We start from the raw sequence: 72089 nt of genomic DNA on the forward strand, positions 1-72089 counted from the left end.
TGAGTGATCATTTGGGGTTTGTTGCACCTTAGTAATATAGGATTATATCCTATTTATATTGTGGTATAATTACGTATGTAGGCCTGGAAAACCAAGGGTCTTGATTATGGAATTTTTATAGACCCATATTAATTTGAGTCCTTAATGGGTGGACTCCATTAGTTTTCATTTATAAGAGGCTAGGTTCCTCCTCCTCTCCATATGTCCATTAGCTTGCCCCATTGATAGCTGATAATTTGTGAGGAGCAAGGAGGAGAAGATGTGTCTATATGCATTCTGCAAACATGGCTTCCGCAGGTAAATTTTCACAATTTTTGTTTTCAATATTGCTATATTAGATTCTAATTTCTAGCATGTATTTTCGTGTATTTTACATGCCTTACCAGCTTTTTGTCCCTTGTTTTGGCTCCCGAAAATAGAACATAAACAGCCCTGGGTTCACATCGTACGGAGCCACCACCCGTTGCCAGCTCCTCCACGTAGTTACCACCGGCATAGAAAACTTCGACGGTCACTCCATGCCAGTCCTTGTCCATTGTGTCCCTCATGGTTACTCTCTCCCTCTTTCACCGTCTCTCTCTCCCTCATGGATTGCTCCCTCGCTTTCAGCACTCTCTTTTTCTCTCTCCCTGTGCGACGTCGTCAAGACAGCCACCATCACCTCAGCCACTCAAAGTTCACCACTCCAGCCGCCCTGTGCCACGACCCTCTCCGTGTAAAACACCACCTCTGTTTTGCACCACCGGATAGCAGAGCACCTGCCTTCCTCCATAGTGAACCCCAGAGCCGCCGCCCTGCTGCTCAGTCTCAAGCGAGAACAACCAGAAACCACTGGCGAAGACCTTCCGTCACTCCAGGTCCGCCGCACTCCACCTCAGCCTCACGGTGAGTTTCATCTCATCTCTCACGTTTGGACTTGCTCATCCCATTATCTCCCTCACTCTCATCATTTTCTCTCTCTCCCAATGACCTGCCGCCGCCCTCACCATCATAGTCAGCCGCCCAGCCCCCTTCGGGGTCTCCATCTCTCGGTGAGCCCCTTCCATGCAAAACTTACAACATGTTTTCAAACAACAAATGTTTTACTGTACCTTACCGTAGAGTTGGTCTATTAATAGAATAAAATTACATTTTTACCCGTTAAATTACAAGCGGTGTTAGCGTGTTTAGAACTTTTAATATGTATTAGTGGACTATACTTTTTTTTTGTTTACAGAAATCATTCAAGTATTTTAAATTGTTATTAAGTAAATATTTGTTTTCATAGTAATCGATAATGATGTAATTTTATTTTTACACTTTAGATATAATCTAGTTTATTATATAAAAATTTGTTGTTTAATTTAAAATATTTTGGTATAATTATATAACTAGTATTAAATTTTTATAGCTTGATTACAATAGTAATATGTTAGAGTTTAATATCTTAGTTGGAGCAATGAAGGGGATATTTATGGATTTGGAAAAGTGATGATATTTTTAAGAATTGAGAATTTAGGTTTTTGAGGAATTAAAATAAGTTATTTTAACATCTTAGGCTTAAATATTGAAATACGTGTTCAATTAAAAATTTACGATAATTATGTGATTATTTTATATGTGACGATTAATATTTATTTGGCGTTGTTGAGAAATTTTCAAAAGACTAAGAAGTCCAGGTAAGCGGTGTTCTTATACTAAATTTTGCATAAAAAGAAAATGAAACGACGTTGATTTGAAAATATGCATGTTTATTTTGAAAAAAACAAATCTGAAAACAACCTCAGATATGTGTTCCACATATGCATGACAGTTGTATAAGAGAAAATATTTTTTGTCATGACTGGTATAGACATAAGCTAATTTTGTACATTTTGTTTCTGAACTATACAAAAAGAGCGAATATGAAATTCATAAAAATTTGTAGATGTGATGTGAAAATGCTCTAAAACTATTTTTGAATATGTGAAAAGATCTGAATATGTTTAGTACTCTGTTTGGATATGTTATAGCATCTAAAAACCTTGGTATGAGATTTTGATTCTGTATCCTGATTAAGTCTCATTCTAATGTTCTACTCGGTTTCTATTACGGGCCAACCATGGTTTATAATAGTTGATACAACCCAACCATGAGTTATAATAGCGGATACGGCCTAACTATATGTAATAATAGTGGATACGGCTCAACCACTAGTTATAATAGTGGATATGGTTCAGCCACGGGTATAATAGTGGTTTATAACCCTACCATGGGAGTTAAACATGATATACGGCCCAACTACGGGTTATAATAGTGGATAAGGCCCAGCCAAGGGTATAATGATGGTTTATAACCCTACCACGTGGGTTAAACATGGTATTTGTCCCGATGTGATGCTTCAATATGATGAAAATGAGGTCTCAGATTTTGATATACCAAAGGATTTTGAATAATAAAGTTTTCTAAAAGCTTCACTCTGAAATTTTTGATAATATGTTTTGATTTGCATTTTGAAAGCAAATGTTTCTCATTATGCATTCTGAAAGTAAATAATTTGTTCTGCATTTTGAATTTTGAAAATGCTCATATTTAGATACTAGTATATGTTCTCTGCTTACTTAGTTATTGATAACTCACCTCTTATCTCCATAATATTTTTTCAGATGATTATGATGATCCTGCTGGCAAGTAAGAGTAGGCTTTGTTAGAGAAGTTGTGAAGTTCCTAAAAAGAAGTACCCAAGGGTACAAGTATTTATTTTGGAAGTCTCTTTAGTTGATTTATGATTTTATGTTATTTTTGGTACTGTAAGTCATGAAAATTTTGAGACTGTGTGGAATTCTAATTTATTCCTTTGAGATAGTTATTCAGTGTCTTGATGAAGGGACATATATTTCTGGTTTGAATAAATGAATTTTGTATTTTGATGGAATATTAAAGTGTATAAATATGTTATGAAAGATGATATTAGGTTACAAGAGCTAACTCTCCATACCTCCAGGTACGGGGCATTACAAGTAAGTAGTCTCAAAAAATCGTTTTGAGCTGTGAAGTGATAATATACCTGATTTCAGGCATATAGATGTATGAATAGTCAATTTAAGATAAGACTTTACAATCCAAATAAAAGCAAGTTAGATCATATAACAGTTAATGGGTGCATTATTGATTACTCAGGGAGATTCAAATCATTTAGGCTATATTGGTTCGAGTCGTAGTTTGAATTTTGAGGAAATTAAAATGTCAAATTCTTTAAGGTTGGCAAAATCAGTGGAGCGTAGAAACTAGATAATATTGTAAAGTGCATTCTTGTACTTTCAAAAATGCTTATAGTTCCTTTTTTTTTATTATCTCAATGATAATATAGACCAACAAGCAAATGATAATCCACCTCATCAGAGAAATATTGATGAAGAATTGGCCATGGAGACATCAAAACAGGCAACCACATGTTATATTCTTGATTTTCTATTTGGTTAGATTCGGTGGTGTATTTTCAAAATATGAATTTGACATAAAAACAAATAAAATCTTACATATGTTTTCACAAGTTTAGAAATAAATGATTCTATAAAAGATCGATGCATAAAAGAGTGATTGGAATTCATGAATTAATGTAAAGTCTGTAATTTTGTCTAATTGTCTAAAAATTCGAATGTAAATGGGTCTTGGAGACAAAACCCTAACTCTAAAAGCAATGTTGAACGATATAAAGTTAGACTTGTAATTAAGGATTTTACTCATAAATGAGCATTGATTAGAGGGAGATCTTCTAATAAACCTAAAATAACTCATTACGGATCGCTATGGCATTAGTAGCTCATATGGTCTAGAGTTATATCAAATGGATGTAAAAATAATTGTAGAGTGAAAGTTTGAAGTCTACATGAAACGAATAAAATGATTACTTATAAAAGGTAAAAGATTTTTTGAAAAATTTGTATGAAATTTGATAATCTATTTTTAGATTTAAGAAAAATATTTATTGTTAATGTATAAGCCCGAACATCAGTGGGAGTACATTTGTATTTATGGTCATGCATGTATATGACTTTTTGACATGTATAAATCATGTTTTGCAGTATGACATTAAAATTATTTCTCTAAAGAACTTTAAAAATGAAATTTATGAATGAGACGTCCTTTGTAATTGGATTGAATTTTAATATCAAGATGAAACTGTAAGGATTGTCTCAATATAGTTGCATAAAGTTTTGAAATATTTTTCAAGAAGAATTGTTGGTTAATAGATGATTTTAAAACAAAATGTGACATGCTCAATATTTTACAGTGTCATCGAATTGATTAGGTATTTAAAACAATTCTATATATGATGGTTATAAGGAGTTTGATTGTTGCACAAACTTGTATAGGGTCGAACGTCGATTTTACAGTTGGCATCCTTATTTGTTGCCAAAGTAACCCAATGATGTTTGACCTAAAGGCTGTGAAAAGAGTGTAAGGTTATTTGCAAAAGGTTAAAGACTATTTTGTTGCCTTTAGAAGAATTGATACTCTTTAGGCTACCAGATATTCAGACTCTATTTTGCATGATTGCATTAATGATGTAAAATACAGTCATGGTTATACATTTTTGTCTCTATTATAGTTATTTTATGGAAAAGTATTAAACAAATCTCTTACTGCTTCACATGCAATAGAGGCTGAGTTACTGATATGCTTTGAGGCCACATGTATGGTATATGATTGAGGAAACTTATCTTAGGACTTGAAATTGTCGACTTTATAGTCAAACCGCTAAGAATGTATGACAAGAATTCCGAAAAATATTTTTTTCCGAATGATGAGTATTTAATGAAATTTTAAATACCTAAGTGTTACGGAGAAAGTATAAAAACAAATAATGTCCATATCAATATTGCATTAACAATTATACTTTAAAAGACATATTGAAAAGATGGGTCTTATGCTTATACCCATGATGTGGAAATATTAAAGAGACTACTGATATGCTGAGTATTTTGTTATTGGACATTGAGAGATTTCTATTATGGTTGTTTATGTTGTCTTGTCTTTCATTTTATATTTACATTGAATGGTGTGGATGAATGATGACAAAATAATGTCTGAAATAGACATGAATTGGAACCCAAGACATTACAGTATTCGTCTTAACCGTCCCAATTAAAGATCGTGTTAGATTAAGTTACTAGTGTTGTGGTAAATGGAAGGAAATTTATTGGTTATATAACAGTGGACCACCTGACTCGCATTGGTAATTGATTTTACATTGGTAGTATGGAACTTATGTAATGTATTTTGAGTTAGGAAAGTTTTTTGGAAATGAACGTGTGCAATATGGTTAATTTCTTGTTATAAACCCAAGAATAGAAAATGTTGTTTTATGGGCGTATGGGCCAAGTGAGAGAATGTAAGAGTTTTATTAAAACTCTATGTCCCACACGCCCATATCCTAATGGGTTTAGACTAGTTCAAATATTATCACTTAATTAATGAGTCACAACAGGATAAGAATACTTCTAGATTTAGTCATAGTGGGACATGAATGTGGCACCTATAATATAATTGTGCCTCTAGCCATTGGGAGACGCTCGGAGGTAGAGTTGTTAGGGTGATTATTCTCTCATAATCAAGTCAGACTTTTCATCAAACTAAAATGGAGAGAGGTACGTTTTCTAACTGTTATTATTTAATATCGTGATAATAGAAAATCAAAGATCCCAATTATTAATATTTATGTTAAGATATTTAACACCGAATACCTTCCCTTATTCTGAATGTAACACAACCATTGTACAATTGAATTCCTCACCTTTTCGAATACTCAAATTATTTTAACTACACAAGGCTCAACCTGAACTTGAGCTTAACCTTTTATCTAGGAATTGCAATATGTGACACGATCTGTGAACCTAATACGAACACGACACGAAATTAGTGGGTTCGAGTTTGATGTTAATCGCTTCATGTCAAAACAAGTTGACTCGTTAAAACACGTTTTATAAACAAGTCAATAATGGGTCAACCTACTTAACACAAAATCAACCCATTTTGACCCGTTTAGAATTTATTTCAAAATTAAAATTTTATTATTTTGAAATTGTAATATTGTTATTTTCCAGTATACTTATTTTTAAATTGTAATATTGTAATATTGGTATTTCTCAATATTGGGTCAACCTATGCTTATATTTGTTATTGTATAGTTTATAATATTGGTTTTATTATATGTTAAAATTTGAAAAATATTGATATATATTTTTTAAGATATTGTGGTTATTAATAAATATAGATTAATAATTTTATATGAAATTATGTTAACCAGGTCAAATGAGTTATAAGTTTTAGTTCAACCCATTTACATGAAACAAATAGGTTTAAAAAAGTCATGTCATATTAATATATTTGAAATTAATTATTAAACGGGTCAAAACGGGTGACACGACATGACCCTCTATCTAAATGAGTTAGATTAGGCTTTAGAAGTTTGACATGTTTAGTTTAATGGGTTGGTTTAGATTGACCTATATAGTCGAATGTTTATGACTTGACATGACTCAAAAACACAATTTCCCAACCCAATTTATACCCCTTCATAACATTAAATAGACTCCAAAACCATGCCCAATATACTCCACATCGTCCAAACGGTACAAATCCACATCTACCACTAAGAATTTAATCATTTGAGATCTCTCCCAACAACATAAATCAACGTACTCATATTTTTGCCAAATATAAGACAATCCAATCAATTCATTTTCCCTCTTTTTCAAAATACACTTAAAGTCAATATTCTTACCACAAAAAAAAAAAAAAAAAAAAACCAACAATATTAACTAAACCAGCAGCAAGTTCGACTCAATCACACATCCAAGAATACTCTATATAATCAATAGCCCCAAACTAACCATAGATGAAAAAACATGTACACGAGCAGAGAGCATACCTCACTAAGCTCTCTATAAAACACAGATACGATGTCAATCTAGGAAATAATGTTCCTCCCTTCGTCCTTCTTGTCGATGATTGGCATCCAATCAAGGTCGATGAAGACAACTGCCAAGGAATTGTATGCATTGGTGCATAGCCATCGAGCTGCGCAATTCGATATTCTGCATGTATTTCTCGAGAAAGTATGTATCACACAATGGATCAAGAACATTATAGAAAAATATAAAATAGTGGTGTTCTAGTCGAAGGAAGTCAGGACAGAGAAGACATTGATTTACATGGGGTTATTGTTGATATAATTGGCTTGAAATATTTGGGAAAGGTTGTGGTATATATGCTTAAGTGTGATTGATGAGATTTAAGCAATCCTCGAAAGGGAGTGCGCAATGATAAATATTTTTTAGTATTAACACATCACAAAAATGGTATGATGACCCTTTTGTCTTGGCTTCCCAAGTATCCTACTTAAATGATCCTTAGTTAGGAAATTAATGGCAAGCGGTATAAAAGTTTTCTCCAATAAATATATGATGTTATCCCCCAAGCAGAAGGATAAGACGAAGAAGAAGATGAACTATTTATTCAAGAAGCATACCAAGAAAGCCAACCCATCTTTAACTTATTTGTGAATTTGAGCAGTTGAGATAATTTTATTACATATAGAAGATATTAAGGCTAAAATTATTGATGCTATAGTTAAGGAAAATGTCGGCTCATCTAAAGTATTTACAGATGACGAAGGCAAATAGTCAACTGAAATTGATACGGATGATTGACCTATTTTGTGTTCACAAGACAGTTTATGACAAATCTTTTATGTGATGAATGAATATATAAGTGCTTTGAAATCATGACATCGAAGAGAAGGAAGTTCGTAATCCATCACCACTCATTCCTAGCTCTCCGTCTGACTCACCACTGGAGATTAACTCTCAGAACAAGGTAAAAATTTGATAATAGTTTTGTTTCAATTAAGGTAAATAATATATATTAAATATTTTCTATCTCATTTACTTCGTTTCTATAATAAATATCATATTCATTAGAGGCACTTAGATTTGGCGATGTTTAAACCTGACGTGGCCTCACGTTAGTTTGTTGACACCATTGGTTGGGACACCATGCCCGATGCCTTAGGCGGTTCTCACCTCCACCTTCTGGCAGTCCTAGCACTTAGCCTTTTGTAATAACTGTCTTCCACTATTGCACTTGTAATAGCTTTTTGTAAACAATATGAACATTTCTATACTTGTGCATGTTGGAAACACTTAGCTGGTTTTGGCTTTTTATCATGTTACACTTTGCTTCGATTTAATGAGGCTCTTTCTTTTTACTCTGCGAGGTCAAATTGTTTCTGCAGTTGTCAATTTTGTCCTCCTACCCCTTTCCTTTGATCGCGAGTCTTTGTACTGGACATTTGTATTTAAGGGTCGCGTCGTCTGTTGACCTCTGCGCGCCCTTTTTCCTTGTACTGCGAGTCTTTGTACTCGACATTGGTGTTTAAAGGTCATGTGGTATGTTGGCCTCCACGCCCTTTTTCCTTGGTACTGTGCGTTTTCGGACTTGTCATTGGTGTTTAAGGGTCATGTGGTCTATTGACCTCCGTGCCCTTTTACCCTGGCACCATGAGTCTTTGTACTCAATTTTTGTGTTTAAGGGTCATGTGGTCTATTGACCTCCATGCCTTTTTTTCTTGGCACTGCGAGTCTTTGTACACGACATTGGTGTTTAAGGGTTGTGTGATCTATTTACGTCTGCGCCTTTTTTCCTTGGCACCACGAGTCTTGGGACTTGTCATTGGTGTTTAAGGGTTGCATGGTCTGTGGGCCTCCACACCCTTTTTCCTTAGCACCATGAGTCTTTGCACTCGACATTGGTGTGTAAGGGTCATGTGGTCTATTGACCTCCACACCTTTTTTCCTTGGCACTGCAAGTCTTTGGACTCTTCATTGGCGTTTAAGGGTCGCATGGTCTGTTGACGTTCACGCTCTTTGTTTTTTGGCACAGCGAGTCTTCGGACTCATCATTGGTATTTAAGAATCGTGTGGTCTGTTGACCTCTGCGCCCCTTTTCCTTGGCATTGTGAGTGTTCAGACTCATCATTGGTGTTTAAGGATCGTGTGGTTTATTGAGCTTCACACCCTTTTTCCCTGTCGCCGTGAGTCTTTGTACTCAACATTGGTGTTTAAGGGTCGCATGGTCTGTTGACCTCCATGTCCTTTTTTCCCTAGCTCTATGAGTTTTTGGACTCGTCATTAATGTTTAAGGGTTGCGTGGTCTGTTTACCTCATCGCCATTTTTCCTTGGCGTTTAAGGGTTGAGTGGTCTGTTGACCTTGGAGCGCGCCCTTTTTCCCTTGCACCATGAGTCTCTGTACTCGATATTGTTGTTTAAGGGTTGTGTGGTCTGTTGATGTCTGCACCATTTTTCCTTGGGTGGGTCAAAACTAGCCCGAAATGAACGCTTTATTTACTGCGAAACATAATCATGAATTTAACATAATCAAGGGTCAAAGTTTCTTCAAGTGTTTTGCATTCCACGAGTGTTGCAATTCTTTGACTTGGCTATCCTTCAAGCGGTACGACATAGGCATGTGAGGCATGTGGTTGGCCACTAACATGTATGGTCCTTCCCATCGGCATCTGAGCTTTCTATCTTCTTTCATGGTGACCCCGCTTTCTCTTAGCACCAGGTCTCCTATCTTGAATGTTCTAGGTGTGACTCTCCTGTTGAAATAGTGATCTGCCTTTTTTTTTTTTTTTTTTTTTGTTAAGTATCATTCTAACTTCAACCGCCTCTCTTTCTTCCTTTATGAAGTCGAGGTGTTCTTTCACGGCTTTGTCATTCTCGAGTGCTGAAAAATCTCGGGCTCGGTAACTTGGCAGACTCACTTCCATGAGGGGTACCGCTTCATTCCCATATGCCAAGGTGAATGGGGTTTCTCCTATAGGGGTCTTTACTGTGGTCCTGTAGGCCTATAATATTCATGGTAGTTCCTCTGCTCATTCCCCTTTCTTGTCTGTAAGTTTCTTCTTCAGAATTCCTAGCAATGCTTTGTATGTGGCCTTTGTCTATCCATTCGCTTGTGGATGTCATGGGGATGAATATCTGACATTTATCTTTAACTCTGCACACAACTCTCGGTAGTGCTCTGAATCAAACTGTTGCTCGTTGTCCAAGACTATGCTTTGCAGCATTCCGTATCGACAAATGACTTTTTTCCACAAGAACTTCATCATAGCTCTGGTCGTAATGTTTGCCAATGGCTCTACTTCCTCCCACTTCCTAAAGTAGTCCACTGCTATGATCATGAACTTGACTCCACCTTTTCCAGGCGGGAAGGGCTCCACTAGGTCGACCCCCCATTGGGCAAATGGCCAAGGGGTAATCATGGAAGTCAGCTCTTCTGGTGGGGCGTAAGATACTGGTGTGTACATTTTACACTTGACGCACTTCTTCACAAATTCTTTAGCTCCAAGTGTATTGGAGCAGTAGTATCCTAACCTTAAACATTTTCTAGCCAATGCCTTTCCCCATAGTGGTTTCCACGCATCCATTCATGTATTTATGCTAACACATATTGTGCTTCTTGCAGTGAGATTCATCATAGTAAGGGGCGGCCAAACCCCTCTTATAGAGGATCTCATCTACCTTCACGAACCTCACTGCCCTTGTAAGGCCCAAGGTTTGTGAGGCCGGATCGTGCACAAGGGCCCAACCCTTTCCTTGGAGGAGTGTGAAACGGCGCCGTTTTAGGTAAGTTTTGCCTTCTTCCTTAGCTGCCTCCTGATTCCTTCTCCCTCTCTTTCTCTTTTGGTTTCTCTTTTTCTGGTTTCCCCCGTGTCTCTCTCTCTCACGTTACCCACTTCTTCTCGTTTCCATCTCGTCCTTTTTGTTGGGTCTGATCTTGGGTCCGAAGGTAATGCCCTAATATTTCTCCATTTTTTTTATTTTCCCTTTCATCCGATTTTCCTCTCTAATCCGATGCCCGCTCTCTTACTCTGTTTTTCTCTGCGTTTTGCTTGGAGTTGCAGGTAGTACAATTGTGTTTTAGCGGTTTTTCTTTTCTTTATTTCACTGTGTTCCTCTTGTTCACTCACTCATGCTCGGTTCTCTCTTGCTCTCTCCCGTCTATGAAGTGGATAATCTCAGTGAGTGACGCCGAGCCTTGTTGAGCGAAGGTAAAATCCTATTGGTTTCACAAACGCCGCACACATATTTTGAGTTTGTTCTCTCTTTTCCCTTTCTCACACTCACTCACATGCGTGTTGTTCTAACTAATTTCTAGTGCTACACTTTTGGGTGGAAAACAAATATTTGATTGGTTGCGTAGAGCTTCTTCAGTGGTCCGTGATTTTGGTGGTTTTTCATTCGGTGCGCCTTGTGTTTGTTGTAGTGCAATGAGTTCAAAGTTCTACTCGGTTTCACATAAACGTTGAGCCTTCACCATAAGTTTTTCACTTCGTTGAGTATTTTATAAATTTTGGTTTGTTGGTTTGGTGTTTTAGAAATAATTAGAAGGGAGTTTGTTGGGTGCCGATTAACATCTAGAAGTGTTGGGATTTGTCTGTTATGGAGTTGTGAACGGAGAGAAATGCGCATTGTGTAGTGTCGTTTTGGTCAAGTTGTTGGCAATTGGTTGGGATTATGAGCTACTGAAATAAGTGTGATTTATTGATGAGTTGAGTTGACATTGGATTTGATGGTTGTATTGGACAATATTAAGATTAGTATATGGTACTTTGGGTTGAAATGCGGCCTGTCCAGATTACTATATGGTTGTCTTAGTGAGTTGTTTTTGCTATAATATGGTTTGGGATTATGGGTTTTATTTGTTTAGATAGAAGTTGTGTCAATTGTCTTTTAACACTTAGTTAATATTTTATTTTATGAATAGGTGACAAGACTGATAGAGGTCATTTTCAAGGCATAGATAATACGCTGTAAGAGTCAGGTAAGCGGGGTTCCTATGCTAGATTTGCATAAAAAGAAATGAACTGAGGTTGGTTTGTAAAAATGTGCATATTGTTTTTAAAAAGAAAAGATGAACAACAACCTCAATAGATGTTTCGCATTCACTCATGAGATATGTATGAAAGAGAAAAGAAGTGTTTTTGAGATGAATAGCGTAGACATGAGCAATATTTGTAACGCCCCGGTCCCGCACGGGTCGGAGAGTTACTTCCTAGTACTTAAACTCACATTCCAACAATATAAAAATAGACTCCAAATTCCCAATATCATTTAGAAAATTCGATTCAATCTAATTTCCTCAATATAACCAATTTTCCAAAATGCCAAGTCATTACAACACCATAAAATTTCTTAATAAAATACGATAATACTCATAAAAACTTCCTATGCTTGAACCACTACGCTTAAAACATCTCACCCAATGCCTCATAACCTTGATCCTCAGCTGAACTATCATAATATCTGAAAAATATTGTGGAGATAAGGGGTGAGTTATCAACAACTCAGTAAGCAGAGAGCATATACTAGTATGTAAACATGAGCATTTATAACATTTGATAAGCAGAACAAAACATTTATTTTCAGAATGTAGAACCAAAACTTTGTACAAAAACATTAGAGCGAAATTTCTAAAAAAATAAACTTATTCTAAAAAGAAAATCCGTTGGCATTTCCAAACTGAAACATTGTAATTAAATCATCTCTTAGCATCACATTGGGACAATACCATGTTTAACCCCCGTGGTAGGGTTATAAACCACCATTATACCCGTAGCTGTGCCATATTCCCTGTTTCACCCCCGTGGTAGGATTATAAACCATCATTATACCCGTGGCTGGGCCATATTCCATGTTTCACCCCCGTGGTAGGGTTATAAACCACCATTATACCCGTGGCTGGGCCTTAACAGAAACAGAACATATTTTATCAAAAATCCGATTACAATCATATACAGAATCAGAACTTCATGCCAAGGTTTTCAGATGACACATCATATCAAAACAAAACACTGAAATGTTTCAGATCATTTCACATGTTCGAGATAAACATAAACAAAATATTCTCATTTGTTCATAACAAAACTTTTAGAATTCCTTATTCGCTCTTTTACATAGTTCAGAAACAAAGTGCACAAAACTAGCTCACGTTTACACCAGTCATGACAGAAAACACTTTCTCTTATATTGAATTTATGCATATGCAAAATAAACATCTGAGATTGTTTTCAGATAATTTCTTTTCAAAAACAAACGTTTATTTTCAAAGTCAACCTCATTTTATTTCTTTTATGCAAAACTAGTATATGAACCCCGCTTACCTGGACAACTTAGTTTTTCAGAATTTTCCTCAAAAAGGTCGAGTCGACTATAAATCGTCACCTATAAAAATAATCACATAATTTCCGTAAGTTTTCAATCAACGACGGATTTCGATATTTAATCCTAAACTTCTAAAATAACCTATTTTAATATCTCAAAACTTAAAACTCTCGTAATCCCAAGATATATCATCACTTCTTAAAAATCTCCAATATTCACCATGACCATCGTCAAACTCAAAACACCAATATTCAAACCCGAAATAGCCAACAAATTTCATAGGATAAACTAATCTCACACAAACAACTCCATCATCAAATCCAACCGACCCCCCTTACTCCTCGGGCTCAGTCCGGCACAACAACAAATTCACAGTAAATAAGAATTAGCGCAGAAATACATTTAAATCTCAAAAGTTCTTTGGAAAAATACTTACAATGCTATAATATAATTTTTGAAAGATCACGGAGGTGCTAGAAACGGCAACGCAGCAATAAAACAGTGCGAAATGCACTGTGGCTGTGGGTCTCAGAAACCCACTTTTGAATGGGTATAAATGAAGACCCGAGATTGATAGGGTAGGGCCTCGGGACGTCGGTGAAGCTAGTGGTGGTGGTAGTTGGCCGTGGGTGGCGGCGCAAAGGGTGGTTGAAGTGCAAAAATACCCAAAACGGAAATATTAATGGTGGGGCTTCACCGATGACAGATTGGAGGTAGGGTTGGATCCAATGGGTTGCTAAGAGGTCGATGATGAAGTGGTGTGAAGATGGTGGCCGGAGGTGGCGCGACGGCGGCGCGCGAGTACAAAGAACACTGCGGCTTCAAGCCGTGTGTGGAGGAGAATGCCGGCGAGTTAGGGGCTGAGATTGATGGGGAATAACGACCGGCAGGAGGGGAAGCTGTGGTGGTGGGCGGTGATGGTCACGGCGGCGTGGCAGCAGTGGGCTGAGAGAGGTTGAAGCAGTTTGCACGGGAGAGAGGGCCGAAGGAGAAAAGAAAAGAAAGAGAAAAGAAGAAAGAAGAAAATAGAGGGAAAAGAAATGAGGTCCAATCCTCATAACTTGGGTCACAAAAATGATCCAACGGAAACGATTTTAAAACTACAAGTTAAATAAAATAATTTAAACGTAATGGTAAAGTGAAATTAAAATAATTAAATCTCACAGTAATTAATTTAAAATAAAGAGATTTTAAATGAATAACAATAATTAATAATAAAAAAGCACTTCAAAATATAATTTTCACAAAATTAAAAAAAAAATCATAAAATAAACCCACTAAAAATCCAACAATTTTAAAATAAGAGAATAAATTTTTTGAATAAATAAAAATAATCCTTCAGTAATAATACGCTAAAATACGGGGTGTTACAATATTTGACATGTTTCTAAAATGTGCAAAAGAGTGAATATGATATTTGTGAATTTTTGTATATATGATATGAAAATGATTTGGATTTATTTTTGATTAAATAGAAATGATATGCATGTGTTCAGCACGTGGTTTGATATGATATGGATATGAAAAACCTTTGGCATACTTATCTGTTTTGATTCTGATTTTGAATATGTTATGATACGATGATACTAGTTCACGTGATATGGTTGGTACCAACATGATATGATATGAGTGCACCCACTTTGGAAACAAAGTGGACTTTTATGTGTTCTTTCTTATGTGCACACTCGGGACTCTGAGATTGAAAAAGGGGAAGTTTCACAATATGATACTGCCTGGTTTGGCCACCGGGAATAGCACAACCCAACCACGGGGGTTAAATATGGTATATAATATGATACGATATGATATAATAAGATGAAGATATTCAATTATGTTATGCCAAAGTGTTCTTGAATATGAAAATGGTTTATGAATATGAAAAGATTGAAATGTCGCTCTTATTTTTCTGATAATACGCATTGAGATATGCATATGAAAATAAAATGTTTTGCTTCTGCATACCAAACTTTCTAAAAATGGCTCATGTTTGGACACTAGTATAGGTTTTCTGCTTACTGAGTTGTTGATAACTCACCCCTTATCTTCATTATTTTTCAGATGATATTGATGACCTAGCTAAGGGTCAAGAATAGAAATTGGAGCTTGACTAGATATGGATAGAAGGTCGAGTACCTAAGGGTACCATTGTTAGAAGAAGAGTTTGAAGTTCTTTTTGATATTTAGATTTGTTGAGACTTAAGATGTATCAGTTTATTACATTAAGATTTAATTATGTTTTGGTTTTGTAGGACTTATGGTTTTATCAGTTTGGTATGTTATCACTACTGGAAGATTGTGGATCCCTTGATTTATTATTATTGCAGTAAAGATTATATGGGGTTTGTAATGTGTTTATATAGAAGATATGAGATTGATTTTGCTTATGAAATCTTTGGAGAATTTTAGATGTGTTGGGAGACATGTTTATAAGTGACATGTAGTAATTCTCCAACCCACCCGGGTATGGGGTTTTACAGCCCTTCTTCTTACCTTTTTGCCTCCTTTTTCCCTCGGGTAGTTCTCCTGCATCCAGGTACTTGATGATGTCAACAGCTCACTCAGGTTCGTTGCTACCTACGATGTAGACTTCTAGTCCTATTGCCAGCCTGTCTGCCACGACGTTGTTTTCTCTAGGCAGTTGTGTTATGCTAAAGTAAGAAAGTTGGTCGTGCGCCTCCCAGACTCTGCTTAGGTATTTCTTTAGTTTTTCTCCCTTTGTGGCGTATGTTCCCAGCACTTGGTTGACTATTACTTGTGAGTCTAACTTCACCTCGACCTTAGTCGTGCCAATGCTTTGGCCACTGAGAGCCCTGCTATAAGTGCCTCGTATTTTGCTTTATTGTTGGTGATTTTTAACATGAGCCTCACCATTAAGTGATGTTCTCTCCCTTTGTCACTGATTTTGTGGATTCCTACCCCTTTGCTAGCATGACAAGATGAGTCATCCTCAAAAAAAATCCACGATTTTCTCGTCGGGGTGGCGACCCACTTTTGGTGGAAAACCTGAGAATTCGGCAACAAAGTCTACCAGTGCCTGCCCTTTTATGGCATTTCTTGGCAGATACTCAATGTTGAACTCGCTGAGCTTGAATGACCACCCGACTAGTCTCCCCGAGTTGTCTAGTCTCTGCAACGCCCTTGCCAACGGGCTTTTTGTGATTATTTTGATTAAGTGGGCCTGGAAATATCGGCGCAACTTTCTGGCCACCGTCACCAAGGCAAATACCAACATCTTTACTCGTAACATAACTTCTACTCCCCTTAAGAAGTAGCTTGTGTAATACCCAGGCAGTTGTGCCGCCCCATCCTCATTGACGAGGATGGCTGAAACGGTGTGGGGGGATATGATGACATTAATTCGTGGTAGGGGAAAGCTATCTTTTGGGCTGGCTTTGTTTCGATCGGTGAATTCCACATAAAATTTTCCACTTTTCGTTCACTTTCTTCACCAAGAAGACGTTAGATAGCCATTCGGGGTAATGGGCTTCCTTGAAGAATCCCGCAGTGAGCAGACGTTCTACTTCCTCAGTGATGGCTATATATTTCACCGTGCTGAATGATCTTCTCTTTTGACACACTTTTTTGTACATGGGGTCCACACACAGTAGGGCAGATGGGCTCTTTCTAGCCAACTCAGCCATGAATGGGCTGCGTGCGCAGATCCTGCCTAATAAGGCAACTAGGGTAATCTTCTTGTCTTGATTATCTATCGTCAGCCCATCTTTACCAAATCGAGTGAGGTATGTCTTTAGGCTCTCATCTTCTCTTTGTTTAACGTCCAGGAGGTATGCCGCTAGGTGCTTACGCCTCCTGCAAAGCATCAATTGTGTTAAGAATTGTCTGGCTAGCTCTTCAAAGCTATCAACTGATCCCAGTCGGAGTGTTCCAAACCATCATCTCGCCATTCCCCTTAGGGTCAGAGGAAAAGCTCAACAGGCAATTTCACCTGGGAAACCATGGAGTGTGATATGCTCCTTGAAGTTCTCCAGTAATCTACTAGGTCCTTGGACACATCATACATCTCTATATGTGGCGCTTTAAACTTCAGCGGGAGTGGCACGACCATTACTTTCGTATTGTAAGGCAAATCCGTACGGCTTAACAGCTATTCCACTGACGAAGATCCCCCATCTTCTTCGCCATCTCCTTATACTTTCCGGCGAGGCTAAGTAGCTCGTCATGCGGCTTCTTCTTTTCAACATCCTCTGCGTTCACTCCCCCTTGCTATGTGCTTCTCCTTCTTCCTGTTCTCTATGGTTGGATATGGTAGCATCACTGAGCTCGATATTGCTGTGCTTTAGTTCCTCATTCTCTTTCCTCAAGTTTTCCATGGCGTTCAACGCCATCTTTAACTTTTCTTCTGTCACTGCTAATCGTGTTTCCATGTTTGCAGGCATTGCATCTGGGTCACGAGGTCGGCATGATGGAACCATGTTGAAGTCCGATGAGAAACTAGAATCATAGATTTTAGATCGCATAGACGGCTCCAGTGTAAAGGACATGTCCCACCACTGGCTGTAACCGTTCACCTAAAAATCGTTAAGTTAGCGGCACAATGTGCCTGGGACACCTATGATGCTTAAGTCAATAATAAACGAGGGGTGATAGTTTAAGAATGCTCAATAATCCATCTAGAGAGTTACATGTTGCTTCTATATATAGGCGTGAAGCATATTGGATCAGTACTATTAATTGATCAACTTCATCTGAGACTTGGCCATAATAAGACTTATCCCTAATATCACAAAACTATCTGATCATCACTCTATTTGTATTCACAACATAAGGGTCTTTCCGCCCTAATAAAGAGGAGACAAAAGAAGGCTTTTTTTTTTCACCGTGGAGTGAAGCCATGAAGAAGCGGGTCTCCCCAAAATTAATTATAACACCCACCGATCTGGGATCATGAACCTTTGCAACGTCAATGTAGTCACACATTGCAACATTCCCCATTGATGCTGCAGAATGGAGAGGGGTGTTCCCTCTCTCGTTCTAAATTTGAAGAGCCTCTTTCTTCCGGGCTGGGTCTGAAATTTATTGTATAAGTTGTGTTACGTTATCTTCTTTGCCAATGGATTAGACATCTATGTGCAATGTTGAGTCTCCTGAATTGGTGGGCTCCTTTCACTCCAAACACTACAACTTTTCTCTCTAAACCCAGCATCTTTCAGACCGGCTAGAGGTGGTGGGAGCTTCGGCTCCTTCCCCCTTCACTCCTTCCCTCCCTCTTTCTGGTTTCCTTTATATATTTGCTTTGTTTTTTCATTTTTTTTAAGGCCAAATAAAGGGAGAATCGCCGTTCGTGATCTTCCGGGTCCCTATAGCCAACACGCACCCCACCAGGAGGTTGCCCAGCCGCCGATCTACACGTCCATCGAACACGGCCCCAACTGGAGTGGAGCGTAGCCTGCACGCGCGGGACGAAAATTCTGGAGCTCGTCGGCGCGTGCCCCTCACGCGCCACCAATGAGCTCTTTGCCGTTGCAACGCGCAGCAGCTCCCGAACCGGTGACTCTGGATCTTCCAAGACCGACCGTCGGTTTTCCCTTCTGAGGCGTTTTTGTGCATTGTTTTTCCCTTTTTACAGTGTTTTAATGTAATTTATTTATGCATTGTCTTTATTTTCAAGAAAACAAAAAACTCAAAAATATTTGTTCCTTCGGACTTAGGTCCAAAGGGTGTTGTCCCCCCTCTGCTTAGTCGGTGATGTTGGGGTTCGGTTTCTCTATACCCCACCCAGTTGGGTATGGAGTTTTGTGTTTGGTTACTGCAAACTCTGTCAGGAACAGAGTTGTGCTATCTCTTAGACTTCGGTCTTTAGAGATAAGCCGTCTGGACTAGACCATGTCAGTCACAATAGTGTACTGGGATTCTACTAACGTTTGTAATTGACTTATTGTTTGAAGTCAAATTTGTATGTCCTCTTTAAATAAATGGAAGGAGATCCGTTATTATAAAAAAAAAAGAAAGTCTCCTGAATTGGTGATTTTGGCCTTTTGAGCCCATTCTTCTTGTTCATACAGCTTGGCAACTTGTTCTCATTTGCCTTCATTGCCTTTTTGAAGAGATTTCTCTTGACGAGCTCATTATCCTGAGTCAAAGAATCTCCCATTGTTTGTTGGCAATCAATAACTCGCGGTAGGTAGACAAAATTGTGATCAGGATATATACATGATATATATATATATATGTGTGTGTGTGTGTGTGTGTGTGTGTGAGATTGGCCGCCGGCTGCCTTGATTTATATATACATGAAACCAAGTTCACATGTGCATGCTAGCTGCTGCCACATATACAAATTTAAGTAGACGTACAGTATCCCTCGTGGTTTAGAACCTTAAGCTTGTATTTAGAGATTTTTTAAACAATTACTTTTAAAATTAATAGTATTTCATTTGGTACCGTATTAAATTGCTCGATATTTATAGTTTTGAAATTTTTTTGTTATGATTATTACATACTGCTAGAAATATATTTGGTGCATTGCATGTTAACTTTCATGAACGATGGATATATGACCTTCTATTACATGTTCCGATACTTCAGTTTCCATCAAATCCCAAATAGGGTTTGGAGCCGTCACATATATAGAAACCATGTCATTGCATTTTATTTATAGCCTATGTTATGTTGTGTATTTGCATGTTTGTCGTCATTCAGAACATCTCATGGTCCCGTGCAGTGCATGTTTGTACAATTTTAAGATTTGTATTCCTTTTGAGATCATTATAATGGAAATTGTAGATAAGGTCGGAAATTGAAGTTTTGATTAGGTTGGAACCTAAATTGATATTCAATATAGAAAATCGGTACAAGGACCCTCTACCGGATGCAATGAAATTAATAAGGGTAACTTTAGTAAGAAAAAATCTGAATAGAACAGAAAGGGCAGGAAAAAATAAAATAAATAAATAAAAAAAGGCCCGAAGCTGACCCAATTCAATGGGGCGGGTCAAGTCGTCACAAATCCGGTTGAGGCAGATTGGCTTGGAGGCCTAATCTTCTCATGAACTACTATTGAGAAGTTAAACTACTTCTTTAAAATAAGGAGCCAGACACCATAAGCTTTTAACCAATTTTCTTCAAAACTTGGCTAAACAATCCACATTTCTCCATGAAAAAATATATTCATCATCATTTTTTTCATTATCCTCTCATCATCTCATGGTGTGACATTAGATGATAGGTTCATAATTAAAATATAATAAATAGTATCTAATCATCTAATATCACATCATAAGATGATGAAAAGATGATGAGAATTGAGATTAATGCATTATCCATATCTATAATTTATTCTTTATCATTTCTTTTATCTTCTGTCTGTTTCTTCATATATCTCACATTTACGCTTTCATTGCATATGAAAATGTTATAAATATTATTGGAATATTGTATTTTTAATAAAAAGAAAAATACTCATAATAAAATGATAAAAGTTCACAAAAAATAAGATGAACAAAAATTTCCCAATTTACTTTCTTTTAGATTATTTTATTTGGGTTATTTTTTTTCATGTCGGTAGTAGAGATACATTGCAATCATATTAATATATAAGAGAATATTGAAAATATTGAAAATTTGAAAATATTACAAATTTAATGGAAATTTGAGTATTTAGAAAGAATAAAGAAATAATCTTTAAAACGATATAAAAAAAATAGATAAACTGATGTATAGTACATTATAAAAGTTATTAACTAAAATAGATAAACTATTTTTGAGTAGCTATCTAGATAAGATTAGTTTTAGCTCATCCATTGGAAATGCTTAAAAGAAATAGTGGAAGAGTTTTAAAAGAAATAGTCCACGTGATTGAGTTTGGCGTTAACTAATGCCTATGATACAATGAAAGAAATTATAAAATATAATTAAAACTGAAATAGAGGATAGGAGAGAGGGGAATGAGTGAGAGGGATTTTGAGTGCTACATCTTTACAATATACAATTGATTTAATACAAAACATTGGCCTCTATTTTTAGAAAAATTACATGACAATGAGATAACGTAAATTTTGATCATTATGAAAACAAAAAATTTTGATCTGATAATTATAAAAATCAAACTTCTTGACTTGATAATTATAAAAATAAAATGAATTTCTTTGATAATTATGAAAATCAAATACAGATACTAATAAAATAAATTATTGACATGATATTATACCTAACACTCATCTATTTCGGTCTCTGTTACAATTGAAAGAGAGAGAGTTTTGAAGCTTCATCATAATCTTCAATCTTCGTAGTGGATCTACTCTTCACGACCCTGTGGACTTTGACTATTGAGCCAAATGATGTAAATTTCTTCTTATTTATTTTTTGATGTTTTTCTTTATTTTCTCATATTATTGATTATGGGACTTTCGTTTCTCCATTATTTCTAAGTTGCTAGTAGGAGGGCACGTGCCGGGTTCCCTTATATAGGTTATTTCAAACTTGAAAAAAAATGATGTTTGGAAAACATTGTGGGAGGAAATTGCTCATCCCCATGGAGTCCAAAGATTACCTTGATCAAGCGGGAGCTACCGAGCATGTAAAGCGTACCTCGATCTCCAAAAGTATCCAACTCCCGATCAAATTAGTCGGATTAGTGGGAGCTTTGCTTTTGAACATGTGTAGTGTACCCATTCTCCAAAAGTATCTGACCCCATGGCGAGCAAAGGGTGTTTGATGCTCGGTCCAAAACAACAAAGGCTATTTGCACCTTGGGCAAGCAACGTGGAAGCTCCCGAGCATGTAAAGTGTACCTTGATGTCAATAAGTCTGATCAAATTGGTCGGATCATGTGAGAACTCGGCTCTTGAGCATGTATGTATAGCCTACTCCTTCTCAGAAAGGACCTGACCCCAATCAAATTAGTTGGATTAAGTTAGAGCTCGACTCCTTAGAATGTATGGCGTACCCATTCGCTAAAAGTATTAACCTTGATTAAATTGGTTGGATATAATGGAAGGTCAGCTCCCAAGCATGTATGGCATACTCGTTCTCCAAAAGTATCCAACCCCGATCAAATTGGTCAGATTGAGTGGGAACTTGACTCTCGAGTATTTATAAGGTACCCATTTGCCAAAAGTATTTGACCTCGATCAAATTGGTCAGATACAATGGGAGCTCAACCGTCAAGAATGTATAAGGCGCACATTCACCAAAAGTATCCAACCCCAATCCAATTGGTTAGATACAGTTGGAGCTTGGTTCCCAAGCATTTGTAGCATACCCGTGAGCTATTCCGTAAATGTATCAAACCCTCGATCTGGTTAGTTGGATTCGGTGGGAGCTCGACTCTCGAGCATGTAAACCATATTTCGCTGTCTAAAAGTATTTGACCCTCATGGTGGGCAAAGGATGTTTAAAGGTAAGTCCAAAATAAACATAGGCAATCTGCACCTCGGGTGAGCAACGTAGGGGCTCCCAAGCATGTAGAGCGTTCCTTGTTATCTAAAAGTATCCAAACTTGGGCGAGTAATGGGTGCTCGAACACTAGGGTGAGCAAGAATAGGTCGAGCATAAGGAAAGTGAAAATGCTTGCACCCAAGGCGAGCATCGAAACTCGCCCTTTGAAGAGCAGAAAGCGCCCCTTGAAGCAACAATGCTTGGCTTTTTGTCGAGCACCATGAAAGAGCATGAAGGTGGAGTAAATAATGCCTGAACCATGGGCAAGCGGCAACAACTCAAATGCTAGGGTGACCTGAAAAACCAAATTGCAATTGCACCCAATGGTGAGGAAATGGTGCTCAATCTAGGGTGAACAACAACATCTTGCCTCTCGAGGAGAAATGTGCTCCTTCCAAAGGACTAGCAAAATATCTCACCCTGAGAAGTGCCTTTCCCATGGGCAAGCATTCAAGAAACTAGATAAATAAATAAAGTGATATTTTCAAAAGTGCTTGTCTTGTACGTGCAAAATGCTTACAACCCTGGGTGAGCAACATCTTGCACCTAGGGGTGATTACTTTGTTCAATGTGAGCAAAAGTCCTTGCATCCAGGAGGGTGAGTCAAGCACTTGATCCCAGGGAAAGTGACAACACTAAAGAAGTACTCAACCCAAGACATTTTTGTTCGTGTCCTAGCAAGGCACATGATTGCACCTCGGAGGGCTAGCAAAAGTGCTCGCATCCTAGCTGAATGCATGGACCCCATCTCAAAACCTCGGCAATGGCCACGCCACAATCAGAAACTTTGACCTAAGAACCACCCAGTCCACGACAAAAATTTTCACAAAAAATCTCCATCTCAAAACCATCAAGTGGATGACAAAAATACCCACCAAAACCTCCATCTTTAATGCATGACAACAGTAGTGTTGTGGGTCTCTGGTGTAAAAATGAAGACAATTCTAGTTGCTTCTCCATATTTTCATCTCTGTTGTGACCATAAGTCACGTTGATGCAGTTGACGAACAAACATGTCTCTACAAGAACATAAGGATGAAGAACAAGAAGGTGGTAAATGGAGAGTAGGGAGTGCGAGAGAAGATGAAGATGAAACTAATTCTGAAGAGTTTTGAAGATCTCTGATTATCATTGGCTGGTTTGATTTGGATCAGGGGTGTTTTTGCTTAATTTGATTTGTTGTAGAGGTGTTTTAGTCCATTCGGATATGTAGCAAGGAGATTTCAGTCAAATATGAAATATGTAAAGGGGAAATTTGGTCCAAGTTATCATATGCGTAAATTTACTTTTTTATTATCGAATAGATACGACATCAACAAAATGTACAATAAGTTAACAATAGAATTGACCATCCTTAGTAAAGTAAATATTATGCTCTCTTTGGAAAATCTCTTGTTCAACAAGATATTTTGTTCGCAATGGCTAGTGTAATCCAATTAACTTGTTCATTTTAATAAAGAGGGCTTGACCCCAATTTTGTTAAGATTTGTTACCTCAAGGTCATCTTTAGCCATACGATAAAAATTTGTCAATTCTTCATTGCTTGCTTCGCTGTCTGAGCTACTTGAATAATCATCCCACGTAGCTTTCATTACCTTCTTGCCCTTACTTCGATCTTTCTTTAGCAGAGGACAGTCCGCCTTGATATGTCCAAACTTATTACATTTGTAACAAGTTAAAGAGTTATTTTTTCCTGTATCTTTTTTGAAAAATGTTTTGAAGGGTTTCCTTGAAGGCGCTTTATTTCTCTTTAAGAATCTCTTAAATTTCCTTGTAAACATTGCAACTTCTTCATCTTTGTCTTCAGCGTCCCCATCTTCATCACTTTATTTTTCATGAGGAATGGCTATAAGTGCCAAACTCTTCTTTAGCTTTCATTCTTCTTCTCCACTTTTCAATGTGTACTCGTGGGTGGTAAGTGACCCGATAAGTTCATTTACCTCGAGTTTCGTAAGATCTCTAACTTCAAAAATCGCTACCACTTTTTATTCCTAGCATTTTGACAGAGAGTTGAGAATTTTTCTTACTATCTCCAATTTGGAATAAACCTTGCCAAGAGCTATCAAGTTCTATATAATGTTAGTGAAACTAATGTTTATAGTAGAAATAGATTCATCATTATTCATTTTAAACATTTCATATTCATGTGTAAGAATAAAAATTTTTGATTCCTTAACTTGCGAAGTTCCTTTATAAGTTACTTCCAAATTAACCAAAATTTCCTTTGCAGTCTTGCAAGTCATTATTCTATTGAATTCATTCCCATCGAGAGCACAATATAAGAAATTTATAGCCGTTGAATTCAATATTAGAATTCTCTCGTCTTCACGATCCAACACTTTTTCTTCATTTTTGACATTTACTCCATCAACAATTTTTGTTGGGATATAAGGTCCGTTTACAACACATGCCCAAATTTCTCAACCTTGAGTCTGAAGGAATATTTTCATTCTAGAATTTTAGAATGTGTAAGTGTCTCCACAAAATAATGGAGACTGACTACTGGATTAACCTTCACCAAAGGTAGCTAAAATGTTAGCCATATGATCTTAGCTCAAAAGATAGTTAATCTTAAAAAAGAGTCATCGCTCTGACACTAATTATTGCCTAGATGACTAACACAAGAGAGGGGTGAATTGGGTTATTTTCAAAATTAACAATTATAAACACAATTATAAATTAAATACACAATATAAAATGTGAATTGAATACGAGGTAGTAGTAAATATAAAGAGTAAGAGTAAGAGAGAAGCAAACTCAGTATTTTAACGAGGGTTAGCCGCACTGCCTACGTCCTCACCTCAAGCTACCCCATGAGGATTCTCAAATTCACTATTCAACCTTCTTCAGGAAGAGATAGAAACTTACTACACTTTTGAGTTGTCCCGCTTCAAAGAATTCGTGTAGAACACCTTCTACACTTACAATCACCTTACACGTGATCGTTCAACTATTCCCTATGTAGAACATATTCTACACGCAAAAGGGTTATACACACTCATATACTAATAAAAGAGCTAATAATGGGTAGTAGGGTTGGCCAAAATTTTTGACCTTCAGCCTTTGTTCAAGTTTCGACGAGGTTTTGACTCTGACAGAGTCAGAGTTCAGAGTCAGAGTCAGAGCCCATATGGGCTCCGAACTCTGACTTTCTTTTTTGAAAAAATACACATGATTAAAACAACGTCATTCCACTTCAAGAGGAACAACATCATTTTGCTTGCCCTTATGACGTTTTGTCTTGATGAGGTAAGTAAAAGACGTCATTTTGCTAGAAGCAGAATGCGTTTCGTAAAGGAAGGGGGTCCAAAACACTGGACCCACTTTCGCACAACTCAATTGAGCTCCGAATAACATCTACCAACACCTCAAGCTCCGTCTGCTACTCTGCCGTCATCGGAGTAATAGTAAGAATGATTTCTAACTTCCTCCTCCAATAGATTTATTGTTCCTCCATGTAATTGTAAAATGTAAAATGTGATTTTTAACTCCCTTTGTGAAATGTGTATGATTTGTTGTTCATTTAAACCTCTTTGTTATTTTTATTTCAATGATTTCAGTTTTTGTAAAAATTTAAGAATTGAGGGATTTAGGTTTTGTAAAAATTGAGTTTTTTTGTTCCCGATGAAGTTCGCTCCAGTGGTGCTTAAGTATGGCTCGAGCGAATGTCATACAGATTATTCACTCGAGTGTGGCTCGAGCAACATCTCACAGATTGTTGGATTGAGCCTTCGCTCAAGTGTGGCTCGAGAGAACATCAGATAGATTGTTGGCTCGAGTGTGGCTCGAGTGTGGCTCGAGCGAGCATCACACATATATGTAAGCGCCCGCCTTCGCTCGAGTTTGGCTCGAGCAAACATCAGACATATCGTTCGCTCGAGCCTTTGCTCTAGTGTGGCTAGAGCGGACGTTAATTTTTTTTGTGTTTTATTTATTTTTAAAACCACAAACATGACTAGACACATATTTTTTCATTTTCAATGTGTTTTTGCAATTTGTAGATAATTATCGTAATATTTAAAATAACGGTTGTTTGTTAATTGTTTCAAATTTTTTGCTCAAATTATGGATGCTATACCATCTCATTCTCACCGCGATTCTCCACAAGAGGATGATGCACAGCTGTTGGCGTCACCAACTGGTACTTCAGGTCGTAAACCTCCATCTAGAGCAGCTACCTCCTGTGTACGTAGTCGAGTCCCAATAGATTTAGAAGATGTTGATATGCTTAATGAGGAGGAGAAGTTGATGAATGTTGAGGCCAATCACTAGCATGACCTAGTAAAAAAAGATTGTGGACATGAGAACATTTCACCAAAGTTCCGAGTGATCTTGAGAACCTGCAGGCTTGATGCCACTACTGTGGGCAACTATGTGGTTGTCATTAAAAGAAGGCACGTCAGTTCTAATAGTACATCTTACGAGCTACTAATGGTATAAGACGCATAAAGGGCTAGTAGCAACTGATCAGATTAAACTGAGTTGTGAGACTTCTAAAGACACTAATGGCACGCAGATTAAGAAGTTATCAATCCCTTAATACAGTGAGAAGATGTTGATAGATGTTCTTGTGGAGATGATCATCAAAGATGAGATTCCTTTTACCTTGGTTGACAAGGTAGGCTTCCGCAAATTTGTGCACACTTTAAAGCCATGTTTTCCCCTGCCTTCACAGTATACTGTAATGCGCGATTGTTTGAAGAGGCATGCCAAGGAGAAGACAACGATGAAAGAAATATTTGTTACCACCAGCTACAGAGTTTCATTTACCACTGATATATGGATCTCCATACAGAATGTGGGCTACATGTGTATCACAACCCACTTTATTGATAGTTAGTGGACATTGCAGAAGCGGATTATCGATTTCAAAGAAATTATTGATCACAAGGGTTCATCCATTGGCAAGGAGATGAATGACTGTATAAAGGATTGTGGGATCAGAAAAAAACCTTGTATCATGGTTGACAATGCCAGTGTGAATGACACTTCCATTGATTGGTTCAGGAGGAATACGACAGTAGATGAGGATATCATTCGTGAGAACTAGCTTATTTATGTTCGATATTGTGCCCATATTATCAATCTCATAGTTTCTAAGGGGTTCAAGGAGGTTGATGAATCCATTACTAAAGTCTGGAACCTAGTGAGATATATGAGGGCTTCCCCCCAACCGCTCCACTAGTTTAAGGCAACAACCGAACACCTTGAGATCCCATTTTTCATTATGTTGCAACTGAACATTTCAACTCGATAGAACTCTACATACATGATGTTGGATGTAGCATAGAAGTACCAAACAACATTCGAGCAGAGGAAGGTCGAGGATGGGGGCATGAGATATGTTTTGCTAGAGTCAGTTGGGGGGAGTAGGGGGCTTGGTGCACCGGACACAGTTGATTGGGTCAATGTTAGGTATTTTGTTCAATTTTTGAAGTTATTTTATGATATAACTATAAGATATATGGGATAAAACATCCTCCTGGGAACATGTACTTCAAGGAGCTCTTGGGATGTGATGACCCAAGTTTGTCTAGACTTGGCCATTAGAACTTGTTCTGGTTGCCATGGCATTTTAGGAGCCTTAGTTACTTTGGAATGCCTTAGAGTCTTTGATTTGGTAACTTGAGCCCAAGAGCAGAGTGACCTTAGATTACTTTGTAATTTTCGGCTCTATTAAGAAACCCAGGTCCAATGACCCAAATCTTAAGCCACTAGTGCCATGTGTCATGAAAATGTTACACATTGAATCTAGTCTTGATAGTAGGTTAAGGGGGAGAGAGAGTTGTAGGAAAGCACCAAGAATGGCTTGCACGCCTAGCTCATTGTCTTGCCCAAAAAATTTGATTTCCAAAGTAGATTTCTTGGAAAGGGAAGCTTAAGGAAGTGAAATAGAGTTTTCCTGGAAGATTTGCATGGGAAACCGAAGGGAGGCACATAGGATTTTGAATTTGGTCAGTTTTTGCCAAGTGTCAAGCATGCACTAAGTTTCTAGAATAATATGTGAAGAGACTTTTGTATCAAGGAAAAATATGCCCTTAGAGTTTCGGCTAGCACACTCCCAAGTACCCCATTCACCTAACACTTGTGACTTAGTTTATTTTTGGACCAAGGGCACATGAAAGGTCACCTAAGGAAGGAGCACTAGGAAATTGAAGCATCCACTTGGGAAAAAGAAGAAGGAGTGGACGGCTAGGGGTATGGCACATGCCCAATGCCACTTGTCATCCATGCCAAAGGTTACTTGTTGGGAAAAGGAAGAGGCATATGATGTTTTGCCAAGCTACCCTTGAAGAAATATTCACTTACTTAAGGGAAGGAAGGGCATAAAGGGGAAAGAAGAGAATTTCAGCCAAGGGAAGAAAAATCCTACACACAACCCCAAGATGTCCCTTCCCAATGCAATCCAAGTGGAAAATTCTAAGAGGCATTTTCAGCAAAAGAGAGAGGGGAAGAAGAAACCTATGCCACTTGTCATCTATGCTAGGATTTTGGAAGCAACCAAGGAGGGAAGTGAAGGGTCTTCTATAAAAAGGAAGGGGTACACGCCAAGGGGCTTTTTCCTTGCCATTTTTTTTTAATTGCATGAACTCTCACTCTCTCCACACAATTCTCACATGTTCACTTGAAGGTTCTCTCATTTTCTCGTATTTTCTTTCCAGCCAAACAAGGAGGATCATTTCAAGAAATGGAATTTCGACACTATCAATGATAGACAAGGTAAGAATCAGTTTCTTCTAGTTTTTCACACACATATCACTTTCTCAATCCGAAAATGAGATTCAAATCTCATTGGACTTCGAGAAGAATAGAACAACCACACTTTCTACCATTTTCTTGAAAAATGACTTAGGGTTTTTAAGAAAACCCTTGAAGCCTGTAACACCTGGACCCAGAATTTGTATGGTTGGACTATGGATTTTTATTTATTTATTTATTTGAGCTTGATCTTTTAGGTATTTTTCTTTTTTGGTTTTTATGTTATGGATTGAGTAGTGATTTTTTTTTTTATTTGGAGACCTTAACCGTTTGTTTAAACCTTGGAAAACTATCAATTTGCAAGCAATTCCTCACTCGCACGACTTTTTTCCATCTGCATGCACATTACTCCTCATATCTAGGGTTTTTTTTGGTCATCCATCCATTTATATATACACACGTTCTTCATTCTCAACAAAAACCTAGTATAGTCGTTCTCCTTTTTCCCCCTCTCCTCTCGGTTTCCCACTGCCGAAACTCAGTTGCTGCCCTCCTCAGCCAGACCCCCCTCCACCGCAAACCACCAACACCGAAAGATAGCCACTGCAGAAAACTCCTCCACGCACGACCAGTGCAACACCCTTGTTTAGCCACCGTGTGAAACTATCCAACTCCGTGCACAGCATCTAGTGACGCTAACCAGCGTGTTAGAGTCTCCCACGCACATCGTAAGCCACCGAGCCACACTTTAAACCTCCACTAGTTTGCCCTGCACCACCGTACCCCACACTTAACTACCCAACATAGAAGCTTTGTCGCGCGCATCACCGAAACACCCCTGTTTTCGCATCACAAAACAGAGCAATTGGTAGCTCCTCCAAGCACAACAATTTTTGCGCTTTGACCAACCATTTCGGACGTCTCCTCCTCGGCGTAAAGGGAACCCATAATCTAGCACCTCAGCCACGCCTAGCCGTGCCACCGTCAATAGCCACCCAAGCCGTTGCTACGTGTAACTCTCTCGGTAAAGAGCCCTCCGTCTCCTTCTTGATGCTCTCACATCTCTCTCTCTCTCTCTCTCTCTCTCGACCAATGCACCCTACGCCATCGCACGTTACCTTCTCGGTGAGTCCTTGCCGCCATTGCACTTCTATTATTCATATGTTTTGTTTATGATTATCACTAGTTTTTGTTCATAAGGTGTATTTATATATATATATATGTAAAGTTTTAACCTAGGTTGGGTACATACCAGCTTTAACCTAATATATATATATATATATATATATATATATGGAAAGTTCCCAGATGTATGTTTTTGGGTGAGAGGTTTTTTTTGGGGTTTATGTTTAAATGGGTTTTGTTTTAAGTCTCATTAAATATTGTAGTTGTATTTTGATAATATTGTTAATTTAAGGAAGTAAACCTATTTTTTCTTAAGAGATGAGTTTTTCATGGCTTATTTTATGGAAATTTTAGTAGCCAATGTATTCTAGTTAATTATAAAATGTTGTTGGTATTTCAGATATTTTAAATGTTAATTGAGTTCTATAATTATCTTAATACTTGCTCGATTAAATTCTTATTCAGTACGAATTCAATTAAGTGGATATTGTTCGTTTTGGAAAATGATGGTATTTTGGGAATTTTGAGAATTTTAGGTTTTGAGGAAAAATAAAATAGGTTATTTTAGCATCTTAGGCTTAAATATTGAAATATGTATCCGATTGAAAATTTATGAAAATTTGTGTTATTATGTTATAGGTGACGCTTGATTATTGTTCGACATGTTTGAGAAAAATTCCGAAAAACCTAAGAAGTCCAAGTAAGCGAGATTCATATGCTAGACTTTGCATAAAAATAAAATAAAGTGAGGTCAATTTTGAAAAATATGCATGTTTTATTCTGAAAAGAAATTTGAACAACCTCAGTTATTTGTTTTGCATTACTCATGAGATTTTGTTTAAGAATAAAGTATTTTTCTGGCATGAAAGGTGTAGACATGAGCTATTTTGCATTTTACTTTTGAACTGTGCAAAAGAGAGCGAATATGAAATCTTGTGCATAAAATTATGTTTAGTGATCTGACTTTGTTCTGTTTTGAAGATGTTCAATACTTTGATATGATATGATGTGTTTTCTGAAAACCTCTAGCATAACATTCTGTTTCTGTTCCGTTCTGACCTTACCACGGGTGTAAAACTGTGGCCTCTGTTCTAGTTGGTGCCAACTTTTTTGTTTCTGGTGCACCCACTTTGTAAACAAAGTGGTTTTTCCTATGTACACACTCGGGGCTCCGAGAATGAATAAGGAGAAGATTCACATTCTGTTTCTACTCGGTTAACTACTAGGGTTTGCACAACCCTACCACGAGAGTTAAACATGATATTTGTTCTGATATGATAAGATAAGATGTGATATTTCAGTTTATGCTATGCGAAAGGAATTTTGATTATGAATATTTTTGAACTTTCGCTCTGATAGTTTTGATAACATGCTCTGACGCTGCATTTTGAAAACAATATTCTAATTCTGCATTCTGAAAGAAAATATTTTGTTCTGCAATTTGAATTTTATAAATGCTTATGTTTACACACTAGTATATGTTCTCTGCTTACTGAGTTGTTGATAACTCACCCCTTATCTCCATATATTTTTCAGATAATTTTGATGGTTCAGCTAGAGAACAAGAGTAGAAGTTTTTGCAAGGTGTGATGATCGTAGTGGAATAAGTGCCTGAGGGTACAACTCTTACAAGTGCTTATTTGAGAGTCGTAGTTAGTAAACTGATTTATTTTTCGGGTATTTTGATTTGAAGAGTTAAGGATATTTTTGAGTTTTTGGAGAATTTCTAATTTATGTTATTGAGAATTTCTTTATTGTCCCCATGGAGGAACTTAGATATTTGGATTGATTAAATGGATTAATATTTTATGGAATTTTCTGGATTTTATAGTTGTGTTATTTAAGTTGATATTAGGTATTAAAAGCTAACTCTCTGGACCTCCGGGAACGGGGCGTTACAAAGCCGATTAGTAAGGGGGAGTTCATCCTCCATGTTCTCGACCATTACATGTATCTTTGCTTACCTTAGGTTTTGTAACATCCGAGTCTAGCAACAAGCTGTTTTCTAAAACTTTTATTTTTGGATTTATACGTAGAAAGTGCCCATTTAATTTTTGAGTATTTTTTTTTTTGGTTGGATGAAAAATCTTTTTATGGGCCGAGAAATATATGGAACAAGTATATATATATATATATATATATATTTTAAGATGTGTCAAGGCCCAAAACTCATAGAGCAGCCTGTGTTACCTTATGAAACCTTTTTTTCACTATGAAACATGGGCTAAATATTTGAAATGGCCCAATATTTTTTTATAAAGCCCAAGCCCGTGTTACCTTATTTTAGACTCCACGTTATACACAGTTTCACGTCCGTTTTATCCCTAAGCATGCACGCCACTTTCTCTCATCTCTAGGGTTTTATTTTGGTCTTTCAATCACCTATATATACACATCCTTTGTGCATTAAGAAAACCCAAATTAGGGTTGCCGTCTCTACGGTTTTCTTTGTATGTTCAATCACCTATATATATATATATATACACACACACACACACACACACACACATACTTCCTGCATGAAGAAACCTCACGCCGCTACCCTGCCGCGCAAAACCATAGCCAGCAACTCCTCTTTGCAATTAGCGTACCACCCTCCAGCCCTGTGCTCACCCACTCGAAAAACACCACCCCAACCTGATGGGAAGCCCCTTTCACAGTAGATAAATAGATTATCATTTGTAGCTACGATCCTTGACCCCCGACATAAGTTAGCGATTGTAGAGGATTGGATTAGGGACGTCCTCAGTGATGAGGATGCTAAAAAGTTTATTAGATCGCTTACATGTGATATTGATGATTTATATAACCATTATAATAACAGTGGTCAGTGTAAAACAAAGGTGGTAGCTCCTCTAGCCAGACCAGCTCGACATCTTCTTGGAATGAAACGCATGCACAAAGTTCAAATTTATTGCGGCTACGATGGTATCATCAAAACCGTGCATCAAGGAATATTATGCAGTGTACGTCTGAGGATGAGCATTACTTTATGAAAGGTGTCAAGGCATTTAGTGATACATTTCAGACATTAACTTTGTGAAAGGTGAATTCTAGTAAGTTTTCAATCCTTTCCCGAATAGCCAGGGATGTACTAGTCATTCCTATCACTACGGTTGTCTCTGAGTTGGCGTTTAGCACTGAAGGTCGTGTCTTGAATGCTTATCGAAGTTCATTGTCTCCGACCACCATCAAGACCCTCGTTTGTATACAAAACTGGTTAAGTTCAACGCCCATTGAAGGAGATACTGTTGATGCCAAGAGTTATAGGCCTGAATAAAGTAACTTTATGATTTCAAATGATTATTTACATAATTTAATGTTTTAATTATTTAATTTATAATTGATATGATTTTGTAGACCTAGCTGTAAACCCTAAACTATTTGTGGATAACTGAGAGTCTAAGTCCAACGCACCGTGAGATGATTACCATCATGCAAAACTCGCCAGAGTTAGAGGTGGCGATGAGTTCATAATATCACTTGGCTGATGGTTTAGAAGTCTATAGTTAAATGACTAAAGAAAAGATAGTGCATTTGATCAATAAAAGTTAAAACTTCATGTAGGAAGATTGGAAATCACTATCGAGTCATCGACTCAAATGCATGGACTATCCATGACTTATGCGGGGGCATTGTAGCTATTTCATATTTAAATGAAATCTATGACATTATTCAATATTTTGATGCTGTAAATTTAAATTTATTGCGATATGTAGTTTTAAATTTAAATGTATGGTTTGCGATTTATAGTTTAATTTAGTTATTGTATTTAAATTTTAGTTTTTAACTTATTTTTTACAATATTTTAGATTTTTTAAATTATTTTTTACATTATTAAACAAGGGTTGATATTGGGCCAATTAGAGCCCATTTTCTTAGTAGGGCAACTAGGCCTCAAAATGCCCACCTCCGAGCTTCGACTTTGAGCTCTGACCAGAGTCGAAATTCGACCCCAATCAGAGTAGGGGTCGGAGGGGGTTTTGACCTCCGACCCTAGTCAGAGTCGGAGGTCGGAGGTGGACATTCCAATTCCGTCGGAGTCGGAGCCCACCCTTAGTGGGTAGGTTATCAGAGAACACTATTTAATGAATGAGATAAAAATAGTACAATGCAAACTATATCTCTCTCAAAATTAACAAGGGTTAAGACTCAATGCATAGAGAATAGGGATTGAAAACATTGAATGAATATTGTAAAACTTGTACTTGATGTATTTGTAAAGATCTCAAATGAGTTATTTATAGACATATGAGATTTCATTTTCAAATTTAAAAAGATTTACCTACCAAAAAGGAGCATCACTCTCTTTTCAAGATTTCAAATAAAAGTTTCTCATTTCTGCAATTATCAAAGACAACATTATTCACGTTTCAAAATTTGCAAATCTAATATTTTACTTTTCGCGTATGACAAAATGAGCATTATTTACTTTTCAATTGCAATAAAATCATCTATCTTTTGTATATGTCAAAAAAAGTATCAATCACTTTTCAAAATTTTTAAACCTATTCTTTGACTTTTCGCATATGACAAAATGAGTATTATTTACTTTTCAAATTCTTCAAACAAAATCATCTACATTTTGCATATGTCAAAAAGAATATCAATCACTTTTCAAATTTTCAAGTAAAACATACACATGAAATATAACAATAAATCATCTTTCAAATTTTCAGAATTAAAACTTTTAATCATGGCATGCACATGTGAAATATGATAGTCAACCATCTTTCAAATCTGAAATTTCAAACTTTGTATTTTTAAATATATCATGCGCATGTGGAAAATGCAATTTGATGTTTTATAAGAAAAAATTAATTTTAAGCCTTAATCCAATTTGAATTTTTTTCAAGAGGTGTATAAAATTACTCTAAGAGTTTTATTTCTAAGTTTGTTCCATTTCTTACTCATGCTTGATCCGTTGATGTGATTGGCTCCATTGTGTAGACAACTTGAACTTAAGACTCTTTTATGCTTGTATTCATTTGTTATCATCAAAATCCATATGTGTGTGTGTGTGTGTGTGTGTGTATATATATATATAATATAATGCTTGAAATCTTGGGTTCAACACAATCCAAGCAACTAGTAGGATTTTTACTCATCAAGAAAGTGAGAATTGTGCTGGTCCTCTAAACAAGGATGTGGATTATTTATTTATTATCTGTTATATTATTAAAGTTCTAACTAACCACTTGTTGATTCTTGTTTTGGATCCTAGACTGAATGTGGAAATATTAATTGTTTTATGATGTTAAGTGTTTTTGTCATTAAAATTTCTATTTGCTAAATAGGTTGCGTTTGGGCAGTGAGGTGATATCAAATATTCTATGAATAGTAGTGAAAAAGTAATGAAAAATATTTAATAGTAGTAAAAAATAGTGAAAAATATGTGAAAAATAATGATAAAATAATGAATAGTAGTAGAGTACTCTCAAGAACCCAAACAGAGCCTGATCATTGAAAATTGACAAGCTTGTCTCGCTTTTTCCATTGCTCATTATTGTTCCTAGCTACCAACACTATTTTCACCGTGTCTCTATATCAAGCTACATGCTCGGGCAAAAGACATTACTCTAAATATGTCTTTATATCACACAGATGAAATTATAGAGAAAATGATTGGTTCTATTGCTTGTTTATTTTTATTTTGTACTGTATGCACTGCAATTTTTGTAAATGATTTTTTGTGAGTGTCCCCCGCCCTCTCCTCTTGTGTTCTCTCTTTTAATTCAATGCAAGTTTGTTAAAATAATAAATAAATATTATGATCTCATTTGAAATAATTAATTCATTTCTTTTTCAAAAGTGGGATTTGGATTCGTTTGTTCAAAATTAAAAGCTAAATAACAAGGTGAAAGCATGCATCGGATTGATTCATCTTTTGAAAACATGTGGAACATACTTGGCTTGTTGCTTCACCATCTCTAGGTCATACGACATTAACATCGTGTAAAATAAGTTCAAAGCTGAAAGAATTAACCACTCTTTTATAGTACTACTGTAAAGTAAATATTATGCTATCTTTAGAAATAAGCAATTCATTTCTTTTTTAAAAATGAGATTTGGATTCTTTGCTCAAAATTAAAAGCTAAATAACTAGGTGAAAGCATGGGATTTGTTCATCTTTTGATCAAGACGTGAAACGTACTTGGCTTGAGTTCCAAATCTTGAGGGCCCGATCTACTTTTTCATTTTAATAAGAAAAATGATATTTGCAGTTGTAAAATGTGTAATGACAGTGCAATTTTTAAATATGAAATCCATATGAAAAAGAATTAAATTCTTAATAGTGGAGCTCACTCTTTTTTAAATTGATTGCACAGGACTTACCTGTTTTACGACTGTATGTAGCATTACTCTTTTAATAAATTGTGTTAGACCCCAATTTTGTTAACTACTCTATTTATTACTCTCTCTCTCTCTCTCAACAGTACTATTGTCCAGTGCAAGCATGCATATTGCAGTTACCTATTTTTCTTTAATTCTTTCCTAATTCTCCCTCATTATTCATTGCCATTTTCCAATTCTATTAGTCTTTTTAATTTTTATTTTTTTACTAAGTACTTGTTTATGTATATAAAAAAAGATATCGTTTTTTTAGTTAGGTTTTATATATGCATGTATTAAAAATCCTTGAGACCATAGATATTTGCTAGGTTCTATTAATTGTTATAAAACTTTATGTTTTTTTGTCTCAATATTTCTCATATAGTAATTAATAGTTCTACGCAAATTATTTTATTTTTTAGTATTTTTCTCGAATATGTCTGGTAGAGACTTTAAGCTAGGATAGGACAGTCATAAGAAAAAAAAAAATAGAAAAAAACATAATATATAATTCAGTCATTAAAGGATCTTTTGATGAATTTGTTATATTTAAGGACCGATAAACAAATATAGCATAAAGTCCAAATAATTTTGCATCTCAGAAAAGTTAGAAGAATAAGATTTAAATAATTTTAAGTAACTCATTATTAATATATTAATTTACTTTATGAGTAATGCTATACACCACACTCTCATCTTATTTAGATCATACTAAATAGTATGTGACATATTCATCACATGATAAAGAATCATGCAATAAATGATCATTTAATGGTGATAAATGTGTCACATCTTACTTAGTGAGATAAAAATAGGATGATAGTATGATGCATAGAATTTTCCTATAAATATTGATGGGCAATGAAATCTCATCATAGTGGGATAAAAGTGGGATGTGAGCGTGGTATATAAAATTTTTTAAAAATTAATATACCAAATGAAGCAATAACTAATATAAAATAAAATACAATTTCCTTAATATTAGCCATACTATCTATTGAAAATAATATATAATTATGAGGATAAAATGATAATTTATTCCAAGTTAAAACTTGGAAAAAGGTCTTGTTTTGTATTTTTCATATGAGAATCGGACACCGATCGACACACTGGATGGAATAAAATTTTTGATGTTTGGAGTGTTGGGGTTAAAGTATTGCTCGAACGTACGTACGTGAATCACATTTAATTATGTGGCAGCACACAGGAGATTGGTTTCTGAGTATAAATAAAGGTAACCAATCTCCCCAATATGCTCACCCAACTGCTATCTATCCGTTTAATTTGTCTTTAGCTCAATTCTTTGCCAACATTAATGGAAGACATTTCGAGTGGTACGATCGAAGAGGAATGGACTTATAATCAGGAAAGGAAGGTCATCAAGAGAGAGTTATTCAGAATGGCAATGGAAGGCAAATGGGATGAAGTTGCCGAGCTGTATGAACAAGACGAATGGGCTCAAACGGCCAAAATCACCAATTCAGGAGACACAGCATTACACATAGCTGTCTCCGTTGGCAAAGAAGATAACGTCAGACAGCTTATACAATCAATTTGGGATCCATCCCGACTCAGACAGGTTCTTGAGACTCGGAACGACCGAGGGAATACTCCGCTCCATTCAGCTGCATCAATGGGGAATGTTGCCATGTGTCAATGCATTGCAACAGTTTATCCAGAGTTGGTGGTTGCTACTAATAATAACCAGGAGACCCCTCTTTTCATGGCAGCACTGCATGGTGAAAAAGCAGCTTTCTTTTATCTTCACTATGTCTGTATCAATGCGAAAATGGATGGCTATCAATTTCCCAGGAGGAAGAATGGTGACACCATCCTTCATTGTGCCATTGCTGGGGACTACTTCGGTCAGTAGTACTGCAACCGACATATATATTTGCTTTCTAGTTTACTTCTATACGTGGTAATTTAAAAAAGAGGTCTAGAGTAGCAGTAAAATAGTGCAGGCGGATTTGGCATTTCAAATATAGAACATGTTTGATTCTGCTGCACTTGAATTGACAGATTTGGCATTTCACATAATTAAATTTTATCCGGAACTGGCGAGCCTTGTCAATGAAGAAGGACTCACTCCTCTCCATCTACTAGCGAGCAATCCTTCAGCTTTTAGAAGCGGTAGCCACCTTGCAGGATACTACAAAATCATTTATTACTGTAAGTATCCCTAAATCGCCAGTGTTGCAAGAACTCATCATCTCCATCCTTTCTTTCCTAGAGTCATATACATTCTTTTGCTGTTGTTTTGGAAGGCATATTGGTTGATCAACTCGAGGAGGAAACATTCGACTACCAGCCAGAGAGAACCGATGAAAAGAATCTGAATCCAGAGACGTACAGAGCTTGCAACGACTTGTTGCAATTGTTTTGGAGAATGGTTCTAGGTGGTATGTGAATGAATAGATTTTTTATTATTATCTGTAACATACTTTGCAGAAGTCACACCGCGTAAAGAACACCATGTCCTGGAAAATATTCCATTAGATTATGAGAATTATCTGTAACATACTTTTTTTTTCCTCGATTAACAGTGACAGGGAAAAACAGGAATGGAGAGGAAACAGAGAAAAAGACTGAAAGAAAAGGTAGAGAGAAAACAGATGCAGAGAACCCTGAACCAAACGCAGGAAGTCCAGGTCAGAAATGCGTTACTCTGTGTCTTTGAAAGCAAGCTCTAGGAAAGAAATTAGACCTCCAACAAAATACAAGATTTTGAGACGCAATTTCGTTGTCAATTTATAATCTTCATCGTACCAGATTTCTGTCTAGATCAAATATTTCTCTAGACTTCTCACTTGTTTCAAGAATTCTCACTTGTTGTGTTGTCGAAGGGATAGGGGTTGAAAAAAACTTTTGGCTGGAACCATATGGTAACCAGCTAATGCGAACAAGAGATAGTCCAGGGAAGAAAAAGACTCCGGCTTATCCAGAGAACTACAGAACCTGCAACGACTTCTTCAAATTGTTGTGGAAAATGGTTCTAGTTGGTATGTGAATGGACATAATTTTATATATATATATATATATATATTTTTCGCAGAAGCCACTCTGTGACAAGAGCACCATGTCATGGCATATACGCCTGAGATGATGAGAATTAATTATATGGATCTTTTTGCGAACCCCCGCTTCAGCCACTTTGTCATATCTTTCGTTTTGAAAATGCCATTGTTGAGACTAATGACCGAACCACACAAGCGTAGTGTAGAATTTTGATGTTATGCATGGCTCATTTCTGCTAATGATCGAACTATTTTTCTTTTTCTCAATTACCAGTCGCAGGCATAAATAGAGGAAAAACAGATGCGGAGAACACTGAAGTACCAAAGGCAAGAAGACATGGTGAGCAATCCATCACTGTGCTAAGTGTGTTTGAGAGGAAGATTTAGGAAAGAAAATAAGAGCTCCAGTAAAAGAGAACATTTTCAGAGCCAGTTTTTTGGACGGATCACATTGTTGAACCAAAAAGAGTGCAAGAGGAGCTAGCCTGGCGTAAAATTAATAAAACCATTGATCAAACTCGTTTATATATTCATTCATTTCAATGATGCATTGCTTCTATTGTACAGGAACTGGTGAGGTATTTCCAGCTAATTATAGCACCTGCATTGAATTTGTCAAGCTTGCGAACAAGGCAATGCTGATGTTTCTTGGATTAGGTATGTTGGTAGTATAGGGATTAAGATCCTTTATAATTAGATGCTTAAAATGGACTAAATAGACATCCACAACATATGAGTCCTACACTTAAGTGCCGTTTGGATGACACTTATGGATAGTGAGTGGAGATGAGATGAATTGAGATGAAAGTTGAATAAAATATTATTTTTTAATATTATTATTATTATTTAGAATTTGAAAAAGTTGAATTATTTATTATATTTTATATGAAAATTTGATAAAGTTATTATGATGAGATGATATGAAGCATTTCTTGTATCAATTATGTGTGGCAATCATGTGTCACATCATTGTACTTCTTGCATATCTAAGTCTTAAAATGCACAAGTAAAAAAAAATATCTTAAAATGCATCAAATGCAGTTTGGATTGCTAATTTATAAGAATATAATATAAATAATTAAATTTATCTTTTTTCATTTGGCTAAGTTTTTAGGACAAATGATGATTTCACATGGTATAATTAGAGCAGAGGTTCTAATTAGTTTAAACTCTGACTCTACACTCTACTATATTTAATTAGATATTTCATATGTTGGACCCACTCATTAAGAGGGAGTATGACCCACACGTGATGTGGAGTGTTAAGAATATACCTCTTCCAATTAGTTTAAACTTTTAAGATAAATGGTAATCAATTTCACACTAACGTGGCACTACTACATTTGTTTCCTCCACTTAGTGACACATCTCCTCTTAGTGACACATCACGCACAGATATAACTACTATGTATCTTCTTGCATACAATACATTTTTGTTACTTTCTATTATTTTTATGTAGATTTACGCTATTTATAAGTTTGGTGTGTAACATACACTTATTGGGGGACTCATCCATAAAAAATAGTTGAACTACCAATACTATTATTTTTAAATAAATTGATATGATAGAATTTCAGCTCAACAATGTATTCAATATGTTAATTAAAAAGGGTTACAAATAAATTTATTCTTTTGTGTATCATAAGGAATTACCACGATAACAAAGATAAAGAGCAACAAACAGAAGCACACATGGGCTGTTCAAATCTTGAACGAACTTCTAGCACTTCATTCCACATATGAAGATACTTCCACATCTGGGGATCGACCGCGCGAGCCTGCACAATCCCGAACAAAGGAATTAGAAGAAACAAGGCCTTACGATCTTGACGAACCCAGTAGTGTAATTCCGTCCACTGATTCTATAAAGGCTTCGGAAATTGACGGTAAAAATCAGACGTAGTTTACGAACGAATATGTTGTGTAGACAGTTTAATCAAAGTGTGTTATTGGCAGGGATGGAGAAAACCCTTAAAATGGCGAAAATGATCTTACTAATTGATTCTAAAAGTGGCATCAACGATATTGTGAAGAAAGTACAACAACTTTTTCCGATTTCCATACAAGATAGGAATGCTGAGAACAAGAATCTAATGATGCTCGTAGATCAGCCTCAGGATAAACCTCCTGAAATGCCAGAGAAAGAGACTCCAATATTACTTGCAGCCAAGAATGGTATCACTGAAATTGTGGAAAGAATCTTAGATGTCTGTCCAATTGCCATTAATGACTTGAATGCAGATAATAAGAATATAGTATTGTTAGCGGTGGAGTATAGGCAACCAAAGGTATATGAACTCTTGCGACGACGAAATATCTCGAAAGAGAGCATGTTTCGACAATTGGATAAGGAAGAGAATAGTGCCCTGCATCTTGCGGCAAAGCTTGGAGACAAACAGCCATGGCGAATTCCCGGGGAAGCATTGCAAATGCAATGGGAAAACAAGTGGTATGAGGTACGACTGCGAATTATGTTTATATTTATGTATGTTGGGGAAATCAACACAGCGGAAGGGATAAAAGCGGTAATAAAAGAGTACACTCATGCACTCAGTGACACTAAAAATTTAACGTGGTTCGGCAACTGCCTACATCCACAGAAAAGAGCTTCACTAATAAATAGTGGAACACAAGAAAATATTACAGAGGAGAAGGATCACACTCCACTCAACTCAACTCTCTTCTTTTCTCTCAGAGCTCTCTCGGCTCTCTCTCTTTTCTTTTCTCTTTGGGTGTATTTGATGCTCTCGTCTGAAGCTTCAATTTATAGGCGCATTACTTCACGTATGAACGCATTTATTGTTGCATTCATTAGGTGGTTGGGCGCTGGGGGTTGAGGGTTAAGCGCTGAGCAGTCAACAATGACTGCTCAGGGCATGGACTTCAACAATGTATGTCTTTTTTATTCTTTTCCCATTATACTGATCATCTAACTACTCATTGATTTTGTTTAAAAAGATTTTTTGGATTCAAATCTCTGTGACGTTAAAAGGGGAGAGAATAAGCATATATGCATGATATCTTTCCTTAAACAAGAGGAAAGAAAAGTCCGTGTATTTTATTACGAAAGTTTTGTTGGCAAAGTATATATGAGATACCTAATACTTGATACTTTGCTTGGCTTCCTGCGTGTAGTATGTCAGGGATTCCATGCCCCACAACTTTTTCCCCCGCTACAACAAGGAGGGCAAGACCCCAGGCGACTTATTCACTGAAACCCACAAAGACCTTGTAGAGAATGGTAGCAAGTGGCTAACAAACACTTCTCAATCCTGTTCCGTCGTAGCTGCACTCATCGCCACAGTGGCCTTTACTGCCTCCACCACGGTCCCCGGAGGCTTCGAGAGTACTGGCATTCCAGCGCTCGAAAACAAGCCTGGTTTTGACCTCTTCGTGGTCTCATCACTCGTAGCTCTCTGCTTCTCGATCACGGCCCTAGTCATGTTCCTCGCCATCTTAACATCACGATACCAAGAGAGAGATTTTGGCAGCAACTTACCTAGGAAGCTCTTGATGGGTTTATCATCTTTGTTCGTGTCCATAGCCGCGATGCTAATTTCATTTTGTGGGGGCCATTTCTTTGTGCTGAAGGAGGAGCTAAAATTTGCGGCGATTCCAGTGTATGCAGTGACATGCCTACCGGTAACGTTTTTTGCTGTGGCGCAGTTTCCTCTTTATATTGATCTTTTACGGTCTACCTTATCGAAGGTGCCACAACGAAGCCACAAGGTCGATCCCTGACATTTTTAATTCCATTTGTATGTTCGGATGCTACATCTTTAGCTCCTTGGCGGAACCAGCAATTGTTTGGAGGGGCCAATTTTTTATTGTGTGACATAGTTATGTAAAATGAAAAAGAAATTAAAAAAATATAATTATATATATATAATTAGATCTCCATAATTTGTTACACAAATGTAAAAATAAAATTCTAAAAAAACAACTTATATGTTTTAAATTTATGATGATCATAATGTTTCATGGAATGATATTTATCCATTATTATTTTTGTAATTAAATATTTAAAATTTGTTTTTTTCATAAAAATTATCAAATGATTTTTTAGAATGTCATCTTTCATTTTAGTGTATAATCTATTTTATTAAATTTCATGTAAAATCTAGATATTTTAAAGTCACATTAAACATATAATGATATAAATGAGACCTTAAATAAATTTTTTTTTTGCTCAATGAAGTTTAGAGGATAAAACTAATCACGATCCTCAATCATAGCTTCTATGATTATCTCACAGCATAAATAGTTGCACCATTAGTGTCTAGTTTATAACCTACAAATCACTTGTAAATTAAATCCCTTTATATTTATTTCTGATCTTTGTACAAATTATATATAAAAAGTAATAAATACAAGAACCCACGCCTTTTTCAAGATTGTGAGAATCATTTTGTCAAATCATTACAAAACCTCGATTTCAACTATTTTATATATATATATATATAAAAAAGATCATCAAATTTAAATGATTTTTTTAATATTTTAATTTTAGATTCTATATTAAAAAGTTTAATATTGTATAACAAAAGATTTTGATATCCATATTAATAAATTTATTATTTTTTCTAAACTTAGTTTAAATTACTTTTAGTACTAAAGCTATATTCTTAAAAATAGATAATATATAGAAATTATACAATAATTTGAGACTATAAAAAAAGGTTGAAGAGAGACATTCTTAGGTATATTGAAATTTTAGAAAGCATAAGCGAATTATAAATTTTTTGGTGGGTCCATTCTTTATATATATAAAATTATAAATAAAATTTTGGATACATTTTGGGTCTGACATGTGCCAGTGTCACGTCAGTTAATAAGTACGTAACTCTCTATTTAATTTGTTTTCAAAAAAATAATGTTACTCCTACAGAAAGTTTGATATCTAAAAAATTATCAGTTATATATATTTTTTTATTTAATGATTAAAAAATATTTTTTAATGAGTTTGTAATTTTTTTTAAATATATATTTTAAGGGACTTAAAAAAATGTTTGAAAAAAAAGATTTACACCATCGAGAGAAGTTTTCAGTGGTCTTTCTTGGTCGCAGTTTACCCTTTTTAGAATTAAGTATCAATATCACATCACTTTGTATGCCCTTAATCTTATAACAACAAATATAGTTGTTTTAAAAAAAAAACAAATTGTTTTAAGGGGTTTAATAAATGTTTGAAAAAAAAAATTATATTATCAATAATAGAATTTTTAGTGGTCTTTCCCTGTAGGTGTAACATTACCCTTTTTAGAATTGAATTAAGTATGAATATCACATCAGTTTGCACGCCCTTGTAATAATAAATATAATTGCTTTTTTAAAAACAAAATGTTTTAAGGGATTTAAAAAATGTTTGAAAAACAATTACACCATCGGTAGAAGTTTTCGGTGGTCTTTCCGATGGATGCAGCATTACACTTTTCATAATTGAGTTGAGTATCAATATCGTCACATCACTTTTTACGCCCTTTAATAATTAACAAATATATATAGACGTTGCCGAGACATTTTTCTTATTAATTTCTTTGTTCTTCTTTCTTTTGCTGATTGTGTGTTTGTATCTATTTTTACAACAAAACAATATTGTTAACCACATCAAATTAATTTTGTCAGATTTTATTATTAGTGAAAGATGAACTTTGCATGTAGAAATTGACTTATATATATATATATATATATATACATACACTACAAGAAAAATAGACTTTTGTGACTAATTTATTGCGATCAAAAGACTATTTGTAACCAATTTTAGTTATAAGCTGGAATTAACTGGTCGCAAATAAGTAGTTTTCTTGTAGTAATACTAGCATAGATTTACGTATGTGCACATCCTAAATCATTTCTCCCCCCTCGATCCACCACAAAAGTAAACCGAAAGAGATATTACTTATCATCCTCACATTACATACTAATATATATATACCACTACAAGAAAAATTGGTATTTACGACTAAATTTATTTCTGGTGACTGAAATTTAACCGCATAAAACGATTTTTATTGTAGCGGGTTTTTCTTTCTGGCAAAAGAGGAAAAACGTCATAAATTCGACTTTTAAGTATGAGAGATTGTCAAATAAATGTTTGCATGAGAATTGAGAAAAGACAAGATAGTATGACAAACCTCTTTACCCACCACATCTCAATTGTCTTGATAAAAACAAGCACTATAACCATCTAGCCCAGGGGCTTTAAATGGTTCCATTTGGAAGACTGCAGTCTTAACATCCTCCTCTGTAAAGGCCTAAAGTAACTCTTCATTCATAGCAGCAGAAAATTTAGGTGAAAGATTATGAAGATAAACATCAATTTGAGAAGGGTTGGAAGAAGTGAACAAATTCTAATAAAAATGAGTAAAAGCAAAACCAATCTCTACAACAGTACTGCACTGAATTCCATTCTCATCTTCCACTTGCACAATTGTATTATATATATATATATTATATAATATAGTATATTAAAATCAGAAAACCAGACCAGAACCGGTAAGACAAGAAGTATCGGTTTAGGGGGTAATCGGTGCGGAATCGGTTCTTGAAAATGCAAAATCGGTGCATACCGGTTCGGTCCTAAATTTTGTCCAAAACCGAACCGGTTCATTATTATCATTTTATGGTGACACTTGACTGCCACTAAAACTTTTATTGCAAAGGCATATTTGCAGCAATAATTAGTCGCCGGAAAAAGTCACAATTTCAAAATTTTGCCTTTTATTTTTTTTCCCATCGTGAAAGTTTGTGCTTTCTTTCTTCCCTCTCTCTCCTTCCCCTACAGTCGACTCCTCTCTTTCTCTCTCGTGGGTTTTTCTTCCTCAAGCAGCCTAGTAGCTGTCACTGCCGCTATTGATGGCACCACCCGTTCAAGACGTTGCCAGCCCCTCCACCTCCAATTCCCCACCACAAATCTCATCCCTGAAGCAAGCCTGAAGCTTGTCACTCCCTTTCCCTTGGTTTCCCCTCCACGAGCTGCCCACCGCCGCCAACTGCGCCACCACGAGTGGTCCCTTGCCGTCGAGTCACCGTGGTCCTTTCCCCCTCAGCCCCTCGACCTCTTGCCAACACTCTCTCTCTCTCTCTCCCTCCCGAATCTCAACAGATCCATGTACCCACTCTTAACGTCGTGGTACGGGTTGGGAATTATGGAAGATGGACGAGATCATAGATCGAGGACAACATGAATAAGGGCTGAAGTATGCATGGACAAGGGCTAAAGTCTTCCAATAAGCATAAAAGAAAGATCGAGACGCGGCGTTTTGTCTAAGTGTTGGTTGTTTTGAACATAACTGTTTGTAATTGTGTCGTTTAGTTGTAAGTGAAAATAAATAGAACAGCATCATTTCATGGTTGTCGTTTAAGTCATCAAATGTTATAAGTTTGTGTAGTTTTCATAACTGATTCATGTAACTGATTCATTCTTCTATAAATAGTAGCCATGAGATGGGAAGGAGGCCAACTTCGGTATTTAGTGTCAATCAATTCTCTCTCTATCTCTTTTTATCTCTCTTCTCTCTCTATTTCTTGGAGAGTTCTTGGAGGGTGATGTCCTCGTACTACATCAGTTCTTTACAATTGTGAAGAGGGCCTCTACAATTGGTATCAGTTCTCAGTGATGGCAGAAGGAACGGGATCATATACACAGATCCTTGATTCTGTGAATTAGTTGCGACAACAGAAGCAGATCGAGGATGCTATTGCAGAAGCAGCAAGGTTGGAAAGGGAGACTCCGGATAGGAAGTTTGTTGAATTACTGCAGCATCTTTCGAAGCCTTCTTGCAATCCTCAATTGGAAGGTAATGCACATAATGCAAGAAATGGACAAGGTTTTCATCAATCAAGAGATGGTGAAATAGACGATGGTACGGGGGAAGTAATGAAGAATCAGAATGATTCTTGCGTAGAAATACAATAGTTGTTGTAGTTGATGAACCTACTACTTTACCTCCTCATAGAGCTTGAGATCACCAAATTAATCTTACGAAGGATGTTGTACCTGTGAGTGTCAGACCATACAGGTATCATTACTTTCAAAAAATAGAAATAGAGAAGATTGTGTCTGAGTTACTCAAGTCTAGTGTGGTTAGACCCAGTCAATCCCCATTTTCATCTCCTATATCATTAGTAAGGAAATCTTGTGGGTCTTGGAGAATGTGCATCGATTATAGGGTGCTAAATGAGGCTACTATTAAGGATAAGTACTCAATACTAGTTGTTGATAACTTATTGGATGAGCTCTTTGGCTCAACAGTTTTTTTTTTTTTTAAATTGGATTTGAGATCCGGTTATCAACAGATTCGAATGAGGGATGAGGATGTACCAAAAACTGCATTTAGGACTCATGAGGGACATTATGAGTTCCTTGTCATGCCATTTGGCCTTATGAATGCTCCTTCAACATTTCAAGCATTGATAAATGAGGTTTTTAAGCCTTTTCTTAGGCAGTTTGTCATAGTATTTTTTTATCAAATTCTTGTCTATAGTAAGGACATGGCATCCCATCTAATTCATTTGGCTACTGTTTTGAAGACATTGGAGGCTAATCAGTTGTTTGCAAAGAGATCAAAATGTCACTTTGCTTATTCAGGAATTAAGTACCTTGGCCATTTAATCTCTAAAGATGGTGTAAGAGTTGATCCAAGGAAGCTAGATTCAATGGTGTCCTAGCCAATTCCAAAAAATCTTAAAGCATTGAGGGGTTTCTTGGGATTAACAGGATATTACAGAAGGTTTATTTGTGGATATGGTCAAATAGTAGCACCTTTAACTCTTTTGTTGAAAAAAGATGCTTTTAAATGGTTTGAGGCAGCAACTAATGCCTTTGAAGAATTGCAGAAGGCAGTCACGAGTCCACTTGTTTTATGTTTACCTGACTTTAATAAGCAGTTTGTGGTGGAATGTGTTGCATGTGGAGTGGGAGTAGGAGCTGTCTTGATGCAAGATCAAAGGCCAATGTCTTTTCTAAGTCAAGCTCTCAATGTAAGAATTTGATGCTTTCCACCTATAAGAAAGAGCTATTGGCACTCGTCATTGCTGTCAAAAAATGGAGGCCTTATTTGTTAGGGGTTGCTTTTGTTGTTATAGCTAATCACCACAATTCAAAGTACCTCCTAGAATAGAAGGTGGGAACAGATGCTCAACAAAGGTGCATTTCTAAGCTCTTAGGCTATGAATTCATAATTGAGTACCAGAAGGGAGTTGAAAACAAAGCAACAGATGCTTTGTCAAGGAAGGCAGCCTCAGATGACACAACATTAATGACTGCTATTTCATTTCCTACTCCAATCTGGTTGGAGGAATTGAAGCAAGCTTATGGTTCAAATCAGAAGGCACAAGAACACTTGGCAGCATTACAAGGAGGTTCTCCTCCTTCCTCTTTAGCATTTTCTATCAAGTAAGGGTTTTTATTTAGAAAATGCAAAATTTATATACCTGATAATCCTGAATGGAAACTGAAAATTTTGCATTTTGTCCATGCTAGTCCATCTGTTGGACACTCGGGTTTCCATAAGTCATTACAACGAGCGAGGCAAGACTTTTATTGGCCTGACCTTAAATGTGAAGCGAAATAGTATATAAGGGAGTGTGATTTGTGTCAGAGGAATAAGGTGGAACATGTCTACCCTGCTAGTCTTTTATAGCCTCTTCCTGTACCTCCAAATACATGGACATATTTGTCCATGGATTTCATTGAGGGCTTGCCAATCTCTAGAGGGTTTTTTGTGATCATAGTTGTTGTTGACAGATTATCTAAATATGCACACTTTATGGGCTTGAAGCTCCAATTTACAACATCTAAAGTGGCAAATATTATTTTCTGATAATGTGTTTAAGTTGCATGGCATGCCTCAGAATATTGTTCTGATTGAAGAGCAACTTTTACTAGTTCCTTTTGGAAGGAACTCTTTAAACTCCAACATGTGACACTTTCCTACTCATCTGCCTATCATCCTCAGAGTGATGGCCAAACTGAGGTAGTTAAAAAGTGCATTGAGCATTTTTTGAGGAGTTTTTCTAGGGATAGGCCTAGGTTGTGGTTTGATTGGTTGACCTTGGTTGAATGGTGGTATAATTCCACTCCTCACACTTCAACTAAGTTGACTCCCTTTAAGGTGGTGTATGGTAGACCTCCAACAAAGTTGCAATCTTATATACCCAGTTTAACTGCTAACCAAACAGTTGATGAGGTTTTGAAGACTGAAGATCAGATTCTTTCTACTCTTAAGAGTAACTTGGATACTACTCAAGAGAGGATGAAGTTTCAAGCTGACAAGAAGAGAACTGAAAGGGAGTTTGCTATAGGGGATTAGGTTTATTTGAGATTACAACCATATAGGCAACAATCTTTGGTGGCTAGAAGAAATTTCATGCTTTCTCCTCGTTTCTTTGGACCTTTTTCAGATTGTTCAAAGAGTGGGACAGGTTGCTTATAAGTTGGAATTGCCACCAACTAGCTCTATTCACCCAGTTTTTCATATTTCTTGCCTTAAGAAAAAATTGGGTCAACATCACTCTCCATTGTCTTCTTTACCTCCAATGGATTTGCAAGGTGAATTGACTCCTGAGCCTGAGGCTATTTTGTAGCGTAGAATGAGGCAGGTTCATAACAGGGCAGTAGTTGATGTCTTGGTTCAATGGAAGGGGGCTAGTGTTGATGATGCAACGTGGGAGCCATATTGGTCATTGCATGATATATTTCCTTACCTTGTGGGCAAGGTGCTTTGATGGGGGAGAGTATGTTACGGGTTGGGAATTATGGAAGTTGGACGAGATCATAGATTGAGGACAATAAGGACTAAAGTCTGCATGGACAAGGGCTGAAGTCTTCTAATAAGCATAAAAGAAAGATTGAGACACAACATTTTAAGTGTTGGTTGTTTTGAACATAACTGTTTGTAATTTTGTCATTTAGTTGTAAGTGAGAATAAATAGAACGGTGTCATTTCATGGTTGTCGTTTAAGTTGTCAAATGTTATAAGTTTGTGTAGTTTTCATAACTTATTCATGTAACTTATTCATTCTTCTATAAATAGTAGTCGTGCGTTGGGAAGGAGGCCAACTTCGGTATTCAGTGCCAATCAATTCTCTCTCTATCTCTTTCTATCTCTCTTCTCTCTCTATTTCTTGGAGAGATCTTGGAGGGTGATGTCCTTGAACTACATCAGTTCTTTACAATCATGAAGGGGTCCATTACACGCCGCTTCCCACAGCCACCGTGAGCACCACCACCAGGTGCTCCCTTGTCATCAAGCCACTGTGGGTAAAGTGAAACATGAAAAATAAATATTTTGCGTATGCTGAGCACTATAAGATTTGCAAGGTCCTGCATTGTTTTTACTTTCCTCTATGTGATTTTGTATGGTAATAGTCATATTTCATTTTAGCTATTTTTTCCCTAATAAAAATGTTAGTTTTAGAGGTTATTATCTATCATAGCTATGCCTTCATATAGATTACAACTTGTTTATAGATACCATGTGAACAATGTCTACAGCTTGTTGGGTGTCTTAGAATTTGACTAATACATTCGCTTTTGTGCTTTCACATATTTTGTTAGGATTTATCATCTAAGTTTTTTCCCCACCCAATTTCTTTATGTATTTGATTTTGTGCAGTGATATTGTCAAATTATTATGACTTGCCATTCAATGATATTCTTGATTGGCATAAATTTGTTGTCATGCTTAAGATTTTGCAAGGACTTGCTTAATTTGAGCTTGCTGGAAATCTATCAACATCTCTGCTGCTAGATTAGAAACTTCATTTGGACCCTCAAACTTGTTTTCAAAAACCACCACATTCCTTCTCAGCCACACCCTTCTCAGTACCACAGCCATCACCTCCAATTAATCTTGAGCAAGCTTTGAGGTCCATTCCGCTCAGAGGTCAAACATATCCTTCTCACAGCTAGACCACTTCTGCACTGGACTTCTCTCACAAGCCCACACATCACTAGCCCCACTGCAACTCCACAAAGCATAACAAACTGATTCCTCAACCCTCTTGCAAACTGGGCATAAAGCTTCTTTTAGGACTTTCCTCCTCATCAAATTTCTTTTTGTTGGAAGGCAATTGGTAATTTGGAACACAAAAACTTTTGCAACCCCTAGAATATTCAACCTCCATAATTTCCTCCAAGCCTCCTTTACCTCTTCTGATGCCTCCCCTCTCCCCTATCTTTTTTTCTCATTTCAGCATGATAGGCAGATTTAACACTAAACAAACCATCCTTTGAATAAGCCCATATTTGCTTGTCTGGGAGCCCAACAATACTAACAGGTAGTCTGCAAATCACATTAGCTTCATCATCATTGAACACTTGCCTCACTAACTCTTCATTCCACCCTTCATTCACATTAATCAAATCCTCCACTCTTGCCTCAACATTTAGGATGTTCAGAAGAGATTGAGTTTTAAAAGTTACTGCCTTGGGAATCCACCTATCTTCCCAAATTTTTATATTCTTACCATCCCCTACTCTCCAAACCAAACCATCCTTTAGTAACTCCATAAAACCCCACAGACTCCTCCAAATAGCAGAAGGGTTAGACCCCAAAGAGGCTTGCAAGATCACAGAATTTTGAAAGTACTTTTCCTTAAGAATTACTACAGCCATAGATTGAGGGTTTAACATCACCCTCCAACACTACTTTGCAAGGAGAGCCCTGTTAAAAGCATCTAATTCTCCGAAACCCAACCCTCCATCAGCTTTTGACATTCCCATTTTTGGCCAACTCCTCCATTGGATTCTATTGTCCCTCTGCTTGAATCCCCACAAGAACTTTGTGATTTGTGATGCTCTTGACACAACTTCATAGGCAATTTAAAGACACTCATGTAATACGTGGGAATAGCTTGGATGACTGCCTTTAGAATAACTTCTTTTCCTGAGGGTGATAAAAATTGGTTTTTCCAGTTACTCAACTTTTTCCATGCTCTATCTTTGATATTGCGATATTTAGATCTACCAACGATGATTGGCAACCCTAAATATTTTTCACAATTGCTTTGCACTCTAGCCCCACAATCCTTCACAATATCTGCTCTCACCTCCGAAGCAATAGTAGGACTAAAAGGAATAGTTGTCTTATGCTTATTCAAGCTTTGCTCATATGCCTTCTCATACACCTCCAATATCCCACTCATTTTCTTCCACTCACTCCATGAAGCTTTTTCAAAAATGAAAAAATCATCAAGAAATAGGAGATGAGTCAATTTCATCCCCCCTTGAGCCACTGAAACCCCTTTGATCTCACCTCTCCCCTTAGCCTGTTCAAGCAGTGCACTTAACCCCTCTGCACAAATCAGAAAAAGATAAGGAGATAAGGGATCTCCTTGTCTTAATCCTCTAGTTGGATTAGTAGAATCTCCTGGCTTTCCATTTACAAGAACATCATATGAGATTGGTGAAATGCATCTCATAATCAATCCAATCCACCTAGCTCCAAATCCCAATTTTTCCATCACAACCTTCAAATAGCCCTATTCCACCCTATCATTGGCCTTTGAAATGTCAAGTTTTACTGCCATGCTTCCAACTCTTCCTCTTTGTCTACACTTCATCAAATGCAACATCTCATATGCTGCTATTACATTATCAGAAATCAACCTCCAGGGGATAAATGCACTCTTGCATTTTGAAATAACCTCATCCAACACCCTTTTCAGTCTATTTGCTAAAGTCTTTGCAATGATTTTATAAACAACATTGCAAAGACTTATAGGCCTATATTCATTCACACTTTTTGGCTCACTTACTTCAAGAATCAGAGCTATAAAAGTTTTGTTAATGCAAGTTACCACCATTCAAAAAGCCCAACACTACTTTATACACATCATTCCCTACTACATGCTAGAAGGATTGGAAGAAACATGCCCCATAACCATCAGGTCCCAAGGCCTTAAAAAGCACCCATCATTCTCAAAGTCTCCTCTACCTTCTCCTTTTGGAATTCTTTCTCTAGAAAGTCATTCATAGACACTGTAACCCTTGGCTCCACAACCTCACTACACTTCTGAATAGCTTGACAAGAAGGATTGGCACTAGTGTAAATCATAGAAAAATTATCTCTGAAAGCAGTAGCAACATCTTCCTCATTTTCCCTTAAAACTTCCTGACCATCCCTAGTAGACACAATCTTATTCATTTTCCTCCTATGATTTGCACACTCATGAAAGTATCTAGCATTTTTAACCCCAAGTTGAACCAGTTTCTCTTTGCACGCTGCTTCCACTTCACATCTTCTTTCTCCAATAACACACCAACCTTTTCTTGCAAAGCCTTCAACTCCTCCATATTTTCCTGACATAAATTTTCTTGAATTTTCTTAATCTTGCATGACATCTGTTCAATCTTCCCCCCTCTCCCCTTATCGCTTCTTTTAAAGTATGAAGATAAGGAACCACTACAAATCTTGAGTCTGGCTTGAAATCTCTGAAAAGGTTCTGCAATAGACTGCCCTTTCACCCATCCTCTTCTAATTACAACACATTCCTCCTGCTTAATCCAACAAGCTTCAAATCTAAAAGGAAAAAGTTTTCTCATCCTACTTTGCTCACCTTCATCCATAGATAATAGTATTGGCAAATGATCTGAACACCTTCCACTCAAAGCCTCTACTCTCATTTCTTTATATAGAGACTTGCATTTGTCATTCACCACAAACCTATCCAACCTTTCTTTTGTAAAAGATTGATCAGAATGCTTATTGGAGCAAGTAAATCCATGGCCAGAACAGCCAAGGTCCCCTAATCCACAATCCTCGAACACCTCTCTAAACAAATTTATTTGACTCTCAGCCCTTCTCTTACCCTCCATCTTTTCCTCCTACCACAATATTTCATTAAAGTCTCCCCCTACACACCAAGCAGCATCATTAGAAGGCTTTAACTTCCTTAATAAGTCCCAAGAAAGACATCTCCTACCTGTCTCAGGATTACCATAAAAACCAGTAAAAGTCCAATCTCTTCCCCTTTTATCCCTTTTAACAAGAACACTAATATGCCAATTCGAGTAATTGATCACCTCCACTCCACTCCCCTCTTTCCGAAACATCACAAGACCTCATTTCCTCCCAATAGAATCCACAAACAAGCAACCCTCCATACCTAGTCTTCTCTACAGTCCTGCAATTTTATGAGATCTAGTCTTTGTTTCACAAAAAAAAAAACCAGAGTAGGCCTCTTTTACTTAACCATATGGCTAAGGTCCTGAACTGTCTGAGGGTTGCCAAGCCCTCGACAGTTCCAACATAAGGTTAACATAATGCCAGGTGGTGCTGCTTAGCAGCCACCACCCCTAGCCTGTCCTCATCACAGACCAAAAACTCATTACCTCTCATCCTCTTCCCATCCATCATCAATTCACATTCATCCTCCCCAGGCTCATAGTTTCTTTCAAAGCAGAAAGAGAGCTAGAAAGCTTACCTACCTCAGGCCTAGCTCGAGCCCTTCTCTTCCATCTCGAGGATCTCTTGCTTTCTTGAACTTCTTCCTCTACATTAGGACTATTTCTTTCCAACTGCATCTTGCTTTCAAACCCAATCTTTTGACCATCCTTCTCACATTCATAGACATATGGCCTTTCCTTGATCACCACTTGCAATTTAACTGCAGATTGTACCTCCAGACCACCACTCAATTCCTCCCCTTCATTTACTACCTCATTTTCCATTTCTCCCCCTTCTAACTCCTCTCCCTTATCCACATTATCACAATTAGTCCCTGACTTTTTCTTTTTTTTCTTCATTAAACTCGTTCCCTCTCTAATTCATGCCCTTAGCATTGCCTTTCCTGGTTTGAGGTATAGCTCTCAGCCAAGCACCATATTGACCAGAATTCCCTTCCCTTTCCTTACATCCATCCTTCTCATGAACAATCCTTCTACAATTAAAGCAAATCCTAGGCAAATTCTCATGTTGAAATGGCACCCCGCTAGATCTTCCATCCACAACAATGGTTCTTCCACGAGCTAAAGTCCTTCTTAAATTACACTCCACCTTCACCCTTAAACACCTCCCCCAAGCCACACCATCCTCTTATAAATCTACCTCCATAACATCCCCCAAAGATCTTCCAATTACCTCCTCCATTTTCTTATTCCTATAGCTCAGAGGTAAATTCAGCATCTGCACCCATAGACAAGCATGATCGAAATCAAGTTGGCTAGGTTGTGTTTCACCCTCTAAATCATTGAGAACAAACAAATGGTTATCAAACAGCCATGGACAACCAGCAAGAACTCTCACCTTATCTCTTCAATTGATAAAAGAAATAACAAGCAATTACTCCCAATATCATGAAATTCTAATGGTTTACCAACCTTCCACACCTTTTCCATCATCAATTTGACAATATCCCTTCCAATCCTACGATGTAATACCCCGTATTTTTTTTATTTACTGTATTGTTCTTTTTAGTGAATGATTATTTTAATTAATTTAAATATTATTGTTCTTGTTTTAAAATTTATCGAATTTTTCTCATTGGATTTATTTTATAATTCTTAAGTTGTGAATTTTACTTTGAGCTTTCTTGATATTAATTAGTGTTTACATTTAAATTACACTTTGCTTTAGTGAATAATTTTATTGTTGGACTTTAATTATTATTTTATTATTTTATTTTATTTTTCCCACGCACAGCACTACCCATGCACGTCTTTCTCTTTTCAAACTTTAGGGTTTTTTCTTATCACCCGTGTAGACACACGTTTTCATCATATATTTTTTGAAGACTGCCTTGTATCATTGCTGCATCCAGCCTCCAGAGATCACCATCGTGCAGCCCCTCCTAGTTCAACGCCAACCTCCATTTTCCATGCACGTAAAACTGACCCCCTTACCCTCCACTGTTAGCGTCCTTCACCAAGGCTCAACGCCTCATTGTGTGCCATCGCGTCTGTCTCGGCCTCAGTTGCAACAGCATGCCATTACCATGAGAGTGTCCCGCTCATACAAGGAGGTCAGCAACCGCGGGCAACCATTGCACCATGTGAGATGCCGAGCAAGCGGATCGCACGACAAGAGACTCGCCTGTGCACGGCCAAAAGCCAACCTGCATCTTCACGATTTTACCCAACTGTCTCCTGGAAAATGTAGCCTCCCAAGGAAGTCAAGTTGCCGCTTACTCCTCCTCAACGCTACCTTACGCCGCCACCGTGACCCAGCCGTGAACCCATCAGTTAGCCTTCGATAGCCATCCCACAAGCCTCTGTTTTTCACTCCCGAAACAGAGGATGTTTTTCCTCCTACCGTGAGCCATTACAACCATTTACCACCGAGAGCTCCTTCTCGTTGCGGCTCTAGAAACCGCCAGCGAAGTTTTCCGTCACCCCAGGTCCGCCTCTTGCCACCCCGCCGCACGGTAATCTCCCTCTCTGTTTTCTGTCTCTCACATTCGGTTTACTCTCCCGTAAGCTCTCTCTCTCCGTTATCTCTCTCACTGTGCATCTCTCTCTCTCTTTCTCTTTTTTTTTTTTTTTTTTTAATTAAAGAGTTAGGGCCACATGTCCATTAGTGACCCCTCCCCAATTTTATTAATAAACCCTCACTTATGGCGGAGGAATACCGTGGTTACATCAAAAGCATCTGGGGGTTTACAAAAGACCAAAGCCCAGCATGCAAAAAAAGGACCTTACTAACCAAAACTAACCTCAACAACAAAAACACTAAACAACTCTCAAAGTAGGCAAACCACACCGATCCAGACGCAAAATACCTTTAAGCATATGGGGAATATTTTCTTGATTAAACTCTTCAGATTGTCCACTACTGCCCAGTCTCGCAAGCCAATCTGCTGCAGAATTTCCTTCTCGATAAACATGTTGATGCCTCACATTCATCCCAACTAGCAGACATTTGATTTCTTCCCAAAAATCCTCCAAATACCAAACATTACAGCGACCTTCTTTAAGCCAATTAACAATCAAAAGCGAATCCAACTCAAGAATAATATTATTAAAACCATACAACTTACAACGACGCAAACCAACAACAGTGCCATCAACTCAGCGCGATTGTTAGAACCAACTCCAAGGTATTCAGCAAATGCAAATTGAGTAATGCCCTCATGATTACGTAACACACCTCCCGCACCAGATTCACCAGGATTATTCAAACTACTACCATCCACATTTAATTTAAACCATCCTCTATTAGGCTTATGCCAAGAAATAGCATGCACCTGTTTAGTACAAGCTTGAATAACTGGCAACTGCAACTCTTTCAGAATATCCATATCCTGTTTATTCCATCGGTCAGAAGCTCTCAATCTACTACCAACCCAACCAATCCAGTATTTAACAGACCTCCATAAGGTATCAAAATTATCATGACGGCCTTCCATACGGGCAGAGCACCGCCATGTCCACAAACTCCAAATTAGTATCGCCGGAACCACACCAACCAAATTACCAACCTGAGTAGATTTTTTTGTTCTACGAAACCAAGCTTCTACCGTTTGAATCCATGATCTATTAGACACGTACGGAATACCCAGGAAATTAGAGCAGGTCTTCCACAATTTCGAAGCAATTCTCCCCCCATATAAAACATGATTTAAATCCTCAAAAGCCCCTTCTTCACAACACTCACATTTGGAAACCACAGGTATACCAAGGCGCCTTATACGATCATCAACACTCAAACTTTGTGAAAAGGCTTTCCACATGGCCACGGAAAATTTCTTAGGCAAGGCCGAATGCCAAATCCACTCCGACCATTGACATTTAGGAGCAACAACACGGACTAAATCCCAAGCAGTCGATGAAGAAAATCTGCCATCTGAATTACTCAACCAAATTAAAATATCAGAACCATTTTTTTCCCCCTATCGTAGATAGAATCTTGTTTGATAAGTCGCACCCCACAAGCCGCACCAACAAATCCATATCCCAGCTGTTTTCGTTCATACATTCCTTAATCTTCAAATTTGGAGAATCCACAATGTTAATTTCCTCACATATCGGGCTTGGCTCAATCCATTTATCTCTCCAAAAAGAGAGATTTCCTTCTTTAACCAACCAAGTAGAGTTTCGAAGAACAATAGGGATCGAATCCATGATATTCTTCCAAAACCGGGTCCCTTTTAACGGATTGACTAAAGAAATATGTTGATCCTTCACATACTTGGCCTTAAAAAAATTAGACCACAACGAATTTTCAGTGAGAAGTTTCCAGGCAAACTTAATATGCAAAGATTTTTGAATATCAACAAACCTACGAAGACCCACTCCACCTTCGTCCACTGGTTTACATAATAAATCCTATCTCACCCATTTTTTTTTTCCTTCCCCTCCATCGATCCCCAAAAGAAAGTGCTAAACAAACGATTAATGTCCGCAAGAATTGACTTTGGGGCCTGTAACACAGCTAACAAATGAACAGGAAGACTTGATAAAACATGCTTTAAAAGAAGTAAACGGGCCCCTGAAGATAAAAACCGCATCTTCCAACCCTCAATTTTCTTTCTTATTTTAATAATCAAATCCTCCAAATTCAAGGACTTCATGCGACCAGAAATAATGGGTACTCCCAAGTATTTAACAGGAAAGTTCCCAACCTTGAATCCAGTCATGAATAAAATTTCTCGTCTGCGAGAAAAAGAAATTTTTGAAGAAAAAAAAATTGAGGATTTCTCTGCATTAACAACCTAGCCCGACCAGCTGGCATAGACATTAAGAGTATCTCTTATCATTTTAACAGACCTTTTACAACCATTAGCAAAAATCATCATATCATCCGCATAAAGTAAATGAGAGATCAAAGGACCAGAGCGAGGTTGGGAAAAAAAACCAATTTGACCATCTTGAAATTTACTACGTAACAGCCTCGTGAAAACTTCTTCAACAAGAATAAATAAATAAGGAGAAATAGGATCCCCTTGACGAAGACCCCTTCCACCCTTAAAGAAACCTTTAGCCGTACCATTCATCACCACCGAGTACCAAGTATTAGTGTAACATTGGTTAACAAGATGACAAACATCAATAGAAAAACCAAAAGCATGCAAAACTTGGAATAAAAAATGCCAATCAACCGTATCATAAGCCTTGGCCATATCAATCTTCATCATAATATTACCTCCTCTAACCTGCTTATTAATATCATGAACCAGTTCTTGAGTAAGGCTAATATTATCAAATATACTTCTTCCTGGCAAAAAAGCACCTTGCTCCATAGAAATTAATCGGCTCAAAACCGACTTAAGTCTTCCAACGAACAATTTAGAGCAAATTTTATAAACCACTGAGCAAAGGCTTATAGGTCTAAATTTATCAAAAGATGAAGGGTCTGGAACCTTAGGAATTAAAACAAGGTAAGAAGAAGTATAATACCTGGGAAGAGATGACCCCAAGAAGAATTCCCTAACAGCCTCCACAAGCTCAGTTTTCACCAAAGACCAGCAATGACGGAAAAAACCCGACCCAAAACTATCAGGTCCAGGACTACTGTTGACAGGAATAGAAAATAATGCATCCTTAACTTCCTGTTCGGAAGGGCACCTGCAAATATTTTGATTTTCCATATCTGTGACTTCCGCCTGAATTAACTGGGAAAGAGACGGAACAGAACCACTAGAGCGGGCCTGAAGAAATTCCTCAAAGTAATGTACTGCTTCCTCATGAATGGCCTCCGGGGAAGAGAGAAACCGACCATCATTTAGCTTCATATTTTGAATATTAAAGCGATTCCGCACTTGTAAGGCTGCAAAAAAAGACGAATTTACCTCCCCATGCTCAATCCATGTTTTTTTTACTTTTTGAGCAATCCGAGTTTCTTCTCTTTTTAACCAGGACGAAAGTTCCAGTTTAGAAGCTAAAACATCAGTTTCAACGTCAACCGAATAATGTTCTTGAAGCTGAGTCTCGCCTTCCTCCACTCTCTCTTCCAACCTTTTAATATGCGCCCCAGTCCATCCAAAAACATCTATATTCCAGCGTCTTAGTGCTATTTTAAGTCTTTTAAGCTTAATAGCAAGACTCGACAACCCAGAACCATAGCTACCTTCCTGCCAGACTAACGAAACAATCCTCCAAAAATCATCATGCAAAGTCCACATTTGTTGGAATTTAAAGACGCTGGGTCCATAACGCAGCCTTTCCTTCAACCCGACTAATAAAGGAGAATGATCCGAGGACCTACGAGCCAAATATGTCAAAGAAACCAAGGGGAATAAGTCCAACTACCTGCAGTTATAAAGAGCTCTATCCAGGCGAGTGCAACTTCTAGCCAAGCCACCTTGTCCATTACACCAAGAAAGTTTATTTCCTGTGAAAGGGACTTCAAGGAGACCTCCAGTATCTATAAAGTTCGAAAAATCCTCCATTGCACAAGGCAACCGAGACGAAAAATCCTCTCTCTCTCTTTCTCGTCCAGTGCATAGCCACCGAGTGCACCACCTCCTATCGCACACTGTGCCGTTGCACTTCACCATCTCGGTGAGTCCCTGCCGCTGCTACATTTTTTTTCTTCTTTTGTTCTTTTGTATGTTATCGTTTGTTTTACGTATAAGGTGTTTATATATATATTTATATATATGTGTGTGTGTATATTTATAAGCAAAGTTTTAACTTGGGCACTTACTAGTTTTAACCTAATATATATATGGAAAGTTCACGGTTTGAGTGTTCGGCTGAGAAGTATTTTTTTGTGTTGAGTTTATATTTAAATAGGATTTTTTTTTAAGTTTTAATAAATATTATATTGTATTTTGATAATATTGTTAGTTAAAGTAAGTAAATCTATTTTTCATAAGAGGTGAATTTTTCATGAATTATTTTAGGAAAAGTTTAGTAACCAATGTATTCTTTTTATTTATAAAATATTGTTGGTATTTTAGATATTTTGAATATTAATTTTTATTGAGTTCTATAATTATCATAATACTTATTCGATAAATTTTTCTTATTCAATACGAATTCGATTAAGTGGATATTGATGGTCTTAGAAAATGTTGGTATTTTAGGTATTATGAGAATTTTAGATTTTGAGGCTCTTAAAATAGGTTCTTTTAGCATTTTTAAGTTTTAATATCGAAATACGTGGTTGGTTGGAAATTTATGGAAGTTACGTGACTATTTTCTTATAGGTGATGATTAATATTTGTTCGGCATTTTTGAGGAAAATTCTGAAAAGTTAAGAAGTCCAGGTAAGCGAGGTTCCTATGCTAGACTTTGCATTAAAATAAAATGAACTGAGGTCCTTTTTGGAAAATGTGCATGTTTTTTTATGAAAAGAAATCTGAAAACAACCTCAGAGAATTGTTCTGCATTACTCATGAGATTCTGTTTAAGAAGAAAGTATTTTCTGTCATGATTGGTGTAGACATGAGCTTATTTTTGACATTCTGTTTCTGAACTTTGAAAAAGAGAGCGAATATGAAATTTTGTGCATAAAGTATGTTTTGTGATCTTATTCTGTTCTGTTCTGTACACTGTTATGATGTGGCATCTGAAAAACCTTTGGCATGACTTTCTGATTCTGATATGGTGATTCTGATTCTGTTTTGCTCTGATATGTGGCCCTGTCATGGGATATAATAGTGACCTCTGGCCCAGTCACGGGATATAATAGTGACCTCTGGCCCTATCACAAGAGATAATAGTGACCTCTAGCCCTGTCACTGGATATAATAGTGACATCTAACCCTGTCACGGGAGATAATAGTGACCTCTGGCCCGTCACCAGATATAATAGTGGTTTTCTATTTTGAGTGCAATCGCTTTGGTAACATGGTGATTTATGTTCTGCTTGGCTTTCCGCAGGATGCACAACCCTACCACGGGGGTTAAACATGGTCTCTGTTCTGATATAATATGATAAGACGAAGTTGTTCAGTCATGTTGTGCCAAATGAGTCTTTGAATATGAAAAATTAGTTTCTGAATATGAAATGTTTGAAAAGTCGCTCTGATTTTCTGATAATATGTATTTTTGAGATTTGCATATTAATACTGAAATGTTTTATTTCTGCATTTTAAACTCTGTGAAAATGCTCATGTTTATATACTAGTATATGTCCTCTGCTTACTGAGTTGTTGATAACTCATCCCTTATCTCCAATTATTTTTCAGATGATTTTTGAATAGTCCAGCTAAGGATCAGGATTCTGGAGCATCGGTGAGATGATTATTTAAGCACAGTGGATTACTCACAGAAGATTTTTGAGAAGTTGAGAATTTTATTAAGAGATTTTGTAGTTTTCTGACGACGTTATATTTTGGAGTCTATAAATATATTGATGAATTGTGAGTTTTAAGTTATAGGGAGTAACTCTTCGATCCTTGCGGGACCGGGGCATTACATACGATCTGAAATCACATTCCAAAGACTTCTTTTACCCTTCGATTTCGTCAACCCTACCACCTCCTGTTGAATTTCAATCGGACTCTCCTCCTCGTCGTTCAACTTTAACCTCCTCCATACATCCTCCATCGCACTCCTCTGCTCACCACACAAGCAAAGAGATCCTTGCTTCCTCAGTTGAGGAAGATGATTAACGACTTCATCTCTATTGCTTTCCAGAAAAGGAAAGCGGTTGAGAGAATACTCTGTGTAACATCCAGACCCAGTCAAGCTCAATTTTTATTTTTTTTATAATTATTTATTTTATTTTATTTTCACACGTTAACTTCCCCATACATTTTATTTTTTTCGTCTAGTTCTTTCACCCCTAAGTTTTCCTCTCGTCCACGGCATGCATGATGATAACGTCTCTAGTATATTTGTATCCACTCCATGCACACGCATGACCCTATTTCCGTCCGCACGCACGTCTCCCTCATATCTCTAGGATTTTCACATCATATATATACGCACACATTAGCCATGCATAGAGAACTGCCTTTGTTACGTTTGTTACCGCCGCTAGCCACTCCTCCCCACACAAACAGCAACCACAGCTCCTCCGCAACACAACCCATTTCCATCGTGCACCGCCTAGAACTCTCACTGCCCCCATACGAAATCGACGCAACCCATGCATAACTCCCTCTCGTTCACTGCCTCTCCGCGTTCTCGACTCTACGCTCATCAACTTTGCCTCCATAAACCTCCACCGCAAACCACCAACACTGTAAGATAGACATTGCAGAACACTCCTCCCCCTTGGTCACGTAAACCCACCCCAAGCCGTGCAACACCCCAACCGCTGGCCAAGATGTAACGCAACACGGTTTGATTCTCCATGATGCTGCTGCCCTGCCACATGAACTCACAGACAGCAACTCCTCGTTGCAAACAGCACACCACCCTCCAGGCCGTCCTCGTCGCCAAGGAAAGCCAACCACTGTCGCCCAGCCATTGAAGGAGGAACACACACTGCATACTCTGTTTTCCCACTCCCGAAACAGAGCAGTCCTTGCTCAAGCTGTTCCACTGAGCTCCTGCGCCGGCCTCTCCCTCTCCCTGTGCCCCTTGGTTTTTCAGCCACGTTACACTACGGAAGCCACCGCACGTAGCTCCCGAACAGTCGCACGCCTTCTTGCTGTCCCACGATGAGCTCTCTCCCCTTCCGCACAACATACTCTCTCCGTCTCTCACTCATACTTTCACCATGTTTCTCTCTCTCACTCTCTCTCACTTCCTGTGCTCTGCTGAAATCACCATCGCTACGTCGCTAAGCTTCTAGCCCCTAGCTGCGTCGCACGCTGCCGCGTGATTCCTCCGTGAGTAAGCCCCTGTCTAAGGGTACAAGTACTTATTTGAAAGTCGTAGTTAGAAAACTGTTTTTATTTTTGGTTATTTTAATTTGATGAGTCAAGGATATTTTCGAGTTTTGGAGAATTTTTAGTTTATGTTACTGAGAATTTCTTGTTTGTCCCCATGAAGGAACCTAGATATTTGGATTGATTAAATAGATTAACATTTTATGGAGTTTCCTGGATTTTATAGTTGTGTTATTGATGTTTGATGTTAAGTATTAAGAGCTAACTCTCTGGACATTTGGGATCGGGGCGTTACACTCTGTCCCACTACATAAGAATTTAGTTAAGGTAGATGCCTTCCTATTTCAACTTGATTATTTTAAATAGCATATTTGATTTATGCTTACTTTCCTTTTTCATATTATCGAACAACTCTAATTTAAAATAGGATATGGTGTACTCGAATAAACTCCGATAGTCCTGCCCGTAATATATTTTGTTTAGTTCATGTATGTAACTTTTCGGCTTATGTTGCTCACTTCCATTGACAAAGAACGTACTATGAATCATTTTTTCAGTAATCAAAGATTTATTAAATAACACAAAAGGCATGTCCCAAATAGAAAGTCTACGGAATAACTTACTTCCATACTGACTCCTACTTATTCTAATGTTCTCAATCTATCCAAGAGAAGAAGAATGTAAGCCTTAACTGATGAAATTTTTCTTTTTGGATTTTTATCAATCCGATCCAGAGACACTTCCAGTGGAACTCTCCACCCATCAAATATGATGCATTCCATATGGTCATGTATGAGCTTTGGCTGCGCCACCATGTCATCAAATACTGATTTCTTTATAACTCTAGCTAGCTTTCTGTACATTTACTGGCTAGTAACCCAAAAGCTTGTAAATTGTCATACGTTCTCTCATCTTTCCTAGTTAGCTTATGATGAAGGGAAGTAAAGTTACTAGTTTCCAAGTAGTTCATTACATGTTCTTTTTGGTTAAGGCCTCCCTACATTTTTGTACCTGTCATTTTGGTATTTAACCTCTCGTTGGATACAAGACACAAGTCTTTTTTGTTGCGTTTTTTTTTTTTTTTTTTGAGGGATGTCTCTCATTGTATGCATGGTTGCTACAACGGATGCTTCCGAGCTGCAGCTTGGGTAAGTAGAAGACAATTTGGGGGTTGTCTCTTTTTTTTTTTTTTGGCTTTCTTAAGTTTTGATTGATGTGGATTTATTTTTGTGCATTCTTAACTGGTTGCAGGGGAGGAAAGTAGAAGACAATTTGGGCATGCCATGTAAACTAAGCCTTTGTGATATTACCTCTGGGACATTAGAATCAATCTAGCATTTTTTTTAGAAGTTAAGGTTACTCTCTCATCAATGCTCTTTCTACTTTTATGCTTACTTCTATATTTCATTTTTCTAGGTGTTCATTAACGCAGGTATGACCAATATTAATTGAAGTTCAATTAACTGTTCTATTAATTCTATATTTATTTTTAGTATTTTTCACATTATCATTATTGGTTTATATATTAGGTGATACAAATACTATTTTATCCAGATTTCTCAAACTATAGGTGCATTCATGCTAGATGTCTGCTTGTCGCCTTGAATATCGACTTGATTGACTTCCACACCCAACTTCCTCTTCATAATCTTTTCCACCCTTTTTCGAAACTTTTCATCCTTCCTTAACAATTAAGTCTCAATCTGAAATTACTCAAATGTCCCTATATCGTAATACAAAGTCCTACCTATTCACTCAATAAATTGGTTAATTGTCAATCATGCAATTATACGATAAGAAAATATTAACATAAAATAAATAAATTGCATAACACCAAGATTGGTATTGAAGGGAAATCCTTTTAAATAACTCTTTAAAAGTAAAACCCTACATGGTAGCCAAATCCAGAAAAGTCAATTTTATTATTTGAAACTCAATTACAAGCAAGTTTCAAGTACAAAGCCTTTATCAATTGATACTCTTACTTGACGAGACAAACCAGCAGCCAGAACCTCAGATGGTCTTCAAATATTGGCTTTTCTTCTAGAACTCTAGTGGTTGAATCACGATAACTCAATCTCAATCTTGTAGCAACGATCACACTTTTTAAGAGAAACAATATGAAAATTCTCTAATAAATTTTCTTACCAAAATATGCACTAGAAAATGTTCTAAAAAATATCCAAAATTGAATTGCAATTAGAATATGATCCCTTAACTAAATAATCTAAAAGCAGTTTGAATTGCAGTAGGATTATGCTGACAGAGCGACTCTGTAGTGAGGGACTCTTTTGATGGGATGCTAACACCTTACACTTAATCTTCTCATCATTAGCAATTTCTCATTCAAACTCATCACCGGATAATTACAGAACCCTTGGAACCTAATTTTCACATTCTTGACTTATCTAAAACACTTCCTAATAACTTCTAAGTAAACTCAATAGTTATAGATAAAGTCAAAGTATTTTACATTTATTCAAATCACAAAACAAAAAATAAGATGAAGTCTATCATCTTAGTTACCTAGTCCTATTCAAATGAATCAACTTAGTTACCTAGTTCTAGCCAAACTCTTGCATGTACAATCTCCCCCTTTGGCAGATTGGTGGCAAAACCAACTTGATGAATGTAATATAAACCTGTCAAAAATACAAACAACAAACCAAAAACCGAGTAGAATTCCAACCAAATAATCAAGAATAAAAAATACTAATATAGAACAATGACTAAGATTAGTACTATCAAAATTCACAAGATTTAAAATCTAATTCAAAGCTTAAGCATGTTCTAGTCTAAAATGAAAATTATGTCCAATAAAAATAAACTTAAATGAAATAAATTTTTTAAAGTAATTTTTCCAAATTAGAATTTAGTTCTCTCCCTTAATATTAAACTATTTTAAATATAATAACACAGAAAAAAAAAACAAAAGAAAACAAAAATTCATTTAACTCCCCCTTAGCAACACACTCCAGCTCCCCCTAAATTTCATAATACCAAAAAAATCAATCTGCTCCCTCTCAATCTGCTTAGCTGTTCTCTCCACTCCCCCCTTTTTGTCACTAATCTGACAATGATCACTATTTTTCCATATCGGAGTCCATGACATTTTCCAACACCTGTTGCATCTGTGAATCTCATCTGTGAATGGTTAGTGACACTATCACAATCAAAATGAATCAGATCCAAACCTATGTGTGCCGTGTAAAAGCTTGGGCCAAACACCATCTGATCTCAACTCAACCATGCATTTAGATATAACCGATGAATGAATATGAAAGCATGTAAAACAATTTACAAAAGATTGAGAAAAAATTGTTAAGGCAAAAAATCAAACACTTGGTGGGCATATCATGAAACTAAAGTGTATAAAGCATTAACCACCAAAAATCCTTCCTTAGTAAATGAACAAAAATAGGCCCACTTCACACAATCCACTTCTTCACACCCGAACCATGAAAACAATCCAAGTTTCAAGTCGTACCAAAAAACAACAATCCCAAATAGGTGTACGCAGTGCCCTAGAACTTGAAAGGAAGAGAAAATAAAAGAATAGAGCACTTATCGTGATTTGGAATCGGGTGTAGATGTGGAGGTCTGCACGATTTATAAGGAATGAAGTGATCTAGAACACTAGAAACGTGAGAACTTGTGTTCGTCTAGGGCACAAAGAGACTGAGAGAGACGTGGGTGAGTGAGGCAGGAAATTTCGGGGGGTGAGTGTCTATTCAACCACTAAGCAACTTAAGTTACTATGTGACTTGTTGTGTCATGCACAAGCCTGGCCATAGCTTAGAGTCTTACTGAGACATAAACACTAAGACAAGAAAAAAAAAAAAAAGAACCCTTCCGAAACACGACTTCCAAACCATATGCAACATGCCTTCATGCAAAAAAAGGCCCATATACCAACTAAAAAAAAAAACCTGTGCATGCATATCAGAACTCAAAAACAAAATAAATTGGTACTAACCTGGTATAAAATTAATGCTCATATGCCAAAAACATGAGAAATAAAAAATCACAAAAATAAAACATAAATAAAATAACATAAAGGTTGACCCACACCCTTAATTTTTGTTTTAAACAACTTAATTCTTTTGAAGCCAAATCACTTGCCTAAATGCACCAAATGTCCAAGTACAATGTTCCAATCACATAACCAACATTGAAAGAGGTTCATACTCTCTTATTTAAAATAAAGAACCCAAACAAATAAGTGTGGACACAGCTCAAAGTCATCATGGCCAAAGTCTATGTGGGTGCGTGAATGAGGCAACTTACTACCACCATCAGATATTTAAATATTTAAATATATATTTTTATTTTGCTTTTTTTTTTTATTTCTTTCACATAGATACTCCCAAATGGGTTATCTTTGATTTCAAAAGTCAAACTTTATGCTACGGCCTAGATACTTGGAAAGAGTATCTTCTCCAAACATGAGGTTGCTCAACCCTTTGTATGTTCATTTTATTGCTCATCTTTTTCCACAATGAATAGAGAAATGAGTTTTTTATAAGGACCTAAGGAACAAGATTTGTGTAGGGTGTCTACCTTTTTTCTCAATGAAGAAACACCGATTGTTTCTATATGGATCAAACTTCTATGTCCGGCAATAAGAGACCTCATGACTTTTAGTACTAGGTTCAACTAATATTAGTCAATTTAAGGTTATGAGTCCTTTGGATAGCATCTCTGAGACTTAATGGGACATACATATTAAAAAAAAAATGTGGAAAATATGTTCTGCACAGTGCACTAGAATATAATTTTTCCAAAATGAGTCATGGGTCTACACTCACATTGTAGACTATAAAAAAAAAAAAAAAAAGAGAGAGAGAGAGAGAGAGATGTTCCACATCTAAGTATAGTGAGGGCCCGAGTACTCTTGACTTGGTTAGGCAAAAATGATACCTTCCTTTTTCATTTTTAATTTTTAATTTTTAATTTATTTTATATGCAAAGCAGAAAAACAAAAGACAACTCAATCAAACCATTTTGCGTTAAATTTTGAGCAGAGTTTTACATCATCACAACTTTTTGTTATCTTATCCTTGTTTCCAAGACAAAATTCAAACAACTCACATATCTTGGCACTTATGGTGTTTATTTGTTGGCTTTACTCTAGGACTTGGTTTCCAAGTGTCTTTACATTTTTCTTTTATTTTCTTTCACCTCTATTTTTTTGCACTTTAGAGCATTCACATCCCATTCCTCATAAAATTCTCCAAATTTTAACTAAAATACATCATTTCCTAAATTTTATCCCGAATTTTAAGCATCGTCAAAAACCCTCCTGCATCACATTCCCTATCTTTTCTCTATCATATTAAACTAACTTTTTCCTATTCATACTTTTTTACTTTTTTCTCTCACTTCTATTTTTATTCTTAACCACTACATTTTTTGTCCTTTTCCTATTCATTTCAAACATCACATTTTTGTCTTTTCTCCAACAGTAGTTTTTTTTTTGTCTTCTCTACAACGGTAACATTTTTTGTCTTCTCTCTAGCAGTAACATTTTTTTGTCTCCTATTGTAATGGTAATTTTTATTTTATTTTATTTTTTTATTATTTTTATTATTTTTATTTTTTTATTTTATTTTTTCTTCTTCTTCTTCTTTTTTTTTTTTTTTTTTTTTTTTAAATAGGCATTTTGGTTACAATCACATTCTCACATTCTCATGAACCTAACCCCTATTTCATCTTACAAATTTCCAATTTTTGACTTTATCTCCTACTCACTTCATCAAATGGCTAGTTCGTTCTTCCGCAAATTGTTGCTTAACTTATCTTTTGAAGATGAGTTGGAGGTTGTTTTTAATGATGATGATGGATCAACATCCCAGCGTGGTCGCAATCGGCAGCGACGGCGTGATCATATTCAAGAGCATGAACAGCTGTTTCGTGACTATTTTGCAGAACCACCAGTATATCCCTCAAATCTTTTTCGAAGGAGATTCCGTATGAGTCGTCCGCTATTTCTTCGTATTCTTAATGAGGTTGAGGCTTACAAGCCCTACTTCATCCAAAAAAGAGATAATGTCGGGAGACTTGGTTTATCTTCTATGCAAAAGATAACTACTGCCATTAGAATGCTTACGTATGGAGTAACTGCAGATTTTATGGATGAATATATACGAATTGGTGAAAGCACCGCAATGGAGAGCCTAAAAAAATTCGTAAAGACAATCATTATTGTTTTTTCTAATGAATATTTGTGGTTTCCAAATGCTAATGATATTGCTCGATTGCTCGTGGTTGGTGAACAACGTGGATTCCCCGAGATGCTTAGAATCATTGATTGCATGCATTGGAAGTGGAAACACTGTCCCGCTGCGTGGAAAGGTATGTACTCTGGCCATATTCGTGAACCAACAATTATTTTAGAAGCGGTTGCTTCTTATGATCTTTGGATATGACATGCATTTTTTGGTTTACTTGGTTCACATAATGATATCAATGTGCTAGAGAGATATTTTATTTTCACGGAACTGGTACAAGGCCGTGCTCCAGAAGTAAATTACTCAGTCAATGGCAATGAGTACAAAATGAAGTACTACCTTGCTGATGGCATTTATCCAAAATGGTCAACTTTTGTCAAGACAATTCCATTTTCACAAGGGAACAAGAAAACACATTTTGCAGTAGCACAAGAATTAGTACGAAAGGATGTAGAGCGTACATTTAGGGTCCTTCAACAACGATTCGCTATCATTCGCGGACTTTCACGAATGTTTAAGATGAAAGATCTTATATATATAATGAAAGCATGTGTTATTCTGCATAACTTGATCATCGAAGACGAATGTGATGATAATCTGGTCCCGAACATTGAGTATGATCAACTTGATGACGAATTTCCAGAACTGTCGCACAATTGTACAACCGAGCTTATGGACTTCATCCAGCGTCATCATCAAATTAGAGACATGTCGGCATATCATCAGTTTCAAGCAGATCTTATTGAACATCAATGACAATTCTATTCCCAACAGTAGACTAGCAACATAATATTTGTATTTTCTTCATGTTAGTAGTGACTATATTTTAATTTATCAAATTTCCATTCCCTAGACATGTTCCATCGACAGAAGATGGAAAATATGATTCCGTAATATCAAGTGGTAATCTATAATAGTTTCTATAATTGTACGGGCCAATTTCCTGTTTTGAAAATATCCATGCACACAATCTAATGGCTACATCTTTAACCTTTTAGCATAAATGTTAACCACATCTAAGAAAAATTAAATGGACAGAGTATCAATAACGTCCAACCTTCTAACATAGATCTAGAACTGCTCGTCTTAAAAAATTTAAACTGTCTCAGTATCAATAACATCCAACCTCAATAGAAATTGTAAATAGTACAGTCATCCATACAACAATTGTTAGAAACAGAAAATAAAAAAAAATAAACTTGTTATTTTTTCCAAATCACACCAAATCTTCTGCAACATTGTGTCTTGCCATGATTTCCCTCTGCCATTGCTGGAAATATACCCATTGCAGTCCAGCCAAGGTACTCGCGTCGATCATCATAATGCGCTCATCCGCTTCCTTCTTGGCTAACTCTACTTTCTCCGCCTCCAATCTCAATCTCTCATCCTCTTGACAGATTTTATTTCCCTCTTTTTCCCAGTCAT

The 72089-nt window shown here is 36.8% G+C and overlaps 3 protein-coding genes across 4 annotated transcripts; 2 read left to right on the forward strand and 1 right to left on the reverse strand.

The window, feature by feature from the left end:
* Positions 1 to 37910: 37910 nt before the first annotated feature.
* LOC109018651 lies at positions 37911 to 43575 on the forward strand. Of its 2 annotated transcripts, none has more exons than XM_019000790.2 (10): positions 37911 to 38609; positions 38767 to 38916; positions 39012 to 39146; positions 39291 to 39395; positions 39591 to 39746; positions 40036 to 40101; positions 40329 to 40418; positions 41409 to 41648; positions 41719 to 42218; positions 42898 to 43575. In XM_019000790.2, exons 1-10 carry the CDS (start codon positions 38060 to 38062, stop codon positions 43501 to 43503), a joined length of 2598 nt encoding a protein of 865 aa, XP_018856335.1. In that variant the 5' UTR covers positions 37911 to 38059; the 3' UTR covers positions 43504 to 43575. The 2 variants fall into 2 exon arrangements, with proteins under 2 accessions (XP_018856335.1, XP_018856348.1); XM_019000803.2 differs by having other exon boundaries at positions 39597 to 39746.
* Positions 43576 to 53911: 10336 nt separating this feature from the next.
* LOC109017965 lies at positions 53912 to 54586 on the reverse strand. Its single transcript, XM_019000150.1, has one exon. The coding sequence runs from the start codon at positions 54584 to 54586 to the stop codon at positions 53912 to 53914; it is 675 nt and encodes a 224-aa protein (XP_018855695.1).
* Positions 54587 to 70193: 15607 nt separating this feature from the next.
* LOC109017955 lies at positions 70194 to 71420 on the forward strand. Its single transcript, XM_019000138.1, has 2 exons — positions 70194 to 70788; positions 70912 to 71420. The coding sequence occupies exons 1-2, from the start codon at positions 70194 to 70196 to the stop codon at positions 71418 to 71420; spliced, it is 1104 nt and encodes a 367-aa protein (XP_018855683.1).
* Positions 71421 to 72089: the final 669 nt, after the last annotated feature.

The sequence above is a fragment of the Juglans regia genome, chromosome 11 (assembly GCF_001411555.2).
Source record: "Juglans regia cultivar Chandler chromosome 11, Walnut 2.0, whole genome shotgun sequence".
NCBI lineage: Eukaryota > Viridiplantae > Streptophyta > Magnoliopsida > Fagales > Juglandaceae > Juglans > Juglans regia.

Excerpts from the sequence above, each read along its gene's own strand:
- LOC109018651 (XM_019000790.2), top strand. The coding sequence starts at position 38,060 with ATGGAAGACATTTCGAGTGGTACGATCGAAGAGGAATGGACTTATAAT. Across the intron at positions 39,747-40,035 it reads GTGGAAAATGGTTCTAGTTG|TCGCAGGCATAAATAGAGGA; the intron begins GTATGTGAATGG and ends CTCAATTACCAG. Across the intron at positions 41,649-41,718 it reads AAAGGCTTCGGAAATTGACG|GGATGGAGAAAACCCTTAAA; the intron begins GTAAAAATCAGA and ends TGTTATTGGCAG.
- LOC109017965 (XM_019000150.1), bottom strand. The coding sequence starts at position 54,586 with ATGGAGGGTAAGAGAAGGGCTGAGAGTCAAATAAATTTGTTTAGAGAG.
- LOC109017955 (XM_019000138.1), top strand. The coding sequence starts at position 70,194 with ATGGCTAGTTCGTTCTTCCGCAAATTGTTGCTTAACTTATCTTTTGAA. Across the intron at positions 70,789-70,911 it reads CTGTCCCGCTGCGTGGAAAG|AGAGATATTTTATTTTCACG; the intron begins GTATGTACTCTG and ends TCAATGTGCTAG.